The 71,916-nt window shown below is 40.7% G+C and overlaps 5 protein-coding genes across 6 annotated transcripts in view; 4 read left to right on the top strand and 1 right to left on the bottom strand.

Annotated features, from left to right (window-relative positions):
- ppp1r1b (protein phosphatase 1, regulatory (inhibitor) subunit 1B) overlaps positions 1-16,768 on the top strand; it is a 19,000-nt gene extending 2,232 nt beyond the window's left edge. The window contains exons 2-5 of one of the 2 annotated variants that reach the window (XM_044051471.1): positions 10,952-11,041; positions 12,212-12,287; positions 13,469-13,606; positions 16,106-16,768. In XM_044051471.1, the coding sequence (XP_043907406.1) occupies positions 10,952-11,041; positions 12,212-12,287; positions 13,469-13,606; positions 16,106-16,287 (486 nt within the window). In that variant the 3' untranslated portion in view covers positions 16,288-16,768. The remainder of the gene's footprint in view (positions 1-10,951; positions 11,042-12,211; positions 12,288-13,468; positions 13,607-16,105) is intronic. The other variant, XM_044051472.1, reaches the window with a different exon arrangement.
- Positions 16,769-20,546: 3,778 nt separating this feature from the next.
- On the top strand, positions 20,547-31,686 carry stard3 (StAR-related lipid transfer (START) domain containing 3). Its single transcript, XM_044051499.1, has 15 exons — positions 20,547-20,628; positions 23,405-23,643; positions 23,726-23,806; positions 25,781-25,858; positions 25,984-26,037; positions 26,272-26,389; positions 26,474-26,575; positions 26,692-26,747; positions 26,864-26,956; positions 28,141-28,203; positions 30,213-30,308; positions 30,389-30,468; positions 30,545-30,649; positions 30,747-30,840; positions 31,498-31,686. The coding sequence occupies exons 2-15, from the start codon at positions 23,431-23,433 to the stop codon at positions 31,630-31,632; spliced, it is 1,368 nt and encodes a 455-aa protein (XP_043907434.1). The 5' UTR covers positions 20,547-20,628; positions 23,405-23,430; the 3' UTR covers positions 31,633-31,686.
- A 1,935-nt stretch (positions 31,687-33,621) lies between these two features.
- On the top strand, positions 33,622-37,908 carry mreg (melanoregulin). Its single transcript, XM_044050073.1, has 6 exons — positions 33,622-34,919; positions 35,069-35,364; positions 35,559-35,721; positions 35,894-35,984; positions 36,080-36,243; positions 37,112-37,908. The coding sequence occupies exons 2-6, from the start codon at positions 35,270-35,272 to the stop codon at positions 37,310-37,312; spliced, it is 714 nt and encodes a 237-aa protein (XP_043906008.1). The 5' UTR covers positions 33,622-34,919; positions 35,069-35,269; the 3' UTR covers positions 37,313-37,908.
- A 3,599-nt stretch (positions 37,909-41,507) lies between these two features.
- Positions 41,508-43,196, top strand: LOC122784842 (titin-cap (telethonin)). The gene is made up of 2 exons (XM_044050215.1): positions 41,508-41,790; positions 41,928-43,196. Exons 1-2 carry the CDS (start codon positions 41,642-41,644, stop codon positions 42,316-42,318), a joined length of 540 nt encoding a protein of 179 aa, XP_043906150.1. The 5' UTR covers positions 41,508-41,641; the 3' UTR covers positions 42,319-43,196.
- Positions 43,197-66,755: 23,559 nt separating this feature from the next.
- rprml (reprimo-like) lies at positions 66,756-68,255 on the bottom strand. Its single transcript, XM_044051229.1, has one exon. It carries the CDS (start codon positions 67,825-67,827, stop codon positions 67,489-67,491), a length of 339 nt encoding a protein of 112 aa, XP_043907164.1. The 5' UTR covers positions 67,828-68,255; the 3' UTR covers positions 66,756-67,488.
- Positions 68,256-71,916: the final 3,661 nt, after the last annotated feature.

The following is a 71,916-nucleotide window of genomic DNA, read 5'->3' as shown; positions in this document are numbered from 1 at the left end:
TGCTGCTGGCGTGTTTGTACGCATATTATGTGTGTAGACACTCTGCGGTGTTAATGTGAGAGACACTCCAATACAACCACCCACTCGGTGAAATATTGCACACTGTGGGGGAGCACAGCAAACATTTATGCGTCCCTCACAGGTATTAGACGGTCACTCTCGACAAATTGCATAAATATAAACCTTTCTTTTAAGATATTCAGACTGTCTTGGTGTCATCGGGCCTCCTACTCTAAAACATGTTATTGCCTCTCATGCACGGAATATGAATGTGACAAAATAACATTTTACACAGAATCAATGCTGATATAAAGCCCCATTTTTTTCAGATTAGAGGCATTCCCCAGGGGATTTCTTTTGGATTTCAAAAACTAATTTCTCCTTTCTCCCCACAGTGCCACACTGCCAACCTTGGCATCTTTGGCTCAGTTCATCTTATTGAAATCCTGCTGGGATAAAATGACGTTTTAAGATTATCACTCTTCTATAATCTTCACAAGGACAGATCAGGAGCGGTGTGCAGCATCACGGAGAAGCATGTGGTTTTGTTTACCGTCACTACTCCCCCAACCCCATCCCACACATCACCCTGCGTCCTGTGCAAGTGACGTAGAGTGATGCGTATAATAGACTGAGATTAGGGTCACGGTACAGACGCTATATCCCTGATTCCGTGTGGATTCAACCCGCAGACATCTTCTCTTCTTTAAACTCAACGTGAACTTTGAAGTGACAGGAAACTCCAAAACCCAAAGTGAATAGCAAAGAATAGTAGAAGGCATTGGTGCTTTTCACTTTACACGTAAACCTGACATGGTTATAGTGAACGTGATTAAGATGCTGCCCAATCCGCCCCGCCCCCCACTCCCCAAATGCTCCCACTCTCCTCCAACCCTCCTGTCCAGTCTAATCTCTGTGTTAAACGTCAAACAGCGACCTTTGATGCAGCGTGTGTTGGTGGGTAAACACTAGCAGGCTGGGGGACTGTCAACATGCACGGGCCAGAAAGAACAGCACAAAGCATGCTGGGACTGGGCAAGAGGGTGCAGTGATCTTTCCCTGCCCGTGGACGGCCCGGAAATGTCACCATTAGTGGTCTGACTCAGTTTACTCGCTGACGCGATCTGTCAGGTTGATGACATTTTATTTATTTATTTATTTTTGCATGTTGATGTTTGTAGTGGCAAAAAACTGATGACTTTTCACGAAGACAAATTGCCTCACTGAAAAACCACAGATTGCAAATGCACTTTGGCCACAATCAATGGGTCTCTGTCTTCTGTCGGTTGCGCACAAGTTTGTTCCACCCTGTTTTTGACAGTCTTGCCGGTTTGATTTGTGTCGTGACTCACAAGCAACATGTTCATGTTTTGTATCTGTAAACAAAGGTTTCCTGTTATGTGCCCCCTTTTCCACTTTATTCAGCGGTACAGAGCTTTTTATTCATTACAATCATGTGCATTTTACATTCGTCCTCATAGTTCTCTTGGTTCATGTGTGCATGGATGTGTGTAATGTATAAACAGTTGGAAAACATAAATATTGAGCACGGGTAGAGCTATTTGTCGCATGATTACACTGTACACAGTGAGTTGAAATTGCACCGTAATGCCCCCTGCACCTTGGGTATGCCCAAGCACACTACAGAACCTAATGGAGGCCTGCAATATGGCTCTATAAACAAATCCTCTTTGTTGGTGTCCACATACCACTCAGCCACACACCTTTTGATTCAGGGATTTTCATTAATCAAACCAATTCAGGCTTAATCAGCAATTCATCACCCCTAATGTACTTTCCTTCATCTCTGTGTGCACATATCTGTCAGTAGGCGTGCAGAGAAATCATCGTGGCTCTCAACCCCACGGTCGCGACAACAACAGCAGCAGGGACCATAATATCTGTGATGAGAGGAGATGCAGGGGATTAGGAGGGCAGCAGAGGCAGAGCGGGGAGAGAAATGGTGGTGGGGGGTGGTGGTAAGAGCTGGACCTCATCTGGGGCCGATTTTCTTTCGACGTCACTGAAACGGTGACAGGATCTGGACACTGAGCTGTCCTACATCCTCCCTCACAATTTCATGTTCAGGGTCAGAAGATGGTCTGGGGTCTGCCGCTGTTGTTGAAGAGCCACAGGGTGGACACGCTGATGTCAGCATAATAAGAGGAGCACTGAGGTGTGACTCAAAACAAATGGGATTGGTCTCTATCCCTGTTTCATCAACACAGAACAGACACTGCATTATGTTATTGCCGCTGCGCATGTTGTAATCACTGATTTTCTTAACAATGGCTGAGACTTTTATTTTAATGGTTATGTGCTTGCAACTTAATGAGCTTGTCCGAGGGCAAACCATGTCATCTGCAGTATGTTGAGGAGGGAAATACAGGGATTTGTAGGTATACCAAAGGAGCTTAGCAAATGGTTTGTCTGACTGAGACACAATAGCACACAATTAGATGACAAACATTTCCAAGTATTGAACTATTCTTATGAATCTGTGCTTAATTTTTCAAGTGTGAAAAATGATGGTAAAAATATTTTCAGTTACCAGAAACTGAAGTTTCTTGAATGAGCCTTTTATATTTATATCAGCTCAGCTGTACTGAGGTCACCATTTTGGACCAACATGTTTTTACTGCCCACAATGGACAAACTAAACATCTTTTGCTAACTGAAGGTTACATAGTTTCCACAACACACTTGGAAAGGAAGAGTGAGGTATATCCAGCTGCAACCTAAACGTTACACACTGTACCTGTAAATCTTGTGATATTGCGTGAGTGTGTTCCTCGTTAAATTTGTTTACGCATTTGCATCCAAGCAATGAGCTGTACTGTATTTCTGCACAGCAACTACCAGCCGCTACCTTTTCTTTTGCATTTATAAACTCTTGTTAGACACAACACTATAAATGAGTAGCTACGGCTACTCCGCACTCTGCCGGTTCACCTGTGGAACGGCTCCTTGACAGCTTTCACAATCTGATGCCTCTGACTTCAAATGCACATGTAAGAGAAACAGAACAAGCTGAGTGTTTGCGGACTGTTAGCTGTGCCGTCGTTTCCGTAGAAGCTTTGATTGGCAGCCTCCCCTGTTGCTGCTGCTCCCTGTGTGATGCTCCAGTGTGTGCAATGGCATGGCAGGTGGCTGCTTGTCAGTCATCATCACACTGACACACTATCTCCGTTGTGTGGTGATGTTTAAACCGCTACAGTCTCTGGAATAACAGGCCATAAAACAGCTAATTACATCAATGCTGGGGGGCACAGGGAGACAATGGAGCAGGAGAAAAGGAGAGTGAGGGGAAGGAGAAGGGGGTGGGGGGTCTGAGTGTGATATCATTTTGCCAGCGGGTGAAGCATAATTACATTTTCTATTTGGGGGTCATTGGAGAGCCCCTCCAGATGCTATCCCCAGCCATCTGTTTGTTCAGTTAACCAGTGGTACGGCCAAAGGTCAGCATAAAGTGTTAGGTGAATGCCAAGAAGCAACGTACATGCAGCAGCATGGACATTTAGCAATACCACCCATTTGAATAGGGATGAAGTGCTGCATATTAGACCTTGGACCTTAATAAGCTGCAGTTGTGGTTACTTGTTGTGGAGGCGCGACCTTGAACCTGCTATAAACTCAACAACCGAGTGTTACTCAGTGAATAGTAACACAGTAGTGGCTGCCTGGCAGCTCTGTCTGTGTGTGATGACTGAGCGGAGCCCAAATGTGCCTGACAGGGTGGGTTTGTCATAGTATAGGTCAGAACTAAGGCATTTTGTTTATTTTGCAATGCTTATGGAAACAATTTGTATGTCAGCTTTTGGTTGACGTTTGCTGTCAATCACAGTGGTGTCCACCAATATATAATGTGTGCATCTCATTCATTCATTCATCTTTGTACCCAAATGTTTAAATGCACTTTGGAGTTGCTTTGGATAAAAGCGTCTGCTAAATGACATGTAATATAATGTAATCTTCTACCACTTTATCCTCCACATGAGGGTCGCGGTGGGTGCCAATCCCAGCTGACATAGGGGGGTACATCCTGGACAGGTCGCCAGTCCATCACAGGGCCACATAGAGACAAACATCCATCTACTCTCACACCTACGGTCAATTTAGAGTGTCCAATTTGCCTAATCCCCAAATCTGCATGTTTTTGGACTATGGGAGGAAACCGGAGAACCCGGAGAAAACCCAAGCTCACACGAGGAGAACATGCAAACTTGCGGACCCCAGTCTTCTTGCAAAGGCAAGAGTGCTAACCACTACACCAACCATGTGGCCCTCCAAATAATTTACAAAATGTTTCATGATGCACTATTGAAGAGCACATAACTATCTGTACATGGCTAGAAACTAGCCATTAACTCTGTTTAGTACTGTTTAGTACTTCCTTTTGCAACTAGTGGAGTCACCTCCTCGTGGCTATGCAATATTGTCTTACCTGATCATTAATGAGCAAACTAGAGGATTACATCCACTTTCTATGTATTGTCTATTAGTATAATATCTTATAGCATCCAAGAACAAAACCTACACATACACATGCTATTCACCCTGACCACACTTTTGCTTAACCTATTTAAGTGACCTAAAATCACTTACACCTTATTGTATTATTGAACTCGTTGCACTTAGAGCACCATAAGGGGCTCTAACACACAATTTAAAAGGGAAGTAGGTGGTGGTGGGGTGGGGGTTTGGAGGAAAAAGATCAACTTCAGGACTTTTTTTTTGATCAACAGTGAATAAAACTGAGACAGGAAATAAAAGTGCAGACGAAATGGACAGAACTGAGATGAAAAGCCTCAGAGGACGTGCCTGAGGTTGTAAAGAGTAGGACAAAACACTTCTCAGAGTGTAATGAAACCATTCCTCTTCTGTGGAAAACTGCATTTCACAGAATCCCCGAACAAGACAAAGAAAAAAAATAAGGTACACGTATAATAAAGAGGCACGCTGTGTGCTCTTCTGCAGCTGTAGCTCATCTTCAGGCTCGACATATTTCGTGTTCAGAGATGGTTGTCTCTTACTGTGGTGGTGACAAGTGAAATATGTGAGTTACTACTCTCTCATTTCATACCAGTCTGGGAAATGTCCTTTGACCTCTGGCATTTTTTCCCCCAGAGAACTGCCCCTCAAAGCAATTTTTCACGCCAACAATTCTATGTTCAAAGTCTCTTAAATCATGTTTCTTCTGCATTCTTCGGTTTGAAGGTGGCAGGTCATCCTGACCATGTCTATAGGCTTAAATACAGTGAGTTACCACCATGTGATTGGCTGATTTGATTCTACTTTAAAAGCAGTTATTTCAGTGTTTTGCTCCAGCCAAAATTAGAAGTAAAAAGATGAGCAATGAATCCATTATATACAGAAATACAACTGAAAACGAATGTATACATATGTGCCCAGCCATGGAAAAACCAGGAACAAGTCTCCTGAAGGGCATTTTGAGTTATTACAGATTATGAAAGTGTGATATCCAACAATATCTAACACTTCAAATATTTGAAGAAGATGTGGTACATTTGAATGTAGGCACTCCTCAAACTGGTTTAGGGAGAATTTTAGCAAACATTTACATCTTCTGGGAGCCAAGTAACAGTATCATCACATTTAAATGGTTGTGCATTACATTTGCAATTTAAAGCAACAATACTGAGTTGGTTAATAACAATGCTGTGAAACACTCAATGGATTTTTAAAAGATAGTGTGGAAAAAAAAATGTTTTTCTTCGAATGAACACTAACGCAACGCAGGGTAACGACGTTAATGAAAACGCACGCCATAAAAATCGATAAGAAGCAGCTACTCTACGTCTGTTCGCCTCAGGGTGTCCAATTATTCTCCTGTCCTGCCACTCTCTTTTGGCCGCTAAATAATCCATCCGTTTGTTGTTCATAAGTTTGTACTTTCTCCACAGTCTCCACAGTCTCCAGGAGCGGCTGCATATTTAGTAGCTGTGTGTTTCCTCTGTGATGTGCAGCTGATTGGCCAAAAAAACAACAAAAGCACTCCGCACCCCAACTAGGAATCAGTTCATAGTGATCAAACAACCTTAATTCAAATACAGAGTTTATGTTTTTAAGACTTGTTGCTGGTTTCTCGTGGCTGGCTCACATATATTAACATATCATAAATCAAGTTCTAATATGCTGACAGGGTGAAAGAAATGTCTAACACTCTGGGTTAAGAATTGGAAATGATGATTTTTAGTTCATAATGTTCCTATTGGTTCACTATTATGTTATATAAGCGCTTACATGGAGTGATGCAGTGGTACATGCCGGTGGGTAGATCACACAACTGTACAAATCAATCTTGTAAATCCATATCTATCCATCCAGAGCTGGGTCATATTAAGAGACAACCAGCTTCATATGGTCAAGCTTCCACCTCTATCAGCGAGAGATGACACACAGATTAATAGGATATTAAGCTGTGTCAGCTGCAAGGGATGGTAACCGACAGGGAAGGGGATCTGTGGTGCGTTTTTCCTCAGCGTGGTCTTTTGCTTTCAGCCCAAATCTATTTAGCCGACTCCCCGAGAGATGCATTATTGTTAGCTCAGGGCAGGATGGAGTTTTTACTGTCTCGTTCGCTGGAGACAACTCTGATCTAGTTTATACTGTTCCACTCCTGCTGCTTTTTATAGGCCAGGTCATGATAGTACCCGTTAAAAGGAGAGCCTCCGGGGAGCAGACCCAGATCGGCTGATCTACTCCCAGGTTGCTACGCAAAACTGTGCTGTAGCTAACACACATACCTGCACATGCACATGTGCAGAGTCAACATTTGCCAATGACTCATGTACCCCACACAGCACAGAGTGAGGTCGTGGAGTCCCATATTGGAGTCATTTGTGGCTACTTAACCTCTTTGCCTTTAATTAGATTTCTTTTGCTCATACGTCAGACCTTAAACACCCAAGTAAAGAGTATAAAACTGTGTTTGTATCATATTAAATTGCTACAAACTTTGTGAGTTTGTAGTTTCCTGTTTTCTGTCACACAATATGGAGCAGCCAGCACATTTTTCAAATTCTCTCATAAGCTTCAGATGAAACGACGTGTCTCCTGTCTACAACATGATCCAAGAGCCGGTGTTTATATTGAGACTCCTGCGCACGCCTGCAGGTGTGCACCTGTGCTGCTGCTGAAAGGCCGCGTCAACAGTCCGTCCAAAGCCCCGTACAATAAGTCCACAGTAGCTCCACTGATCATAATGTGGGGGGAAAAAAACAATAGCTGCCAGCGGAGGCGAAGGATTGGGAGATTGGTGAGTTAGAGACGTAAAAGAGGGAGCCAGGGAGGGTAAAGGGATAAAGCAGAGCAATGGTAATCTCACATATTGTGCCCCGGTGGTGGCGTAAATGAGGAAGTGACACACACAGTATTATGTAACTCGGGCAGAGCGGGGTTGTTTTAAAGCTGGAAAATTACTAGAGTCACAATAAGTGTTTATGTCCTGTGGCTCTGCCAGTGTCATACAACAGTGACACGCGTCACTGCCCCCATCAACTTCTCTGTTTATGTGCATGCAACACATGCCTTTGTGATGACTTGTGTGATCATATCCTCATGTTGTTTCGAATCAAATCAAATCAAAATATGTTGTATGTCATATGAATACAACAATTTACTAACTAACTCGTGATCATGGGAACAGTTCCAAGACCAGGGTCTGCTATCTGAGGGTTCTAAACCCAGGTGTGGGGTTCTACAGGTGGTCCAGCAGGTGTCAAAGCGTCTGTCACTCAGAGCCTAACCACGCCCACTGCCCCCCCTTCTACATGGATGATAAAAATGATCAAGTCTTGTGATGATACGGTGGCACTAATGTGGCTCAACACTGTAAGTCCGATCCCCTGGAGCAGTGTATTCAAGTAGGTCAGATTCAACACAACAAACACATTGACTCCAGCCACCCCCTCCCTTTGAAACAGGTCTAGAACCACAACTGTCTGGAGGATTTGAGATGTAGTTTGAAGCAGACCCTGTGAGGTATTTTGTAAACAGCAAGTGTATTTTAAAATAAATTCTGTAGTTGATTAAAAGCCAGCGGATAGAATCTAAGTGACATTTACTGCGACTGCTGTCCTTTTAAAGCTCTAAGAGATCACGTCTTGGTATATCATGAGACCACCACGACGGTAACCCAGACGCCACCGGGATGACAGGCATCTGCTGTACTCTCACACACACACATGTATTCAGTTATCTCACCGTTCAATTAACCTTGTGTGTGTTTCACCATAGCTATTTATATCTGCAGCTCAGTAAATGGACTCTGACTCTGAACTGTCAAAATCTTTCTCCGCTTCCATCGTGCAACAGTCTTCTTTTTTCGATGACACCTCATTAGAGGTGGTAGGAAAATGCTCTGACCACTCTGGTGGTCATGAGGTAGATGCCAGGCCATAAAATAATTGCTTTTGTTTCATGATTTTCCATCACAAAGAAAGGTAAATTGATCGATACATTACACATTGACTTTTGAAATTGAATGTATTATTAAAAAAAATATTCAAATGACCCAAAACCTGTCACAAGTTCAACCACAATGACAAAATATAACTAAGAAATAATAAAAAGAGAAGGTGTGAAGGCTGTTTTGAAGAAAAATGTAAAATGGAGAAGTGACACTGTTTTTTATTGAATACATATAAGTGTCACAGTTAAAAGTACACTGTGCAACAGTTTGCAACATTTACTGGTGAAGTTGAACGCTGCAGCTGAATATCACTCAACTCACCCTGCGCTTCCAAGTGTGTTGGAGAATGTAGCCTTAAAAGATATTTAGTTCATCTACAGCATGTTGACCCCGGCCCCTGACCCAGAACTGACATTGCTCCTGTCTTAAACGTCATACAGTCAATCTCAAAAACACTGGACCTTTCAATTGTTTATCATTAGATCTGCAAAATGAAATTTTGCCTTTCACTGTTTTCTAGAGTGCACTGTTACACCCGAAACTGGAATGTAACAAAACAATGCACTAATTTCCCGGGTTTAATTGCTGAAATGCCACAGGACACAGTCATGGCAACATCTGGTGTCTGCTTACTCTTCTGGGTCTCTGTGGGAGCCACTCCATGCTGTCGTGTGAGGATGGCCGTAGGTTTTTGGGTTCAGCAGGGTTCACAGCAGCACAGAGCCCCAAGCCTGCACACGTGTCAGGGGGAAGGAGATGGAGGAAGCACACGGAGGCCCCCGTGAATCGTCACTGCCAACGTCAACGAACGATACAGATCAATCAAGGTGGGGGAAGGACAGACCGCAAAGGATTATGATGATGATTTCATTTATGAAGCATTCAACTGATGGAGAAGACGGGGGAAGAGACGGGCATGAGGTAACGTCACTGTCAAAGAATGAGGAATGGACATGGACGTAAACGGGATCAAGTGATATGGAAATGAGAGTTGAAAGCGAGGGAGACTCGTGTCGGCAGGAAAGCTGAAGGTTGCGTGACAAGATTAACATGTGTCCAGTGTCGAACATAAGGGTCATATCTATGCTTGATTACATTATGTTGTTGAGGTTGACAGTGGCAGCTTTCCACCAGTGCCGAGGTCCACCTGGCCTTTGCTTTGGCAACATGCGCCTCACTCGGATGACGCACACCTCCCCTCGAAGGACAAGAAGGATGTAAACCGAACACAAACACAACTCTTCAAATGGAGCAGTTTTACACAAAATAGAGCCAAGCTACTTAACTTGCCTCCTGTGCTGCCTTGTGGTGCTGTAAACAACGGCACCAAGGTTCATGTCAAGGTTGGGTCGCTTCAGAAAGGACATTTTCAATACCGCGGTTCTCTGACCTGCCAGGTCGATGCAGCTATAAGCACTCGGGGCCTTCATGGTAGTTCAAATGATACCCCACCTGAAAGAAACCATATTAAAACCTCAGTTACTGTTTGTTTCAAAGGTAAAATGCCATTTGTTGCAGTGGACTAAGACTGTTCCCTTTAAACTACTTTTGCACCTCAATCAGATTGCATACTAATAAACTTAATTAAGCTGACAAATGATTCATCACTTAATCTTTAGACATTATGTGTCCCCAAAGCCGCTTCCAAAGGTCCAAAACCAAGAGATATGTCGAGTTACAATGATACTGAGCAGAATTTTTGTCATTGTCAAACTGTTTATCGGTTATCAAAATACTGCCTGGATCCCGAGAATGTTCCAAACACTTCCACTTGCAGCCTTAACAAATTCTGTTGCAGACGTCATGCAAAACCCTGCCTGCTCATGGTGTAACGGGTTATGTTTTACAGTCTCCATTCAAGTCTAGTGTGAGTGCTGAGTGTTTTAAAAAAAGACCCAGACTGCAGGGCCAATGCTAGGCACAATAGCGGTAGTTGGATGTATTGGGTTCAGCTGGGTATTTGATACCATTAATACAGAGGGTTCACTGTGTACTATGACTTATTTCCGAGATAAAGTGCAGACTTGCAGTCTGCCTGGCCTTGTTTTTCTCAGACCATTAGCCTCCAGGGAACAGAGTGAGGGGCAGATAGGGAGACCAGTCAGTGGTGGGGAGTGTCTGGACTTAATGCTGTGGCACATTTAGTCCAAAAAGACCTATTTCCTTTTACCATGGTGCCTCTGTTTGTGAGGGCGTGCATGACCGTACGTGACACACTCAGGTAATCAAACACACTTGCGGCATTATGTGTCATGTGAGGATAGCAAATCAATCCAGTATTTTTGTTATGAATGTCACTTTATTCTAGACCTGACCAGCATCAAGTGCCGAAACTTGCTTTTGGCACTTGACCCATCAGCAAACTGGGCAGCAGCACTAATGACGTCAGTGGGTGACCATTGCCCAGCATGACCCCGTCTGTCAACATTTTCCATTTTATCGATACAGTGTTGTGTAGAGCGTTGTCAATAATTCATTGTATTGTTTGTTTAATGGCTCATGTGTTTGTGTTTCTAGATCCGGCGCAGAAGGCCCACACCTGCCACGCTGTTCAGAGTAGCTGACCAAACGTCTCCCGAGGACGATCAGTCCACTCATCAGGTAAAGGTGAAGTGAAAACACTTTTTATACAAGTGTCAGCGCATCGTCATCCGCCATCCTCCACCACTGGCTCATCAAATACCCTATTGACTCCTGTGTGAAACTCCCATGGTTGTGTAAAGATCAGCATATACTGTTTATATATATATATATATATATATATAGCGAGAGAGATCGCTTTCGTGCACTGTGCAAACACATTTGAAATACAACTGCTTATGCCTGCTTATCATTTTACTCCTGGTAATTTAACTTTCACTCAGGATTGAAAATCACTTAAATTATCTGATACATATCCATAATTATCCATGATTCTTCCTGTTCAGTATTAGTCTATTTTGACCAATTGTATGCACAACTATCTATTTTCTTTATCGTATTGCCTCGAGACCTCATGATATTCTGAACATGGATGATCACCACTTTCATTAATTGACTGCCGTAGAGATTTAATGGGTAAGACTGTACTTCCAACAGTAACAGTAAGTATTTATATAGCACTTTTCTGGTCTTGATGACCACTCAAAGCTGCTTTACACTACGCTACCCATTCACTCACATTTTCATACAGTGTATTTTGTATCACGCATACCCATTCGTACCCACACAGGTGCAACGTGGGGTTACACTACTGTAGTTACAAATACACTAGTGGAGCTGGGAATCAAACCACCATCCTTCAAGTTGAAAGACAACTCGCTCTACCACTGAGCTATTGTCACCTACAGTGATACGACAAATCATTCCCATACTCACATTCACTCACCTGCAAATCCACACAAAGCTTTACCGTCATTTCACTCAGCCCCGCTGTCATCATCACTAACTAATGTTGTGTCACCCATTGTTCACGCTCACTCACTTTTAACGTAAACATTTGAATATTTATAAATTGTATTCTTTTTTCCTTGAGGCAAAATGAGCAGATAAAATGTTAACTTAACTATACTTTACTTTCATTTCAACCATGAAGTTTCTTTGTGATGTTGTTATTGGCTAGCTTTTGGTTAATGACGTGCCACTCTCTTTTTCTGATGAACACTTCAGATCACTGATAGCTGTTGGAATATAGAGCTATTTAACACATATTTTAAGAAAAAGTATTTTACTGAAACCAGAGTATTTTATGTTGAGGAGAATTAAAAGTCATTTCCACCTGTCCCTCTCTGTCTGCAGTGGGTTGTAGGAGAGAACGGCGTGCTTAAACCAAAACGTGTCAATCCAAACGTGTATCAGCCTCCGTCACTCAAAGGTTAGTACAAGCACCACCGGCGCCACAGTAGATAGTTGTGTTTGTATTGTAATTTATCCTTGTGTCCACATCCTTTTTTTTTTTGTTTTACCTTGCTTCGCTGCAGTTATTAAACTCCTCTTTGCTTCTCATGCTTCCAAACAACAACAATGCATGTGACAGATGGCTAGATATGTACGGAGACACTCCCCAAAAGGTGATTTATCTTTTTTTGTGTGCACAAGACAACAACTTGTGAACAGAGTCATTATCTTGCACACACAAGATAAAGACTTTACATGCAGGAGAAAATAACACCCTCAAGACATGAGAGACATTAGGAGCTCTAAAAGCATTTGCTAGCGTCTCTGCATGCGTGTGTGTCATGCAAAGATGTGTCCCTCTCATGTCGTATTGTGCACTCGACAGCAGGTGGTGTGTATTTGTTTGTAACTGAAAGAGAAAAGGGAGAAAGAGGAGAGAGCGAGAGAGAGAGGGAGATTATCGTGTGACAGCTGTGAGACGCTGAGTGTGAGTCGAGGAAAGTCTGGATCATCCAGGATTACAGTCAGTTGTGTATACAGCTGTGGCACACACATGTGCGCACATACACACATGGACAGAGAGAGCGAGAAACACATACATGATGTTCATGTACATTATTGCATAATCCTAATTAAAAAAAGCAGCAATATACATTTTCTGTTGCATGTCTTGTTGTCATGCTGCAAGGCTTTGCACACACACACACACACAGATAGAGAGCTAATAACCTCTAACCCTCAAGATAAAAACTGACCTGCCTCTGTGTTGCTCTGCATATCTGAGAGGTGACAGGGTGAAAGCAGAGAAGGGGCCAAGGTGACCCAGAGGAAGCAAGGGGGCTGCGGGTGGTTGTGTTGAGGTAATACCACAAAAGATAGGAGAGCACAGTGTGAGTCAGCAGGGGAAGACACGGGTACTAATAAACAGATGAAAGAACACGGTGACAGTGTCTGTCTGTCTGTCTGTCAGTGCGTGGGTCTAATTGGCGTCCTGCCTGCACTCAAACCAAATCCTGTAAGGCTTGATAAAAAACAAAAACTGGCAGTGTTGAAGCGTGGTAAAACCAAAAACAACATGTCCCTCTATCCTTGTATCTGTGTCCATGTGCTTGTGTGGTCGTCTCCCTGTGTGTGTGTGTGTGTGTGTGTGTGTGTGTGCTGTACAGAAGATGGCTGAAGCACATATGCAGAAACTAGGGGTCTACCCTCCTTTGGAAGACCCTTGTGAAGGGGAGGAGGATGAGGACCTGTTGGAGAGAGAGGAGAGAGAAGACACATCTCCCGCCAAAGCTGCTGGTGAGAGGGAGGGCTCTGTGTTGACACTGCACGTGGTGGCAGACGGGACAACACTGATGTGTTTACTCTTTAAAGGGAAAAAAAAAAAATACACAACCCTGGAACACTTTCATACTGATGTCAACAGAAACATGGGGCTGGGGCTGGGTTTTCTAGGGTTTAGAATTTCTGTGTAGGAATAGATAAATGTGTGACATTATGTACTCATTTATTTTTTATTTAACCTTTATTTAATCAGGTAAAAAAAAACACATTGAGATTGAATGAGTGTGTCCTGGACAAGACAGGCGGCAGCACAGTTACAAACAAAGTAGAACAAGGGTTACAGACAACCAGTCAGCAGCCGTTACATACTATACAAAGACATAAAATAATCATATAAGCAAGATTCAGTCATAATCATAAAACCTAGAGCATCTACAGACAGATGTGTCTGCCTATAAAAGTCACATATACATCTAACCCAGTCCAATCCAACTTTATTTGTAAAGCACAACCAAAGTGCTGTACAGAAGAATAAATAAAACACACAATAAATAAAAGGCAGTGGTAGCTGTATTAGCTACCACTTTAATTCTAAAGGTTCAGTGTGTAGGAATAAGCCCTGACATCTTATGGCGAGACTGCAGGTTGTAACAAAAGGACGACTCGTCCGCTCAGTTCTTCTTTCCAAGTGCATTAGTGATCTACGGTGGCCTTTCTACACCAGAAAGGATGTCATTCTTCTTTATTTCTATAGTTACTTTCTGTTTCATAGTGCGATATATCTGAAAACTTGATTTGACATACGCATATGTGAAAGTGTTTCGCAGCAGTTGTGGCAAAGAAGAAAAATCCCTTACCTTAACCTGTACACTAACCTGAATGTGTATTTGTTTTGTATGAATAATTTGGTTGTTTTTGATAGAAAGTGGCCTATTTTAAATAGGTAGTTTATGGATCAAGTTGCCAAAGTACATATAAAATTACATTTAAAAAAATCAAGATACACTTTTATATACAAACTGGATCTTTAAAAATTGGACAAACAAATTGTCCTGTAAAATATGTATTTTTTAAAAAACAAGCATAATTAAAATGCCTTAACAACTATCATTAATCAGCGATTACCTGTGGACATCACTTCATGTATGTAAATATTCTAAAGGTGCATTTTCAGTTTCAGACTAGATTTCTTCCCTTCAAAAGAAGCCATTGTTGTCTTTCAGCCTTGTACAAAGTCAAAAATACATGAACTCATAGTTGATATTTTGCTGAGCTCCCAAGTCAGTGCTTTTAAACACATTATATTATCAAATGACTGCTGAAATGTCACTGTGGGACATGTTAAAGTTTTACAAAGTGTTCTACTTGGGCAGCAGCCACATTTAAAGAATGACAGCATCTGTTTGTATTTCAAAAATGATGGAAAAACAACTTGAATAACACTTAACAGAGCACATGCAGAGTGAGAACACTGTTTATTGCCTGTGAAGTCGAGCTGTTATTCTTGGAGGAAGAGTCTTGAGCAGTTTTCGGGGTAATGTCAGCTCCTGTGAGACCTGCAGCAGCAGCAGCAGCAGTATGACAGGTGAAGCTCTGTGCATTATAAGACAGCCGGCCATGGCGTCACGTTAGTTTTTGACCCAAATCTGTCAGTGGAGGGTGCTGCAGCTGACTCGGGGCCTGGCACTAACACCTATGCCAGTCAGAAAAGCCAGACAGGATTAATAAGCAGCAGCACACACAGAGCTTTCTTTCTGTGTGTGTTTGTGTGTGCGTGTGCGTGTGCGTGTGCGTGCCTGTGTAGAAAGACATGAGTTTGAATTCTTCAGTTATTTCATGATCGAGTGCAGAAAATAAAGACTTTTCAGATGAATATTTGTGCAAACTTGATTCCCAACAAAACCAAAATTAGAATGTAGCGCAAAACAAATTCCTCCTTTATTAGGTTTTATGCTCTAAAATAAATAAATCACAATGTCACAGAAACAAATTAAAAATATTGAACCAAGTCACTTCCATAAAATCTATAAAAGAGTATGAATCAGTATATAAATACTTCTCAATAACACTAAATAAAACATAGCAAGAAACAAGTATTGATAGTAATATACAGTAATACTATTCTGACAAATAGGATTGAGAACAATTATTAATTTCAATATCTAACAATCAAATTTGTCTATAGATTAATGCATTGATTTGTCTGGTAATTATTAAAAATACAAATACACAATAGAAAACTATTTCTGCATGAAAAAAGTTCAGAAAAGTTATAAAAAACACATTAGACAGGTTTGAGGCAAATATGTCTTTAATATTTCCCTTTAAAATGATTTAAAACAATGAAACTATTACTATTCTATTGACCAACTGTATCCAGATGGGTTGTATCCCACTTGAAACAACCATATTCCCTCCCATCAGGCTCTTTCACTAATTTACTGAAGGTTATGGCATCAATAATAAGAGAAAAAACAAAAGTGTTGGTCAATTTACCGCCTCTTTTCTCCTCAGATCAAAAAGAGACTGTGACCACTGATCGGGCAGTCAAGTTTGCTGCTGTGACAGAGATGGTCACGCAGATCCAAGCAGCACAAGAGGAGGAAGAGGAGGAGGAGGATGAAGAAGAGGAGGAGGAGGAGGAAGACATGGAGGGGGGTAAAACAAGAGAGGAGAACAGTCGAAGGTGTAACTGAGAGAGAGTGGGGGGGCAAACATTTATGAGAAAAGAATTGTGGGGGAGTGGAGGTGCTGTTGTTGTTGTTGTTGTTGAGATTTGGTTAAAATCTGCAGAAAAAATGAAAAATATTAGTGAAAACGAGGATGTGAGCGAGGAAAAAGATTTGTGTGTTACTTCACCTGTAAAGTAAAAGGTCAGGCGGGCGAAGGAGAGCACAGAGGGGGAACTTGTGTGTTAGCACTCGGCCAATATGAGCAGGTGAGGAATGATCGACTGAAAGAGCAAAGTGCAGATGCTACTTTGGCCCAATGTCCCTTTGTGTTTGTGATGAGAGTGGACGGGGGCCGAGGTGGTCAACGTGACCAACGATCCCCCTGAGACCGTACCTCTCTGTCTCCCTCACTGCTCCTGCACAGAGCTCAGTGTTCTTCTGTGGTAATAATTGCCACATACAGATATACTGTTTATACATATATATATATACATACATATATACACATATATATGTGTATATATGTATGTATATATATACATATACATATAGATATATCAGAATCAGAATCAGAATCAGAAGAGCTTTATTGCCAAGTACGATTTGCACATACAAGGAATTTGTTCTGGTGTCATTGGCGCATAACAAGCATACAAAATTTTCTAAATATATACACATATATAAATAAATATAAGGGAAACTTTAACAAAGACTGTCTCTTATTTTACCCTTTTGTTAAAAAAAAAAAGTAGTTGAAGGTTCTTAAACGTCCATTGTATAAGAGTTAGTGGCATCGGATGGTGAGACTGCAGACTGTAATAAACGAGGACTCGTCTCCATTGTCGTACTAGAAATGATGTCATTCTTCTCCATTTGGTGAAAAGGTTTGTGGTGGTTGTTATGTTCAGACTGCTTTCGAAAACATGGTGGTGCAAGATGGCAGCCTGTGAAAAAGCAAGGCCTCTGTCTAAACTACAAAAACCAAACCATTGTTTTAAATTTGACTAAATTTTAAATCTTTTTTAGTCTGATTACCCCTGCATGTAGACGCTTAGTCGGACTGGAGTCGGACTTGGCGTCCTTTGTGACGTACAGGTCACAAAGGCGTACAGGTGATTCAATACACACTAGCTTGTAGAGAGATACAGCGCCTCTTACGGAGGCGGAGTCAGACATACACAGCCAATAAATTGATTTTCTCCTCTCGGACTCGGCCTGTCTTAGGTGGACTAAGGCCTTAGCTTGATTAAACTGTGCATGTAAATGGGAATTGACTGCATATTGTTTTGGTGATTACTCAGAAATCCACAGGGGGCAGTAGAGGATAAAATGACTTATATAAACATACTTATGTGTAGTTTATTAAATTTTGGACAATCAATCCTCCTACATTTTACACACTGGACATACCATCAAATCATTTTCAATCCACTTCCAACATCATCATTTTTCAGGCCTTTCTTTATGTCTGCTCATGCTGCCATCTTGTGGTGAACAGTAGGAAAAGCAGGTTTAAAGTGACAGCCAAAAACTACGATTTTCACTGAAGTAATGATGACTTAAAGTACTCAGTTAAATAACAGTCAACAAGGGGCGGTTCAAGAGACTCTGGGGTCCAAAGGTGGGTTGATATTTTTGTCCATGTTCTTTCCAGCCTTACCTTTAATTTGTTTTTTGCATAATTAATGAATTACAATGAAATTCTTCTGTTTAATTTAATTTAAAAATGAATAAATAAAAATGAATGGGCCATTTAAATGGCAGAGCTACCTCTGAATTGTTTAAGCGACGTTCCATTTCCTACATTTGAATTGGACTGGAAGAAATAATAATAATAATAATAAAAATAATTATTATAAGAAGAAGAGGAAGAAACGAGTAAGTAATTTGATTTCCTGTGGGGTTTGTTGACTCATTTTCAACGGTTCACGTGTGACTTGATTGTCATGGGTCTGTTATAAGAGCTATTTTTCTAATCTAATGTTCAGTGTACGCATGCTGTTGCTCGCCGCTGTCCTGTTTTTTTCTGTCTCATATAAAAACACTCACAGGCCTGAAGCACAGAGAGCAGTTACTGCACTGCCTGACTGACACTTGGACAAAATGGTTGCTGCACAGTCATTCTGTGCTATTTTTTCTTTTCTTTTTCTTTTTTTTACCACAGATATTCACTTGGTCTCTTTCTCTGTGTCTTGCTCTTTGTTTTTGGATTTAAGGATTTAGTTTCTCTGTAAATTAATTTGCATTGTAACTAAAAAAGAAACCGTTCTGGCCTGTTGTGAGTAAATCTTGCTGTTTATGTCATTTGGGTGGCTGTTTGTACATAAAAACTGTGTGAACATCTTTCTTTTTTTTATGTAAAAAACCTCTGACCTGCTCTAATAGTTGGACGAGCAGCTTGTGTGTACTCGCACTCTGCTGCGCTCGTCTTTCCCCTGTCCTCTGTCCACCTCCACGTCCTCCCTCCCCCTGGTTCAGAAGAAAAACAACAATGAAAAAAAACATGTATGAACTCCTGATGCTTATTCTGTTGTGTTTATTTTTCTTCTCTGTTTATTTTTTTTCCATTCCCTTGTTTCTTAATGTAATGTGGTTATTTTAAAGTAAGCAGCAATATGATATCTAAATAAACCATTTTCCTTTTCTCCTTTAACCGGCTCTGAACTTATTGTGTGTATACACTTGTTTTGGTAACCTCTTTAGTACCTTTATGGAGACCAAAGCCTGGTCCTAATGAGGCAGAATCTCATTTCTGAGGCTCTGGCTAAAATTAGAGGTCAGATGTCAACTGCAGTTTGGTTAAGGTTAGTGTTACGCACCAACCTGGTTAACCTGGTTAGGCTGTCCTAATAATGAAAAACGATGTAAATAAAAACGATGGTCTACCCTATGAATGAAGCACAAACTTGTGTGTGTACTTTTTATTTATATCTCTGTGAGGTCCAAAAAAAGAGGACATTTTGACATTGTGGGGACATTCTATCTAGGGCCACTACATTAAAGGGGTTTTTCAGGGTTAAGACCTGGTTGTAGGGTTATGGCTATAAATTGGCTTAGGTTAAGGTCAGGGTTAGGCACTTATTAGCTGTCATGGGGTAAGGTGTTAATTATTATGTCGATGATGTGTCCTCACTAGGGGATTACAACAAGTTTGTGTGTGTGTCAATCTGTATTCCTACATGTAAGACTTCGTTTCAGTGCTATTTCTTTTATATTGATGATGTAAACAAATCATTTTCAAGTATAAACTTCAGGTGACATCATATATATGTATAATGCATTATAAGTTTGTTATATTGAGCTAAAAAAAAAAAGTTTAAACCCCTTTAAAAGTCCTCTCCTGGGCTTGCAACGAAACAGGAAGTAGTCTGAGTAACAATCTTGCATTGTTTGACAGAGCGGTGGTCCTATGATCTTTGGCGTGTATGGCGTGAGATCATTTGTTGAAAAACTGCGGCTTTGAAAAAACGACTTGTCTCGATTTGTTTGTTCGTGATTTGGTAAGTTTTAATCGAGAACATTTGCTCTTCAACTCTTCAATTTTGTCTACTTTGAAAACTTTGAGTGTCCTCACCGGGTGTTTTAGGTTTGAGGTTGTCGTACCTGTACCTATGATCGTGAGGTCACTGCCCTCAAGTGGTCATAGTGTGTAACTACACCTCTGTCAACCGTTCGTTGAAGGTTTCTGACACATGATGTTACAGTAATAAAGTCATTATTTTTGTTTTGTAATAAAAACTCACATTTGATTTAGTTGTACAGTATGGCCAGCAGAGGGCAGCATGTATCTGTGTTTAATTTTGCAAAAAATACTCGATTAATCGATCATAAATCGTTTTTTCATTATTAAAACAAGTTTTCATATTTTTCAGCTTCTTAAATGTAAATATTTTCTGGTTCATTTGCTCCGTATAACAAAGAAATCAAATTAAAACTGAGTCATTTGTGTTTGTGGACAAAACGAGACATTTGAGAACATCATCATTTCCAAGTTTGAGAAATATTTTTCAAAATGTTCCATTTCTTGGATGAAACCATTATTCATTACTAAGCATGACTCCTAAAGGAAACACAATCACAATTTAAACTTGAGACATTATTACATTCAATGATTAATTTTATTAAATTAAAAGGACTCTGAAATTTGGAAAGTTTTACTTGATATTTAATCTTTTATTTTGTCTTTCTTCCCAAACGGACAGAGGTGTAGTTACAAACTGTGGCCACTGGAGGGCATGACGACCATCTTGATGACGAGGGACAGGGACTTATCTTGCTACAATTGTTCCTCTTTGTTGTAAGGTTAGATCCGGAAGACTCGCTCAGCGATGACATGAATGTGTTGATGATGATTCCGTGAATCAAGTGAGTTCAATAATCTCTGGAATTTGGTTATTTTTTTAATGACGTACATTTAATATTATAGTACGTGTGCTAACTCTAACATCTTGTTTCTTGGCGATGTGACTTCACAGCTCACGTTAAATATGATGTCTTTGTGTGGTGTTTTCACAGTGTAACGTAGCACTTAGCAAAGTGAAACTTGCTCACAGCCGGTGAAAAGCTAACTTGAGGTAGCCAACAACTCCTGCTTTTTACTCTTAAGTCTCCTCTGCGGTTGTTTTCGTGTTTAGCAGCGACTATTGTGATTGTTTATTGTCCGTTGTGTGTGTGTATTTGTGAATTTTGGTAAATTAGCCTGCTAGCCGCAGCACGAGCACCGAGTCACATAGTTGTTTTTGTTCACAAGTGAGAGTGAGAGGGTTATTAGGGTCAGAAACCTTTGAATTAACGGAGATTTTATTAATTTGAAAGATCCGCCCAGGAAAATTGCGACACATTTATCATAGACATGACTCATGAAACCGTATGACATTTATAAACACATAAGCGGGAAACAAATTAAATATACAACAGAAATACAGTTCTCCTGTATATAAATACTGTATATTGTAGAGATAAATATAAATCTGGTGCAATCCAAAAATCCTATATGTCGCGTGCTTCACTATGCACAGACTACAACAAATCTAAATAAATGTACATTTTTGGGAGAACAATATTTGTTACACAGTTGGAGAATTATGTCTTTAAAACGAGTTTAAAAGTGGTATCATCAATAACAAAAATGCATAATAACTCTTTCACTTCCTTATCTCTCACTCAATCTTGGTCTAATCTCACTATACCAGTGTGTGTGAAGTATATGTGAAGAAGAGGATGATGATGACAGAGCAAATGATCTTATCAGGAATAAATCTGCATCCTGGGAAAAGTCCGTAGCTGACTTTGCTTGGCCTATTTGCACCACTGTGTTTTAAACGATGCTGATAATGGTGTTAACATCAAGAGACAAAACTGCATGATGATGAATTTTTGCATTGCTGCGGGAATTCTTTGGGCTCCAAAAAATACCAGGTTGTACCATTTGTTAATCATTATCATAATCGGTGAGAGAGACAGACAGACATTGACTTTTAGTACTGAGAGATTACACTATCACGTCACTTGATTGATTACACTTGGTCAAAAACACAGGAACAATTAAACCCAAACACATGCACATGAATGAGAGATGTCAAATACTATCACACAATAAAAAAAGCATATTGGCTGCATTTGCACAGAAAACAAATAAAATACAGAACAATAAAAAAAGTAAAATAAACTAAAACTGTTTGTCAGGATTGAGCCTCATCTAATATAACATTAAATTTTTTACAACAAAAAGAAAGACAGCTTGTGGTTCTGTGTGCAGAAATGATCTCCTTTTATTAGATGAGTATCTTATAACCACAGCTGTCTCGGTAATGAAGCAGCAAAAACAGAACACACATTTTTGCTTATGAAACGGATCATGTGCAGTTTTGGATTAAACTTAAACTTAGTGAAGTGGCCTGTGGTGAGGTGTGGAAGTCATGAGACTGTAAACAGAGCAACCCTTAAGAAAATGTTTTATTTTCTGTATTTAGTCACCTGCTCTTATCTGTGTCTAACTTTGGAAACTCTCACTCACAGCATTGACCCTGACCAGGTGTGAGCAGTGCAAGTTCATCAAAATAGCCAAACACTTGTGTAGTGCAGAGCAGTTGTGTTGATGACTGAAAACGGAATATTCAGTGGTATTTTTCGTTGAACATTCTCAACTTCATCATATGAGAGCTGGTGGAAGTAATGCAGGGTTTACTGCGTGTTGAGCTATAAGAAGAGCAGCTAACGAGACACATTCAAACACCCTGGTAAATTTCATCACTCCTGTGGGATCCTATGATGCATTCAAGACTCCCCAAAAATGTCATCATGTCTGTAAACAGAGATGAAATCCACTAACGACTGTAAGTTAGGGCTCGGTCAAAATATCGATTTGCTGATGTATAGTCATCCTTCCTCATGCAATGCGATAATCAATACGCCAGGGCATATATCGATATTTTAATAATTAACAAATTAAGGCGCTCTAAAGTGAACGGTCCCTGCCAGTTTCACTCGCCGGGTGTCACTACCTAATGTCACCTTTTGGCGGTGCTGCTCAAATGAATGAGGTTGGAAATTACCTGGCTGAAGAAGAAGGAGTTGACAGCAGGATAATGGTGCACTTTGTTCTCTATGTTGTGAATAAATGGGGAAATCCTGCGCTTCTTCAACTTTGTACAGAAGTTTTGTTTTCTTCTATATGATTGTCAATATATTTATCATCAAAGGATCGTGGTATCGTGATATTATTGGTATCATGGACAATGTATCGTATCGTGAGGTACTTGCTGCTGCTGCTACCTTGTGATAATAGATTACAAAATAGGAAGACATTGGAGTAGAAAGATTTGTTCATATAAATGCAATCGTAGGAAAAAAAAGTATATTTTATTATATTATTAATATAGTATGAGTAGTTGGAGTAACTGATCGTCATTGTGATTGTTTTTACAACTTTTTTTGTGTTGATGCATTTACTCTTAGTCATTTTAAAAGCACATGTCAAATATTCTGTTCCCATTAGCAAGAAAATAGCCCAGACATTTATTCAGATACTTGACTTTTTACTTTATTGAAAAGTAACAGTACTAACAGGCATTATTTTAGGTTAACTCTGTAAATGTAAACAACATAAACCCACAAGCTTTATTTACCTCCTTTGTTGCAGGAGGTGTTTCCTGTCTCACCGCAGGAATGCATGTTGGAGACTATGGGGAGCTTGGGGGCAGCCTCCCCGCCATCGCCTCCCTGAACGCTTCCTACTCTACATCAATGTCCCTCCCTTCCCCGTACCTGTTTGTACCACCTGCAGAGCGCAAGGTCATCTCCGACGTCCGGCGCACCTTCTGTCTCTTTGTGACGTTTGACCTGCTCTTCATTTCCCTTCTTTGGATTATTGAGCTGAACGTAAGTGATGATTAGTTCTTACATTTGGTCAGACGCACAATGGCAAAGACTCGGTTTGACCCTGTTTCCTTTTGTTCTCCAGCAAATCTCCAGCAACATCTGGGTCAATTTAGAAAATGAAGTTGTGAACTATGACTTCAGATCTTCCTTTTTCGACATCTTTGTAAGTCTGTGTACATTTAATTTCCTTAGTTAGAATGTATTTGTTTCACCCTTCAGTGGCTGACAGTATCCCAGTATATACCAGATTCATTTTTCATCGCTATCTCCTCCTACAGTTTTCAGCTGGTTTCAATAAGTTGTACATCAAAACATTTGGCTCATTCTGTAGAATTTAAATGTTGTTTGTTTATTTATTTATTTATTTATTTATTTATTTGACCTTCATTTAACCAGGTAAGTCAGTTGGGAACCAATTCTCATTTACAGTGATGACCTGGCCAAAGAGGCAGCATAGAAACGAGGCAGACAGACAATAACAAGGAATACATAAACAACAAAACAATATTAAACCATTCCAACAATTACATGTATGAAGTGAAAAAGGATAAATGTTAAATGCAGGTTCAACAGTTGCTCACCGTTGCCCTCCCTAAATTCTAAATTATTTTCCTTTTCTGTAACTTTTATTAAATTTGAGAGGATGATCCTTACGTAGAGCACAAAGTGGTAGAAGAATTAGTGAATGATGCGCTCACATCAAAGGCATCAGAACAATTGTATATATGTTGTATACAGAGTATACTAAAGTGAAGAAATACACAGACGCGTAATGCCGCCCTCCACAGTTCAAAGTTCTTTGTCACTCTTATCTTAAACCTGCCTGGATGTGAGGTTTCCTTTGATCCTTCATCTTGTGTTTGAGTCAAAAGCACTATATTAAGTGGCCCCCCACATGTACGATAACAAATCATACTTGTATGATAATTTCACCAACTACGCGATGAACCATCAATCATTTCACAATAGGCCAAATGTGCGATAATTTGGTGCCTCACAGACCTTGTTTGTGATCTGAGAGCAACTAAACAATCGCACCAGCAATCGATCACCGCATCACCACTTTGGAGCAACAGTTGCCGGTTAGTTTTACTTCAGCTAACAGTTAGCATTTTGAGTTTGAGTTATGCAGTTAGTTATGCACTGAAATTATTCTGCAGTATGGTTAGCATTATTTTCTTTGTGCTCTTCTTTATGTTTGCAGTAGGTGTTAATCGCCTTAATGTATATGCTTTGGGAGTTGAATACTGATTTTGTAGATCGTTTGGCTTTTATTTTGAAGGGTAAGTTCGGAGGTGGTTGCTGTGTGAAGCAATGAAGCGTTGCCTTTGATTTAAGTGATGAAAGCTCTTTGTTAATAGTTTTTGCAATCAAATCTAGTATTCTGGCACTTTTGAAAGTTGCTTTTGGGTGTGTACGAAAATATTTGTCAAAATACGATAAATTTAAATTTGCAGTATGATAATTCTCTATTTACCCCCTGGCAACACTCTAACAAATCTCATTATCACATCAGCTAGACATCATATGGATGAAATCTTTTCACTGTGAGTGCCAGGAAGCTTTGCTGAATGTCCATATTTCAATTTTCTGAAAACTTTAGAACTGTCTTGAGCCTGGCAGTCAATGGGCAGTTTGGTCAATAGTCTCACAGGCCATTTACCAGAGTTTATGAAATGTGACAAAATCTGTCTTTTGAACTATTCTATTTACTCATGTTGTAAAGTATTTTCCCGTAGACGTCCATTCAAATTGACTTCCTTTGGCAACCAGTGGAGTCGCTTTTTGTTATATTTTCATTTCCTGGTTGGCTTCAGAAGGGACCTGGTTTTCTGTTTACAGGTTATGATCATAACTGTTTTCACAGCACTGGGCTTCATATCGTAATCATAATCACACTATGCTCTGTAACATGTAAATAGAAATATGAAAAGAAGGTTCTGTTATGAAAAATCCAAATTGAAATGTCTTGTTCAGAACAAGGTCAATAGTGTGATTATTGGTGTCCATATGAACGTTAGAATCAGCTGAATGAGCTGTTTGGTCACATGACGCCTGCCTTTTGACACCAGAGGGGAAAATCCTTCATAAATCAACATGTCTGCAAAGTCAACATCTTCCCTCTTCTGCTTCTTAGCTCCTTGCCGTGTTTCGTTTCCTGTGTCTGCAAGTGGGTTATGCAGCTTTTCGTTTGAAGCACTGGTGGGTCATTGCAGTAAGTGAACTTATTCTCACACTTGAGACGCACACATCCTCACCCACATTGAAGAAGTGTCAAATCTCACCGTGTCACTGCTGAGCGTGCATGAAAGCGTGTTTCGTTGCTTCCTTCCTCCACAGATTACCACTTTAGTGACGAGTGTCTTCCTCGTCGTAAAAGTCATCAGATCAAATGTGAGTGTAAATCTTTAACTTTTGTGTGTGTTTGTGTATGTGTGTATAGACGGCTCATTGTAACCACTTCGACTTTCTCACTTCTCCTTAATGTCAGTAATGATTTACTTTAACTGACATTGAAACATTTTTATGGCTCAGAGAACTATTTCACATTCAATAAAAAATGAAGAAGTGTGAGATGAAGCTGCCACTCCTGTGTACTGAAGTGTTTTACTTTCTGTCTCCTCACAGCTTCTATCCCAGAATGCCTTTGGTTATGTTATACCCATAACCTCTTTTGTGGTGGCCTGGCTGGAGACCTGGTTTCTTGACTTTAAGGTGCTCACGCAGGAGGCAGATGATGAAAGAGGTGGGGGGAAAAAAATGCTGCAGGTGTTTGAACACAACAAGAAAAATGAGTTTTTAACTCAAACTTTTGTTTGTTAAACTCCAGCCTACCTAGCAGCAGTGAACGCAGCCTGTGAACGTGCCCCCATGATATATCCCCGAGCTGTTTCTGATGGACAGTTCTACTCTCCGCCTGAATCTGTAGCAGGTGATGTGCGCTTATAGATGAGTAATTGTCACTTTCACCTCGATTCACGATTCCTACGATTTTTTTCCCCCATTGGAGCTGATAAATTAGTGTTTACTCTGGACTTGTGTCCTCAGACTCAGAAGAGGATCTGGATGAGGAGGGTCTCGGCCGTAGAGCAGTCACTGCTCAGGTACCTGCATCCCTTTGACAAATCTTTACACCTTGCTCAGTCTTACTTGTTTTTTTTATCCACCTAACGATGACTGTTTGTTTGATTCTGTGTTTTTTCCATCCGTCTCCTCTCAGGAGAAGGAATATGTCAGACAAGGTCATGAGGCCATGTCTGTGCTAGAACAGATCCTAACCCAAGAGGACACCTGGAAATTTGAAAAAAACAATGTGAGTGTTTTAGGGCTGCCGCAATTAATTGACATTCAAATTTCATTAGTTGGTGTTTTTCTTAGTAAGTAAAACAAGCTCTCTGGTTTTTCAGAATCTTACATGTGAAGATTTTCTATTTTCTTTTCTCTATATAACAAATTAGCCGTTTTCTGACATTGTATGGACCATGCAACTGATAGATAAATTGAGAAAGTAATGGACAGGTTGGATTGATTATGAAAATAATTGTTAGTTTCCTCCCTAGTGTATATGACTTTTTTTTGCTCCATTATATTTATTGTCTTTCGAATTTGAGCACAATTTATAACTAGGAGAACAAAGTAAGGCTATCATGCATAATTATGTACTTGGACCATGTGCAAAGGCATCTGTAAAGAAGATTCTACAAGTCTTTAGAGCCGTGCGATTTCCAGAGCCAGGACTCCTCCTCACTGTATTAACATGTGATCTGTTGATGGATGTCAGTGTTTGTGTTTTTTGTTTTTTTTAAACGCTCTCAGGTTGGTAAAGATTGTAGCACTCGCTCTCCTGCGGGTATCAGTCGGACTAGTTCTCCTGCTCTGGTGTCCAAATAATTGTTCAGTTGTTTTATTGACTGACTGTGGTCATTAAAAGTATCACACAAACACCACAAATTCCTTTTAAGGGGAAACACTGAGATTCAAACATAAATTAAGACTCACCCTCTCCAACTGTTTTTGCTCATAGGTTTTAGTGTCAGTGGTAAGTAAGTAAATAAGTAAATATCTTTACACGTAAACCAAAGTCTCTCTTATCCTGAACCCACATTTGGGCTCCAGTTTGATCATCAGGGATCGTATGAACCAAGAATCTGCCCAAATTAAAATTTGATTCTTCCAGGCTGGATCAAACATCTTGTTGCATGAAAGGAACAGCGGTTCAAAGACAAAATGTACAAGTATTTAGTTATAGAATACTTTGTTCACTGTGTTGGGATTCATTAAGTTACTTGAACAACACTGAACTCAAAAGTCAAACCTGAAGTGGCTGCAACTTTGAAAAACATTTCTAGCCACACCACATGGTTACAGTACACTATAATGATGGAAGTTCCTCTGAATGTGGAATTTCAAGAAAAGCAAAAATATGGTCCAAAAAGTAAAGGCTCTGCTGAAATGAAAACAAAAGAATATTACTAACACTTCCTCGTTTCATGCTAGGACATGGGAGACTCTGTGTACACCCTGGAGATTCCCTTCCATGGAAAGACTTTCATTCTTAAGGTATGTCGCAGCACTTTCTGTGTTCACTGTGAATGCGTCTTATAAAAGTGTCAAAACGACCGTGTGGGATGTGGAGCTCCAAAATGTTTGTCTCTTTTTTCCAGTTTCTTTAGTCTTTTTTTGTGTCAGCGATTGTTTTGAAGTGGAGCTGTATGAAAATGTGTGTTTTTAAGTTCTTAATATTTAGTCAAGTCAACTTTCTATTAAATTTCTAGAGCACATTTAAAAACAACCAGGGTTTACCAAAGTGCTAAAAGCCATAACAACAATAGACATAAAACATAAAAACAATAGAAAAAAAACAAAAAAGTGAGAGTAGAATTGTAAAATAATAAAATAGTCAAAATCTAGGTCGAAGTGTGTGTCAAAAGTGATTTAAAATGTTCACTGATGGGGCAGATTTAATTTTTGCATGGGTAAAATCTTTCCATGTTTTTGGGGCAGCTACAGAAAAGGCTCAATCCCCCTGGGGCTTTTAGTCAGGTTTTAGGCACATCTAAAAGCAACCTGTTATTTGACCTGAGAGCTCCGGGTGAAGTCAGTGAAGGGAGCACAACACAGGTCTGATGTGGCCTCTCTTGTTTATTTAAGTTATTGAATATACTGAACCACACTGATACTTAGTCTAGTCGAGTAGATCAGTACAGTGCTTTCACATTTTCTTCCCACACCACACCATAACTGAATTGAGCATGTGATGGACATGGTCAGTATGTAATGACTGCATATATTGACCACCAGAGGGCATAGTGGTAAGATAATTGTGACTAAGTGGTTTTAAATTACAGTTACAAAGAAGCTAAATTGTACGTCTGAATGAACAAAGCCATAAACCTGTCTGACACATTACTGCTATTTGGCCTGTGTGTGTGCGTGTGTGTGTGTGTTTTGCATTTCAATGATGCACCAGTTTGACCTAACGACCTACGTCAACAAGCCTCAACAATGAAATTTTTATTTAATTGTAAGTTTATTTTCACTTGTGAAAATATAGAAACATTTACTGCCGCAGATGCTACCGCAGCAGTGTGTAGTTACTCACTGATTATTAAAGTTTCCCTGCAGAATGTATTTGAAGTATATGAATCGTCTTTTTTTCTTTTTTTTTTACTCAAATGCACCCTGTGTGTCCTTGAAGGCAAATCAACACATTAAGTGCACTTCTCTGCTCAGCAAACATTTGCACAGCCCATTTTTGACAGTTTCACAGTTAGAAAAACAGGAACCCACATATTAAATCAGTTCCTCACCACGAGTGGAGATGAAAATCTCCCCAGGGGTTCGTTTATTTTCATAATTGGAGTGTACTTTTTTATGACTTTTTTTGGTGGATTTGATCGAACGAAATGTGACTTGTGTTGTTTATGCATTCATTTGGAGCAGCAGTTGTTGCAAGACGTGGCTTGCGCAAATAAGAAAATTGTCTAAGAATCACTTAGCCAGTGATTTCTGGGCTTTTTTAAATAATTGGAAAGAAAGGAAAACATTCTGGTTTTCAGTTTTTTGATTCATTCAATTTCAGAAAATTGAAAAAAAATTCTCTGTGTTTCCTGAACCTCAGTGACGACTTACTCAAATGTCTTGATTAGTGTAGAAATCAAAGATGCTCCGCCCTCTGTCAAAGGACAGCAAATATACCTGAATATAATCATATTTTTGTAACAAGCTGTGATCAGATAACTTGTCTCTACTTAAGGAAAAAATGTTGTAGCCCTAAGTTGTTTTCTTTTTGCCAGTACATTAATTGTAAACACACATGAGAAGTGAATTGGCCGTGACCGACTAAACCCTCCTGCTGACCTTCTCCTTCTCCTTCTTGGGAGGTAAACAAAGAAAAGACTGTGTCAGAAAAGCAGAAGTAGCTGTTTTGTCTCTGGACACGGACATGCCACAGATTGATCGCGCACATACTGTACATTTTTCGGCGTGTATCCTGTGATTTCTCACACTACTCTGACCACATTTTCTGAAATGACACTGACTGCCGTGTATGCATTGGTTTCGTTCAGGCTTTTATGCAGTGTCCCGCTGAGCTTGTGTATCAGGAGGTGATTCTGCAGCCAGAGAAGATGGTCCAGTGGAACAAAACAGTCTCTGCCTGCCAGGTGATAACATCTACCTGTTTCTTTTTTTGTGTGTGTTTTAGTTTTATCTTTTTCTCACTGAGCTTTTTCCTTCTCATCAGATCCTTCAAAGGGTCGACGACAACACTCAAGTGTCATATGACGTCTCTGCCGGAGCAGCAGGAGGAGTTGTGTCTGCGAGGTACGTCAGCACAGCACGCAGCATAAGTGGCTCTCTCTGTTTGTTGTATTTTTTATTTTTTTTATCTTTCTTGTAGGGACTTTGTTAATGTTCGACGGGTGGAGCGCAAGCGAGACTGCTACCTGTCTGCCGGCATGGCGACCGAACATGACGCCAAACCTCCGACCGGTCGCTTCGTCAGGTCGGAACACGATGTTGCAGTAAAAAAGAAAAAAGAATAAATAAGAACATTGTACAGTTTCAGTTTATTTAACATGTACTTCTGTCGTCGGCCTCAGGGGAGAGAATGGTCCAGGAGGATTTGTGGTCCTCAAGTCCAGCAGTAACCCGTCAGTCTGCACCTTCATCTGGGTCCTCAACACAGACTTGAAGGTGAAAACATGCACACCGAAATTACTGAAGCATTTTTTTTTATGTTTAGGACAAGAGGGGCTAGTTTTTCAGTTTTGGAATGGATACAATTTAAATTTTCTGTTTTAAACTCTGGATATACTGAAGCAGAAAAAACGGACCATTAAAACTGTAGTGCCTAAAGTTGCAATATAAACAAGTAATGTAAAGAACCATTGTCAAATGAGTTCACACATAGCTGATTAAAACGATCAGGTCCACATGACGTGTCATTCCCACACTGCACACAGGAAGTGATTCATTTTGTCCAGACAGATGGAGGCAACAACACTCTTCACTGAAAACTAGGTTTGCCAAGTGGCTAAAAATTCCTGATCAATGTCCAGAAACTTCACATGAGATTTCAAACTTTATTTTGGGAATTTAACAGAATAAATGCTTCTAGCTCTCGAATGCTGCTTCACTGATGGTGTATGCACACAAATGTACCCTCAGTAAGTGAGTGAGGACACAACATTCACATGATGGTGCATTGTTTCTCTTCACAGAGATTTAACTGGGGCGGAAAACGGAATCAACAGAGTCACCAAAACCTAAGCACTGTAGCTTTAAATGTGTCCGTACTAGGATCTATTAAATACAATGAAGAGTTAAGACCATCTTTTCTTGTCTCATCAGGGTCGTCTGCCTCGCTACCTCATCCACCAGAGTTTGGCTGCCACCATGTTTGAATTCATGTCCCATTTACGCCAACGTATTGCCGACCTGCGGCCTTCTCTCCGCTCCCACCACCATCACCACCACCACCCTTAAAGCCGGAGAGACATCTAAGCTGGTTGGGAAGTATCACTGCTGTTTTTTTTTTATAAAGATGGAGAATGGGCGTGGCAGCGGAGCTGAAAGGATGTGCCATAAAAAGTGGAAAGACTGTAGTGCAAAGCGTAGGAGACATGTGAGACGGGTGACCACACTTTCACCACATTTCAGTCACACGAGGAGTAGTTTGGTCTTCAAAGACTTTTTTCTCTTTTCTTTTTTTTAAAGAGTGATCAAATAATTTTTCATGGAACTGTTTATTATTTCACCGTGTGAGCCACTGTATGTTGAGGTCAGTTTTCTGAAGGCGTCTCGTAGCAGGGGAGGACTGTCCTCCCAACGAGGAGACGTGGATGAGGACAGAAGTGATTCAGTATGGCCATCCGTCCAAAAGAAGCGACCTAATGGCAACAGTGTGACCGAGCCTTATCTTACGTCACACGTCGTAGACCATTTGATTTCATTTGATTTGCTGCTTTAGTGTAATTTTGTCCTTTGACTTTTTACCGCAATGGTTTATATATGTGCATTTTTGTGTTGTAAAACTTAACCTACTCTTCACACGTCAAATCTGCAAGAGACAGGTCATTGGAATAGTATTTTCTTTAGCTATACTGTGATATATGTCTAAGAAGAAGCACCACTAGAGAAAGACATCACTTATCCATCCAGTGACAACCTCTTTTTTTTATATCTATCTTTCTCAGGGTGCAAAAAAATGTCTCGGCTCATCAGCTAAACATTTACTCAGTCACTTTTAAAATACTGCTTTTCTTTTGCACTTTGAGATCAGGCTAGAGGTCAAATCAGGAAAATGTGAGTACCATGTGTTGCCAATGCATCATCAAACTAAGAAATTAAAGCTAAATCAAAATCCTGTACTTATACTAAAGATACCTTTTGCGCCAGTAACCTCAAGTGGCCTTGTTGCAAAAATGTGGAGCTCATTATTTGGCTTCGTCTTCCCTCATATGGGACACTGATCAAGGATTCTTTGTAATTTTCTTTAAAAACATGCACCTCAGTGGTCTGATGCACTTGTAGTCTGAAAGCCTGGTCGTCGTTGTTGATAGATGAGAGACAAAACTCTCTGGAGGAGCAGATTTCTTTGTGATGTGGTAACCTGCTCACGTTTTAACTCCAGATAATTAGGATTAAGCAGTTTTAACTATCACAGTATCACAGTACAGGAATTGACAGTTTGGTGCCTTTATCACAGCTGCATTACATGCAAGCCTTCTCACATACGCTGTTCTCTGAAGTCAGTGCTTATACTACGTTCAACCAAACTTTATATGCATATGAACCATGCCTAGTTCACTTAACTCTGTGCTCTCCTCGTTAGTATTTCCTCTGAATGTATTTGTCTATGGATTAATTCATCATATTAATTTAAAGTCGTCATAACTGACCAACCGTTTTTACCGAGTCTTAACTAGTGTCTTATGTTTAATAAAAATATATATGAACTCGTACTTAAGTGTGTCACACCTCCTTTTACATGTTAATGGTTAGAAAACACTCCAGTCAACATCGGCTCAGTAAATTACAGATAATAATGCATTTTTCTGTCACAGTAGGAAGTAAAATAGTAATTGGGTCATATAGGGGATGAATTGTGATCAGTCACATCAAGCACTTTAATATGAATTCATTACCTCGATATAACATATTATTGTAATATTACCTCAGTTCTCTTACACTTTTACATTGTTTACAATATTTTATTAGAAGCCATTTATGTTGATTGTTTGCATGATGCATTCTTTACAAATTCAGCAAATTAACTAAATATTACAAATATATATATATCGATATCTATATAGATATCGATATATATATATATATACATATAGATATATGTATACACACACAATGCTTAACAAATGTATTAGACTACATTTCATAGAAACGAGAAAACAAATTAGAAAACAAATTTTAGAAATCTTTCAAGAGCATGTTATTGTTATTTATTTGGCAAATAACAAACTGAATTCACCTTTTTATATCCAAATATGGGCCTTTTCTCTCTCTGAGAAGTCACTAATTAATCCAGCATAACATTAAACCACTAAAACTAACTTTTCTGTTCAGGAATGCAAGTAAATAGCTATAATTTGTTTTTGGTTTTTTAAAATGCATAATAATTCTATTTTAGCATTAAAAATATCAGAGGTTCTACATATTAACTATAACAGATACATAAAAAGTTGATTTTGATTATTACCAATGCTGTTAATTTTAGGCCACCTGTGTCGTGTCGAGAGAGAGGATACACACGTCACCAGACCCCTTACTAGAGCTGATACATCAACACATAATAAATAACCACAAATTAAACATTTACATCTGGATAAAATCATCATTCTTGCCTGTGTGCTGGTGGCAAACAAAACTAAACCGGTTTTTAAACATTAACTTTCCTCTAAAACAAAGTATTTCTGTACTTTTTTTTAATCATGTTGTTTCTTTACTGTAATATAATTCTCAATGGTTTTCTATCACTAAAACAGTCAATGATCTCAGTCACTCTGACATCACAATGTTTCCCTGTGACATGAAGCAGCAGAATTAAATTCACGAGAATTGACGGCAAATTACTCGTCTTTAACAAGTTAAAAGTAGCGTGAACGTTTCTACCCACGCATTTTCCACCATCAGATGTTTACGCTACACACAATCGCACCTTGGGACTGGAGCTCATGTGACATGCTTTGGCTTTTCAAAGCAGCCACAACTACAGCCTCACATCATCATCCTCACTGTGTTCATTCACTCTCCTTTTTACGAATTCTCTTTTTTTCTCTCTTATCACACTTGACATGAAGTCATTGTGACGGTTCAGAAATTCAAAGAACTCCGTTACGAGACTTCTTAAATCACAGTGACCACACGGAGTGGAAGTAAACAACCTGAACAATCGATGCAGCCACGGCGGATTGGAAACGGTGTATGCAGTTAGACCAACTGAGGAGACGATGTGTTGTCCTCGGGCTAAGCACGATGCCTCGTACAAGAGATGGAGCTGCTCACATGATAGTGCTGTGACTGTCTTCTGAGGCTATGGGGTGTGTGTGAGTGTGTTTTTGAATTCGATGACAGAGTGAATGTCTCACTGCTCTCATTGTCCTTCCATGAAGCACCAGAGCTCGGGCTGCTCTCTCCTCCTGAGCTTCTTAGCACCGGGACAGACTGTGGCCAGTGATCGAGAGGTTTAAACTCAACCTCAACTGGACGTGGAGCCGCTGCGGTTTGGTACTGGAAAATGGGAAGCTAAGAATTAGGTAGTGTCATTTGGGATTAGTGACTTTTTTTTTATTCACCAGGAGTTCCTTTTCTGAGTTGATTAATTATAGTGGACGATGTAAAAATTTTATTAAAGCTGCTTTTTCTTACTGTGCCACAACTTTTTTTTCTTGAAATGTTATTTTAGGAGGTGAATAAGCTCCCACTTCTTTAAGGAATCTCCTCAGACTCAGCATCAGGAACTCTGTGGATCTAAAGCAAAAACATATCAAGCCAGAGTGACTCAGCACTGGAGTCTCCTTCACTGCTGCTGTGCCCTTCGACGTCCCTCTGGATTTATCTGACACACTGAATACCTGCTTTTACTCGGTGACCCTACGCTTCATAGATGGGCGCAGCCTTCAACAAGTTCTGCATGCAGTTCTGCTGCTGCTGCTGCACTGACGACGAAGACGACGATGACGAGAAGCAGCCTTTACTACCGTGAGTTCCTAAATGTTTATACATATTGTTTTAAAGCTGGCAGCAGCATATCTGTCCTGTTTCTGAAAATCAATTCTGGAAAAAAATCAATGCTCATGTGTGTCATTGGGTTGATTCTGTAAGAGTAAACCAAAGTATGTGTGTGTTTCTGAATCCTTGTGTGTTTGTCCATGTGTGTGTGTGTGAACACACAGTCCGGATCCACTGGAGTATCTGAACCGTGAGGTCCAGAAGCGGCGTGACGAGGAAGCCAACCTGTGGAGTGAACCGGGAGACAGCAGCCACACAGAGAGACAAGACGACCTGGTCCTCCACACCCTGCTGCAGGCCAGGACCAAGACCCGCATGGGATCCACGGTACATTTTGGAAGCTTTTTATTAACACAAAGTGTGTATCTTGGTGAGAGAAGCATCTTAAAAGTAATTTGGCAACAAAGCTCTTGATGATAAAGAACAACAGGTGATTCGATCAGGAGCAGGACAATTCACAGTTCATCCGGTAACAAGGACACCATTCTCTTATTTTTAGGGCTATCGTCGCCTGAGTGTCGACATCGAGGCCATGAGAGACACTCGCCGAGAAGTCCGAGAAAAGTGGAAGACAATTCTGGAGAACTTGGGTAAGGCCGGACAGCTGGTGAAGCTCACATACGCGGGTCGTGTGCATTCATGGTTCCCACGATCAGTGAAATGGTTTCCTCCTCGTGCTCTATAGGTTTCATGGCGGAGGCGGACTCTCTGCTGACTTTGTCCGCCGGTGCCTCACATGATCGCATGCGCAATGCGGCAGAGTCACGTGCCCTTCTTCATACGCTCCACTCAGAGACGTCCATCTTCAACAGTGGAGAACCACCACCGGAGAGATATCTGTTCATCCTGGTGAGAGCTGGGACACATCAGCGTTACAAAATTTGATGTCATTTCATAACTCTACTTAAAGCAGCTCTATGTTGAGCAACCGCAGCCTCTGCAGCCACAAAGTGGTGATTCATTCTGAGCCCTTGACCTTTGAGCTCTGACCTCATCAGATTCAGTTCCAGTCACCAACAAACCTAAATATTTTCCGTATGATTCCCAGCTTCCCAATCCAGGAACTTTGTTTTGAATTCTTCTTGTTTCAGTTAAATTCTTTTTAAATAAACCTCTGTAACTGTAATCCTACAATTCAGAAACACTGAGTCCTGCAGCTTTAATCGGCTGACTATCATGCAGTTATGCAGGAGATGGAATGATAAAGGAGCCATTCTCCTCGCCAGGGGAGTTTTTAATAGTTTTAGAACTTGAAGGCAAAGTTGTTGTACTACTCTACATTCACTCTAAACTCTACAGTCACAATTCCTACAGTTAGAATCATACAAAAGTATTACTAGTCATTACTAAGTACTGCTTCTACAGTGCTACACATTATACATACTTTTTGTACTTCAGTCCAAAGTGGAAGTCAGGCTCCTGCCACAGTCCATGGAGTAAATCTGAAGAGATTTGACAACAAGCTGTAACAAACTAATTACAAACTAATTTTATGATTGGATATGGTGTAACTTAATCCATTATATTCAGGGTAGATATGAAGGTTTAGTAGCACGAGAGCCATTCTTTCTGCAAAGCTTCAACTAAAGCAAAAGTCTAAAAAAAGGAAATGGTTTCACACCTTCAGTCCCAGTCGTGTGGACGCAAACACATGCCAATTTCTGACATGTTTCCTTGCTCTAACTCGTTTCCCTCTCCCTCTTTATCTCTCCCCCAGGATCGTCTCCTGTATCTAGACATAGCTGATGATTTCGTAGCAAAGGCAAAGCGCTTCTTCCCGCCCAGGGAGGATTCTGACGACGATACGCCGAGCCTCGGCATAAACCTGCCGCTGCTGCTGGCAAAGGTAGAGGCCCTGAACGGAGCGGGCGAGGAAGAGAGCGACGGAGAAGCTGGAAACTTGAGTGACAGATCCTGAGCTGCAATAATAACGGACACAAGGCAGGGGGCAGTAGTCATCAACCCTTGAGACCTGCATGAATTTTATAGCTCCCATCTTCCAAGTGTCATTTGCCTCATACCTTGTTGCTGTTGTTGCTTCTAGGATGTTTTAAGCTGAAGATTTTCCTCCTCTCTCACCCAGCTGCACAACATGAGTGTCGTTCTCTGGTCACAATCTAAAAGGGTTCAGTCATTTACAGGTGAATGTTCTTCACCGCATGCGTGTGTGTGTGTGTTTGTTTCTGTCCACGAGAGTTTATCAACCTTTTTTTTTTTGCCTGTTTACTGTTCAGCTGTTGTTAACCTTCAGGGTAGCGATGTTCCTTTAGGCAGAAACTCTTTATTTTTTGTCCTATGATTATCAGCACCCATTTCATCCAAACACATGAATGCAGCCGAGAAAATAGGCCTGGATCAGTAATACTTAGCAATGTTGACAGTAGGTTGAACTTTTAAGACGATGATGCTGTGTGTGTGTGTGTGTGTGTGTGTGTGTGTGTGGCCCTGCAGCAGTTTGCTGAACATGGGAATAGTGTATGTGAAGTTTACGATGGAATAAAGTTGCAGCCTAAAGCCTGTTGTGTGTACAATGTTGCATGCTGGAATGACGTCTTCCCTGCCACTTCCTCACGGATCATAATCTCTCCATCTTTTTTCTACCACTTTATCCTCCACATGAGGGTCACTGTGTCAATCTCAGCTGACATAGGGCGACAGGTGGGGTGCACCCTGGACTGTTCGCCAGTCCATCACAGGGCCACTCTCACACTTTAGTGAGTCCAATTTGCCTAATCCCCATATTGCATGTATTTGGACTGTGGGAGGACACCGGAGAACCCGGAGCCACGCGCACGCACGGGGAGAACATGCATGCTTTGGTCAACTGGGGCATGAACCCGGGTCTTCTTCCTGCAAAGGCAAGAGTGCTAACCACCACACCAACCGCGTGGCCCCTCATGGAAGATCATTTTTACAATTCCATAGAAAAAACATAAGAATTCGGTTGGCTTTCAAAAATGTAACCAACAACAGATTTCTTTGCTTTTCTCTCCCGTTCCCAAGTGGGTCAGCAAACTACTGTGGCCTTATCATACGAGCAAGGCTATCATTTTTCTTCGCTTGCGTCATAAGTTTCCGCCTCAGAGCGCAACATGTGAGTTTGTCCCTTTGTGGGGCTGTGAAAACGTGGTGCCTGTAAAGAAAGTACATGCTTAAAGTTCATGTAGAAGTTTATTCTAACGCTAAAGCCTCCTAAATGTTGGACCTTCAAAACTGGTACTTAAACAGTCGTTTGACACAAACTGTGGCAAACATTCCCTGAAAGTGGGATAACAAGGATCCTCTTCAGCGTGTCCTGCAGCCTGTGCACCCATGACTGGCTTACACACTAATCCACAGATATGGCACAAATCCTGCCTGTCCGGCATCTGACCATCCCGCCGGGACCAGAATGGGTTGCAAGTTGGATGATGGTGGCGGTGTTTGGTGGTCAGCCGTGTCGTTAATGTTGTTTTGTAAGAGAGACACTCTCTGCTGAGGAACCTATTCTAACGTGGCACCAGCCCACTGGCACTGGTGCTGTAGAGCGAAAACACTTGACTGTGTAAGAATCAATGGAAAGTTAACTTTGCCTCAGATTCTTCTGCTGCTTAGCAAGCACTTTGTGTCAGGTCGACCTGTGTAGGAGGCGCCGCTCTCTGTCCTGCCAAATTCACCCACATGTCACGAAAACAACAACTGACTAACTCAAACTTGCACCCTCACATTATATATATATATATATATATATTTTTTTTATATGCCATTTCCTGACAGGGCCCTGGGTTTATTCTGCAACTGCCCTTCTCCTCCCTCTCTCCCTCCCTGCCTCTTACTTTTCTGGTGACAGCTCATTTTAATGTCACATCCCAGCAGCTGCGGCAGTGTTGTTACGCAACACTGAAAGTTCTCCCTGGCCTGGGCCCTGTGGCTTTGCGCGGGTGGAGGGGTGATTATTGTGACAAGGCTCACCTCATCACTGCTCACCTTTACATATACTTTCTACATTCCCGGATTCATTAGCTTAGCATGACTCACCTAAAAACAGCTTCAGGGTAAAAGCCACCTTGTAGCTGGAGCAGGTGCTTCCCTTCCTATTACAAAATAAAAGTCTGTGTACCACTTTTAAAGACTGATTGCTTCGTGCCAAGTCCAAGACATGATGTCAACGGTGAAGGGCCTCGCACAGTGACTTACTAGGTGTCTGAAATGGCATCCAGGATTGCCATGGGTGTCATAACAGGGCTGAACACATGAACCCGGAGCTGCCTGCCTGCCATTCTCTCTATCTCTCTCTGACAGTGAGTGATATTTTACATATGGTACATCACTCTGCTGCAAGGTAGAATGAAATGTAGTCACATTTGACAAGCACAATGAAAATAGCACCGAAACTGTGACATGTCATATACAGGTGAGTCAAAAAACAGTGGAAGAGGACACTTTATTTTCCCCCAATTTACCCCATTGTATGCAATTTAACATTTGATAAATTGGTAACACTTTACATTACAGTACAGTAATAACATGGTCTGAGGGCTAATGTAATAATTTAGATGTAACCAAAATCCCGACTAAAAACTTGGGCCGGATTGGGCCTTTTCTGTAGCTGCACAAACATAGTCAACCCTGATACTTCTATCTAGATTTTATCATTTTACTATTATATTATGTCACTATTTTACTGCTTTTATTGATTTTATGTTTTATACCTCCTATGTTGCTGTGCCTTTAACTCTGTAAAGCACTTGGGTCAACCTTGTTTGTTTTTAAATGTGCTCTAGAAATAAAGGTGACTTAATTAGGAGTATTACAGTAATAACATGTCATTTCCAAAGTAATATCCATAGCTTGTTAATGAAAACTTACAATCTACTGTTTGTGACTCAGAATGACTAAATACCATGTTGTAATATTGACACACAGGTTCTATTTTTATTACTGGGCTATTCAATTCCAATAGAAGTAAGATGGTATTGCTATAATTTGAATTCCCTATTACACAATTATTACCACACTATTACTATAGTGTTACTGTACTGTAATGCAAAGTTGTATGCTGATTTATTTCTTTACAGACTGTAACTCATGTGGGCCCCCAGTGAAGGAGGCTGGTGTATAAAAACCTGTTTTTATTCACTCCTAATTTAGTGAAGTGTCCCTTATTTGGCACAGTATCAGCAGATTTTCTAATAGTATTCATGACCAACCGTGTCGCTAATGTAAAAACATATTTAAAAACAGCGTGATCGAGACGATTGATCTGATTCTGATACGCGATATCTGATGATATCAGCGCCTGACATGGATGAATGAGTCAGACACAGGAACAGGAAGTATCATCACTCATTGGTAGGCATGTGTGTGTGTGCGTGCTTGTGTGTGTGTGCTTGTGTGTGTGTGTGTTTCACAGTCTGTAACCTGAGCTGATGATGGCTTGCGTGGCGCCCTGTCACCGAGGTAATGAGTCACCAGGGACAGCGGGCGCTCTAACTGCCACTGTGAGGCAGCTCACTGTAATGGCATCTAATGAGGAGGGGTTGATGTTGTCACAGAGCACAGCTGTTGTATAAAAACCCCCCTCTGAACTGGAATATGTATTAAGAAAAAGGTCCGCGTCCGTGATGTGATGAAGCCACGGCATCAGGTTCTTCGGCTTTGCACGTTTTATCGGCGAGTGACAGATGCATTATTCCTGATCCACAGCTTTTCTTAACCCCCACGATATCCTGGGATGTCTTCTCCTAATGAACAGCTGCATCGCTCTTAGCTTTCCACATTAGCGAGGTGTTACTTGCTTTTCTTGTACATCAAGTCCAGAACCTTATTAGAATTCCTGTCCTAAGACCAGACCTGTTGTCTGAGTCTGTCCACATACTTATATAATCCCCACACAGAGTGACTCCATGATGCTCTCCCGTCTCCAAAGACACTCACAGCTGATGGAAAATGTTGTGCTGAGAAGTGACTGGGCATACAATTTGAGAATCAAGGGATTGTCAGTCCAATTACCTTTAACCCCTCCTCACTCCCCGGGGAGCGGGACATGGGGAGCTTGGTGTCGGATGTCGGTGCACACTGATTGTAGAGTGACAACATGGATCAGAAATAGCAACAGAACATTTATAAAAGACGACCGACCAGCCCAAGCCCAGACACGGGCAACACAAAGAGGAGAGGAGACGCCGCCAGCTGAAGCATCACTGCTCACCCCCCTGGAACAGTTCAGACACAAGACCAGACCTAGAGACATACAGTAGCAGCAAAGATGCCGATCTGCACCATCCTGGAGAAGTGTAACGGTGTGGTGGTGGGAGCTGAGCTGGCCTGCAGTGTACGGGAGGAGAACAAGGCTCAGAGGGAGAGCTACAGTGCTGATTGGAACAGTGTTAGTCTCAAAACTCAGCCTCAGGAAAGGTGAGTGTTCACCAAAATAACAACCATCATCCCACACAGATGCTCGCTGATTTGACTTCTCAAACTGGAGGGTATTATCTTCATGAAGCAGGTGATCCTCAGTGAGTCTCACATCATCTGTTCTCTGGTTCCTACAGGCAGACGATGAACATGAATGACAGCTCTCGCAGGGAGACTCTGTCCCGGCAGTGGCAGGCACGCTCCCTGAAGCAGATCTGCCCCTCTGGTGTCTTCAGAGTGGGCACCATGGAGTCAGGAGTGAGGGAGCACCAGCTGCTGCCAAAGAGAAACACTCTCCCCTTGCCCATTTTCACCCCCGCAGAGCTGGGCGCCAGGCTGGGACGCGGAGCCCCACACACCGAGGAGGACCTGCAGCCCTTCCCCACGTCAGACGGAGCCTGTCCCAGCAAGAGGACGGTGGACGAGATCACACGAGATCTTCCCCCGGTCAAGCCAACCCTCATGGAGTTTTCCAAAGAGCCCAAAGCCCTGGGTCGCTCCATGTCTCTGGAGGCACAGCGAGGGTGAAAAAACACAACAAACAGGAGGACAAAAAAAGAGAAAGAGGGGATGATAGGGAGAGACGAGAAGGATGACAGGTGGAGAAGGATAGTCAAGGACGGGATGTGTATAGATTTATCTCTAGTGACATTCATCTTAAACTCATCATACTCTAGAGTTCTAGCTCTGTCTGTGTTTGTTGGCGAGCACAGCACCAGGCAAATGTCACGCTGTGTCACTGTCGGCATTTCATGGTCAGTGGTATTTTAGAAATGCTCATGCGAAGGCATTTGCTGTGGAATGGAGTGAGTGTGTGTGTGTGTGTGTGCTTAGCTGTGCCGTGGACTTTCGTCTGCCTCTGGGATCACTGTCAACCAGCTGTTGCACACTGTTGCACCTTAGCCACGCTGCACACACGTACGTCCTCTTGACTTCTGTTTATATCGATACGCTGACAAGATAAACGAAAGTGGCCACTTGACCTGTAACAGGTGGTGAAGGCATTTAACGAAGTGAAAAGTGGCAGATGCAAATAAAAGAGGCAGGAGGGCAGGTGGTAAACTGTAACAAGGGACAGAAGACGGAGAGGGGGGGAGTCAGAGGGGAGAGGGCTTGGTAGAAGCCCTTGACAGTCTCTGATCTCTGTGAAGTGTTGAGAATGTTCTGGTGTGATCACACACTATGGCTGTACATATAATTGTGTGTGTGTGTGTGTGTGTGTAAGAGACGGCTCTAATCAAGAGGACATAGAAAAAAAACCCACTGTGTATCAACTGATCTGGTTCGTTAGTTGAGAGAAATCAGACTCTATAGTGGATGGATTTGCAAATGTGTGCTAATGATGTTGATGTAGATTATGACTATTAATGATATTTTTACAAATAAAAGCTATGGCACTCATCCAATTTGCTGCTTGTCATGTTTTCGTTCAAAGAGGCGACATGAACATAACTCAATGATGACGATATTATAGGGTGAAGCTTAGTGTTAAGATAAGGGTTTGGATTAACCTTTACTTTGTGACTCAATAACATTTAAAGACAAGACAAGTGTTAGTGATCAATAAGATTGTGTGATGTGAGCAAAGGAAAACTGGGATGTTAACAAAGAAAAGTGAGAAACATCAATACAGAAAAGTCTTTATGGTGTACGGCACGATGCGTAAATGTACGATACGATATGCAGTGCAATATTCGGTACGGTACAATATGATATGATACTATACGGTACGATACAGTACAATATAATACGATACAATATACAATACGATGTGATACGTTACGATACAACACGATACAATGGTACAATACGATGGTACGGGACACCATACGGTACGGTACGATATACGATGTGGTATACAATACGATGTGATACGATACGATACGATACGATACGATACGATACGATAAGATGCAATACGATGGTACGATACAATGGTACGGGACACCATATGGTACGGTGCGATCGTATCTCGTATCCAATATGAGATACCATACCATACTATACGATGTGATATGGTATGAAGACTGGTGAAGCTACCTAAATAAATAGAAATAAATGTTGGCTTTATACCCAGCCTTTCATGTTTGATACAATATTGACATCATACAGTCTTTTAATCCTGTTATTCACACAATTGTTGCTGATGCATTAACTACTTAACCATTACCAGCTATTTGTAACAAATATTCTCCTTCCATTAAGGAAGAAAACAGTGGCTTTGTAATCAACTAATTTATACTATAATATTAAGCTTTTTCCCCCATTTTTTTTTTTACTTTAAAATACACGGCAGACATAATTACTGCAGCGTGGCAGACATGTGCAGCCGTCAATCACATCCTCATCACATGCAGAGGCTTGCGTCTCTCTTTTCAGCCTGCACTTAGTGAAGCATTCACACAGGTTTAAGGTCTGTATCAGATTTTTTCTCTTTCCGATATCCAGTGATTTCGATCAGTGTCTGATTGATATTGATACTGAGTGATACGCAGACTGGCTAATCCTTCGGTGAAATGAGTGCACTTAATGAGGGAACACAATAACAAGAGATGCCAGATGAGCTGATATAAATAGCCGGGTATCTGTCTCCCGTAATTTGGAAACGCAGTCACAGTGTCCTCCCTCCTCCAAAACAAACCCCACATCACCACTTTCCAACAACCCTCATTTAGCTTTCATGTTCCACCCCACGTGTTCTGTGCTCTCAGCACAGAACGCACTGTTCTCCTCTTACAGAGCAAAGCAGAACTGGATGCACTCTATCATTAAATATCTAAATCTCCAATTTTACTCAGTTCACTTTATCGCTGATAACTCTTTCTCTCCTCACTCACTGCAGAATGTTGGGTCTCTTACACCACTTTGACCTCCTGTGCCTCCTGTGTCTTGTCGCGCCCACTTGTCTCCCTGTGATAGGCAGCGTGTGTTGGTTTGATATTAATAGCTGGGTAAACACTGGCATTGCCCTGGAGACAATGGAGAGGCAGCTGTATCATCACATTCCTCTCATCTGAGCTCTTTAATCGTGGTGTTTTGATGTTTTTAGGCTTGGCTGCACTGACATCCGTCCCTATCTTTACATTTACCCTGTTGGAACCATGTGCCTGCCCTGCACGCTGCACTGTCACATGCATAATCCCGTTTCCAAACTCCAAAGAACCCCTTAAAAACACTGGGACTATTTTCAGTGGAGGGCCAAGGAATGTGGGGATTGAGCTAAATTGACAGCGGAATTCTTTCCGATGCCTCAGCTGCCTCAGCTGCAGCCTATTCTATTTGGAAAACTCCTGAACCTGATTTTGAGCTACAACACTCAAACGCCTCACCCCTTTTTTCTTACACAGAAATATCCAAGATATTCAATTAAATCCCAGAATTGCAACATTTTCATGTAACTTTTTGAGGATTTTCATGAGTTTGAAAGCTGCTGCTGCTGCTTCTCTGATCGTTCTATCACGGTGTATTTAAAGACAAGGTCAAACAGTGTTGCACAGAAATAGATCTTGTGTCTTGTCACATGCTTGCTATGTTCCCTGCAGTGTTTTGTGATGGCCTACATCTGCACTTTTGCCTGTGGCATGCTGAGTCATTGTGCATGCCTGTCATTACGGTTGTGGTCCATTTGCCGCCCCAATTATCATCTGTTGCTGCTCCCTACTGGTTAATTTAGGTAATACACGATGAACAAAGTAAAGGTATCAAAATGCAATTAAATTGGTCCAATTATTCTCATATTTATTTGCAAGTGTTTTAAGTGTAATAACAATAGGACAATGACATGTGTGAAATTATGATCTTTAATTTCATTACAACCTCACAACCTCTTCTTTTTGGCGTCCGCCTCAGTGGTGCTGTTGTTCTTTATGTAAAGATAAAACAAAATAAAATAAATTAAAGCCCTCCATTTTCATCGAAATTGCTTTTGTGACAACACCACAGGGGCATTTCAAAATCCCAGAAGGGAAATACAACAATACAAGAAGACTGATAACAAAACAACATATAAATTAATAGGAACTAAAAAAAAACAGTCTCTTCAGCCATTTACAATTAGCAGCACTGTAATCTCTTGCAGCTTCCCCAAGTCAGAATGTTTTTCTTTAATCAGAGTTAATTAATTAATTCATGAATAATGTATTATTAAAATAAATAAAAGTAAGTAAAATAAAAATATGTACTATACTATGGAAGAGGATTGGGGCCACATATTTTTTGAAACAAAATTTAAATCTCAGAAGTCAGGCTGTTTTCTAAATGTACTCTACATTTGGCCCTAATCCTCTTCCATACTATACACATCGTAACAAGAAGAGGGAAAGAAAAAGGAAAATGGCCGAACTGCTCCTTTTTTTTACACCTGAGCAGGAAGTGGAGCAGGAAGTGAGCTGATAAATCAGTCAAAAAAAAGAGAGGGAAAACTAACAAAGAGGCATGAAGGACGCCTGAAATGCTGTGGGAAGTGGGGATGGAAAATTGAGGAAATACTCTTTAAGTTTCCTTAAACTGTTTTGGATTAACTACAAGGAAATCTAAGCTGACCAAGTTGTGGAAACCTGGAATATTTCACTGTGTGGAAAAAAACAAGACCCTGGAGAAATGAGCAGATCTCTGAAGCTGGTTCTACTTCTCATCTGTTTGGATTCAGTGACTGAACCCCAGAGTTGGATGACACACAAGTGACAGATAAGTTCAGCATTATTCTGAGACTCTTGGTTCACAAACACCCAAACATCCCTCAGAAGTGAACTGAATTGCATGTGTGTGTACATATTCCTTCCATCTGACCTTAATTAGTTCCTTCAAACACACACACTGACACAGCACAGCACAGCTGGATGCATTGACAAATTATGTTTTCTTTCATGAAAAAAGCCTTTGATCATTTTTGTGGTTTATCTCTGACAACTGATTTTGAGTTTGTTTGGTTAGTTTGAGTGATATTGCTGAGAGATGTTTTGAGTCATTGGTTGAGTAGCTGTAATTCAATTATCGTTTGTCTATAAGAAAAACATGACTGCATTAATTGCTCGTGTTTTCCTACTATGTTGTTGTTTTGTTCCCATAACAAAGAAGTAAGCAAACCAGGTTCCCTCTTAAATACTGCCAGGTTTTGTTCTCTGATTGTTCTCCTGCCTGGTGTCCAACATTTGGTGTTTGAGAGGCTTCTATGCTACAAAATGAAGGACAAAAAAAGAAACAAAGAAACTACATTACTTAAAAGACCATTATCACTATATAAAATAAACATGAACTAAACCAATTCTTTATATAGTTATTTCATATCTTCTTTTTTTGGTGCATGTTTTTAAACTGATTTATATTTGTGCTCTGTTGTTCCACACTGTACTTCCTATGATGTTATAGCTGTTGTCACCTGGTCAGGTCTTGGGGAGCAGAGCTTGTCAGTGGACAGTCAGCTGGGTGGTGTTGTGTTGTTGCTGCTACTGAGGTGATTCCCTCAGTATCACTGTGGCCGGGCTGGAGAGGAGGAGGTGGATGATGGACAGCAGGCCTGATTACACAACATTTAAAAATATTTATTATTGTGTCAGGTCTCCGTGATGCCTTTCTGCATGGAGTTTGCATGTTCTCCTCATGTGTGCATGGGTTTTCTCCAGGTTACACTGTAATTGTAAATGTGTCCCTCTGATGGACTGGTCACCTGTCCAGGGTGTAGTCTGCCTTTCACCCTATGTCAGCTAGGGTTGGCACCGGCGTCCTCCTGTCACCCTCATGTGGAGGATAAAGCAGTAGATAATGAGTGAGTGAGATGATGATGGATAGAATATGTCTTATAATGTCGCCACGGTGCTTTTCATGTATTAAAACAGACAGAGTGGACATTATTCCAGACCTGCAGTATCCTGACATCTTCAACTTTCTGATAATATTTCCCTCATCTTGCCAAAGAAAACACTTATATATCACAATAAAAGTGTGTTAATTAGTTACTGTATTTAGCGTTGGATATCCTACATGAGTGGAATCTGTTTCCTGTTGCTTTCCATTCCTCCGACTTTAATGCTTGATTTGAGCATGTTTGTTTTTTTTCCTCTCTCGGGATCTTTGGTGATCCAGGAAATTTGTTTTCCCACCATTTACTTGTCCCTGAATGTGTTGTCATCCCAGGGTACAACAGTCAGCTATGCTCCATCTTCACTTTTTATGAATACAGTGGGCGAAGAGATGAGTTGCCTGGTATTATGTGTCTATTTGCTAAAATGGTGTTGTGTTGCACGATGGGATGGCGTGACTTCCGCTGCAGAAGCTCTATTGACTCTTTCCAGCTACTTTTTCTTCATTCCCAGGAGTGTTGACAGTCACCAAAAGGGTAAAAACAGTTCCTTAAAAAAACAGAGTAGCATTCCTTCCCTTACTCATGTGACTTATTCTTGAAACCCATCCATGCATCCAATATCTATACGTCTCATCCTCCGAGGGTTGCACCCGGGGGAGCTGGACCCAGTCCCAGCTGACACAGGGTCAACCCAAGACAGGTCAGTAGCCTAACACGGGGTCAACATGCAGGGACAACCATTTGTCATAGTCACAATCATGTGTTCAAATTAACCCCACCACAATCTGTGAGCGGGGGTTTGTAGATGTCTCATCAAATCAGCTTGAGCTGAGCTGAAGTGGCACGTATAACACTTCAGTTCTAATCTCAGGTTTCATGGCAGCAAACGCACTTTCCATCAAACTTTCTGATCAAACCTCTACTTTTTAAATGACTATGAAAACAGTGGATGATCGCAGTCAAAATATACTTTCATTTGGATGATAAATTTAAGTACAACGTCAGTCATTAAGCTTCAAAGCCGGTCTTTTAATAAATAAATATTGAAGGATAACTATTCTTACAATAGAGTTCAAATTAGTTCTAATTAGGGCTGTAATGATTAATTGATTACTAAATGAATCGATTAATCAGTTTTATAGATTTTTCAGCTTCTTAAAAGTGAATGTTTTCTAGTTTCTTTGCTCCATATAACAAATAACTAACATAATCGTTAGTTGCAGCCCAAGTTTTAATCTAATCTTTGTTTTCTCTTACAATGATTAAAATTAAATACACCAAACCACAAGCACACGTACAGTATGTACTTAAAAATGATCACCACCTTCAGTAATGTACACTTTTCACTCATTAACACCCAAACCGTGGACAAACCTGAGCTATTTTAAGGGCAGGAGAATAAAATGATTGGCTCTGCTTCACACTACACTAGGTACACAAAATGTCTCTTCCCCTTAAATTAAAAATCTCATATTTGCGCTGCCAGTCCAAAAATAATCCTGGTGCCTGCTATAAAAACGTCTCAGCCACCAGGTGGAGGTTTAATACAAACAGCCTCCTTAATAAGTTTAATAAGTTTGCAAGAGTTAGTCATTCTGTTTCAGCGTTATGAGTGTGCCTTTGACTCTTTATTTAACTTGACAGGTAATTCTCTGCACCAGCAGCAGTGATGAGTGGCTGTGTGTAAAAATGTTGAGCATGTGTGGGGTTTTTTATGATCACCTGTCTCTGTGCGGCCAAGAAGAAGAAGTGGGATTGCTGGTGTCCTCTTGGTGGACGAAGGTGGCCTGAGGCGGGAGCCATGGAGGGAGGGACAGGTGAGGGGGGGACGGGTAATAGTGGTGGTATATCTTTGGATCGGCCTCATCCTCCTCAATTAAAGCCAGTTCTCTGGGAGGCTGATGCAGCAAAACGGGAAAAACAGTTCACATAATCGGTGCAAAGTTTAACATCAAGTCTCAGTTGGAGTCTCAGGTGGATTCCTAAAGCTGCAGTGTGTGACTTTTGGTGATTTTTGTTGACATTTTTGATCTCAGTTTGCTCTTTGTTAACAGAATAATGTAACGTTGTTCATTATTTGCTTTTTTTATCTTTTCAGTCATACTCCATGTCAATTTACTTGCATAATGTTGGGAATAGGGGTGGGAATCACAGGATGCCTCACGATACATACAATACGCGATGCATGGTCCCCGATACCAATAATATTGTGATACAAAAGTTCTGTGATTATCAACATATTGCATTTAGCGATACATAACAATATCTGTCTGATTGAAGAAAACAAAATGTCCATGAAAATTGAAAAGTGCAGGATTTCTCTATTTATTCACAACATGGAGAACAAAATGCGTAAAGTCTATGTATCGAACGTGGATGGAGCATCTTTTAACATAATGTAAACTCCCTCTTCTTCAGCTCAGAACCTCCTCACTGCGCTGCTGTGAGGAGACATGAAGTTGCAGGGACTGCTTACTTTAAAGCATCTTAATTTGTTAATTAAAATGTTGATATTTGCCCTGGTGTATCGATTATCGTCATAATGCACATCACCAAATTGATATTTTAACCCACCTCAACATCTAGAGTTGTATAGACTTTTGTTTATATTTAAAATTTTAAGTCAGGAAATTCCTCATAAAGGCTCCAAAACAAAAATTAACTTGTTTATCTGACAGTTTGTAATTTTCCCCATTGTGGGACTCTACTAAAGGATTATCTTGTCTTAAGTTATCTTATGTTACTTTATGGAAGTCACAATCTCCGATCTATGAATGTTTTGCTATTTGTTTTGCTGTACGAACTGGAGCAAGACATGGAACAAATGACAGTCTGAAGTTTTAACTTGAGTTCAAAGCTCTGGTGAAATCATTTTGTCCGTGTGCACGTGTTTCATGTAATATATTATATTGTATCCGTTTATTGTTTTTTTATGTAATTATGCTGCTGCCCTCTTGGCCAGGTCTCCCTTGCAGGTGGAAACCTTGATTTGAATCTCAATAAAAAAAATCGTATAATACATCAAATTAGCTTCATTATATCAAAAAAAGGTGATGGACTTGACCCACCTCGGGAGCCAGCAGGGGGTCGGCGTCTCCAAACGACCCGAGAGCCGCCATGGTCATGTTGCTCATGATGACCTGGTTCTGAATCATCATCAGCTCCACGAGGTCTGTGTGTTAAGAATATCAAGCGCGCACACACACACACACACACACCTCTGTCTCATCCATTTGTTAAATAATTTATTTTGTTTTGTTTTTTTATTTGGTAGTGACTCATCTGTCCTTTTTCAGTCCTTCCCAGCAACATCCTATAAATATGTTTCCTGACAGGGACTCGAGAAAGTCTCAGTGACGCCGCCAACTTTATTTCATACTTGTGGCTGACGATAGTTTTAAGAAATAATTGTCATCCTAATAAACTATTAATTCCTGTCGTCGATTATCTCTGTGGCATGGACCTGTTTTATTAGTGGAGTGATGCAAAATTCACAAAGCTTGTGACATTCCAGTAAGATTCATAGATAATGATGTCAGTGTAAGTCCATGCAAAGAACACGTGACGCACTGAAACGCTACAATTGTGCTTCTCGGTGTTATTCTTTCTGGTGAGGCTCATTGCAAGGTGTCGTCATTCCTCGTGTAAAGTGGTCGTGCCGATTGCTGTTCGGCGCACGATCAAAGCCAAACCGTGTTTAACTCGACAAATGAAGGCAAATGAGACGAACAAATTCACACACACTCCGGCGCCGCAGCCAATTTGTTTTAAATGTTGGCAGTCAATTAATGTTAAAGTTAGAAAACCCGTCAAGGCATTGTTGTAACAATAAGTCCCCATCTCCTCTTACCAAGACTGTACATATCTGCACATCTTAATTGGATAAGGCTTTTTCTTTCTTTTTTTTTATTATGTCCACACAAATTAAAAATAACAACTTAAAAAAAAAAAAAGCTATATGGCAACCGGACAGTGAATTGTCAGGAAATAAAAAAAAACACCAGGAGGAAACTGAAGGCTGTTTTTAACCATTAAAATCACCAAAATGTCACGTTTTTAAATGAATTCAATGTTAACTTGTGACCCCCCTTATAAATGAGATAAACAATAACTCTAAGTTCAGGGCAGTCATGATACCTGTTTCCTGAAATCCACAGACTTCCACAGACGTACTTTATTTTTTGACATTTTGGGAACATGCTGTACATGTAGCTGAAGTAAATCACAACTGGAGGCTGTTGAGAGATATTTTTAAAATTCTGAGACTCTGAACTGGGCACCACAAACTTAAATTATTACAGGGATAAATAAATAAAACCTATTGTTATTTACAAACCTAGTGTTGTAGTACTCCAGATCGGTCTTGGTCTTGAGACCACTTTTTGAAGGTCTTGTCTCAGAATCGACTGTATTTTTTCTTGGTCTTGTCTCGGTCTCAGACGAAGCGGACTTGGGATTTTATTTCAAGACCACAACTGTGGGGATATCAATAAATTGCCTGTGCATTTTTGGATGAACTTGTTAATATCATTACTGTGATTTTGCGTAAATCGTATTGCTTCGGGCACAACCAATAACTTGACTCATTTATCATTTGAAATTTTAGTCACCGTTAACGGCCGTCACCCCTCCCGCCCCCTTTCACACGCACAAAAGTGCATGTGAGTGACAGGAGAAGAGGCCGTGAGAAGATGTCAGCCAACTCATCTATAATAAAATTTGGTTACCTGAACCACAAAGACTTTTTGTGAATAAATACCTCCAAAAGAAAACACAGCGCAACGTGTACATTCTGCAAAGCGATGCGTTGCAGAATTTCGGTCTTGGTCTTGTCTTGTCTCAAAGTCTTGGTCTTGTCTCGGTCTCGGCCTCGGCCCTCAAAGTCTTGGTCTTGACTTGGTCTCGGTTTAGGTGGTCTTGACTACAACACTACTGTCAGGGGATGAAGACACTGGGATCAGATGTATTTGGTGTCAATATCCCATTTAAATTGGAAGCTACTGTATGTATTAGGGCAACATACAGTTTGAAACCTGGAATATTAAAGACAAAAAAACTACTGTTGTTATAAAATCCATCACAAGACAACCGTCCACAATCAACAAATGGCATAATTTGGCATAATATGAGATTTACATTATGGATTATTATTATTAAGATATAGTTGTGCTTTGTGTAAATCTACTCTCTTTTCCAGGTGATGTTAGAAGGTCTGTTCTTTTCTGGAAATGGTTATGTATATACATAAATGGTTATATAAATAAAGATATAAGTAAAAATCCTGGAAGGGCAATATGGACAAAATCCTTACAGCCTTCTTCATTCACCATTCGCTTTTTCAAGAATGGTAGAATAAACTTATTAGATCTGTTCCCATTCAGTGGAGCATCAGAGGTAGAAAAAATGTCTTTTCTCCCTTTAATTAAAAGAAAACAACTTATATTTGCACTATTGATGGGAAAATACAGGATATTAAAAAGGCACTTACAGTAAGTTAACTGTGGTGAATTTCTACTATCGTGACAATCGTGAACGGAGATGAACATAAACATTTCACGAGTGACTTGAAAATCCCTTTCTAACTCACTCACTCTCTAACATACAGTCCTTGTGATTTTTTTTTTGGTTATGTGCCACAATAGGAGCTGCATCTTTTCCTTGTGACTTATTAAATGAAGTGTATTTCACACGAGAAAAAAAGAAGGTATGCCATCCACAATGTTTTTGACCGGCAGAAGTGTAGACAGTGACTCTGTTTCAGAGTGGTGAGTGTGACTTTTTATTTACTCTGACATTTATTTCTTAAAACAACTCTTCTTAGAAGTAATAAACATCCTGCTGTGACTCACTCGCATACATAAACTCCTTTGCTGCAATTGTCCAAGCTCAAGGACAGACCATAAATAATGTATCCGGCTGCTTCCAAAGCAAGGCAGTGATGTGACAGGCAGGCCCGGACAGCTGTGAGTGTGGAATCTTGAGATTTTAGTTTTGTGTGCGGTGACAGTCTGCCGTACCTTCCTTGACGTGACCGCCAGGCCTAATGGAAGGAGCCAAGCCGGGAGGCGTTATGGTCACTGGAAGTTGCTGCTGTTGCAGGATAGTGGTGGGCTGCTGAGGAGAGGAGGGACTGTAATGAGGGCTCGGTGCAGCCTGAGAATAAGACACTGTATCCACCTGTACATGAGGTGAAACTACTCCACAGGAAGGAGAAAACTAATCAATTAATCATTTTTTCCTCACATGCAAACAAATAAAAAAAACAAACAAACACAATTTTGTGTTTGGGCTCCACACAGAGCAGATTTAATTGTTAAACCGTGAGCTTCAGCTGACAGTCAAAGCACCAGCTATGGGCGGATGATAATTAACAATGTATTGCACACTTACAGCAAATGTCTGGAAAGAGCTTGGATCGCACGGCTCCAAGTGTGGGTAAATATCTTCTGTCCACGCCATGCGTGAGAGCTTCAGCTGATACTTGGCGAGTAATTATATCCTGATTGCTGAAGTGCAGAGGCACACAATAGCAGGTTGCCACGGTGCCAAAACACACGCAACATACACACACACACTCACCCACACAACACTGCATGTGTGATCACTACATCGACCCAAAGTATGCAGAGTGGATTATTTGTGTTGTTCTTCTGACTTAAAAAGCAGAGCAGCTGGTGACTATGATACTAAACATATGCCTCCACATTTGCTGCTTTTTTCCTCTCCCCTCTGTTTCTACAGAAGTGAATCACTAAAGTGTAATTTAGTTTTTCGTGCCACTGATCGATCGAGAAAAACACACAGTCTTAAATGTCAAGGTAAAATAAAAATAGCTACAGATTCATTTGAATTAAGAACCTAAGTAGGTGTCAGTGCGGGACCGAGGTGAGACTTTATTTATCCAAATGTGTGACTCAACAACTGATGTTGATCAGCCTCAACACTGAATATCACTTTGATTTCACAAGGACAAAGTACAAAGGGTTTAGGCCTAATTCTACTATTCATTTTACTATTTCTACAGTATATTATGAAAGGTTTACATGTGTTTTGATGCACAAACATAAACGTTTTCCTTATCATAAAACATTTTTTAGGGCAGGAACAATACAGTGTGTGCAACACTTTCTCCAGTGTCATCCAATAATAATAATTTTTTTAGAGAATTTAGAGATTGGGTTCCAGAATGAACATGCACACACCTTTAGTGTCCAAATGAGATGATAAAATAATTGCATGTGACCGCTGACAAGAGAAGGTGCTGCTCAAATTATGCTTGTGGTTCAGTTGCATATTGGTTGGATTATTACATAAGTTGATAACATACACAACACAAATTAGAGTGTTTTATCATGTGCATCATAACAACTATGAACTATGAATCCAGTAACCAGAGCATCAACTCAACTGTTACACAAAGATAAATAGTCAAAGTTAATCCAAAAAAGCACATTTCAAAAGGACTCCCGTTGCCAAAAGTGCTGCACATGCTTAAAATAGAGAATAATAAAATCCAGTAAAAGTAAAAATGGCATGACACGGGCGTGTTAAGTGGGTTTTAAGCAGATAAAACACTTGTGAGTGTGCTGTGAAATGTCTGTGGGATGCTTAGAAATACACTTCAATAACTTTAATAAGCTTTAATGTGAAATTAGTATATTCTTATCATAATAAACCATTTAAATTTCACCTGCTTAAATGAACAATTCAAATTCTGTGGAGTGTTTCACCTTTTAAAGTGTAAAACCTTTTATTAACTGCTCATACTATGTTTGCGTTTTCCTCTCTGTGTTTCATTCTTTTAAATGTTTTATTATTTTAAAGTTTTAACGACTTGATGCTAAAATAGTGTTAATGGTTATAAGAAGTTGTGTTTGACTGGCATCCTCCTTGTTCCACGTTTTAATTGCTTGTTTTGAGTTTATGCAAAATGTGCTGTTGCTCTTATCTTATGATATTTCCTGGATAAATAGAGGTTCAATGAAACAAAATAAAAAAAAATAAGCTAAAAAAGATTATCTTTCTCTAGAACTTTCATCACAATCCACATTTGTCCCTGATTTGAATTCCCCCCGGTGTCCCCACAGGTGATTTCTACGAGCATTAATATTTAAAGTGTGCTGTGGCCACAGGTGTGCGCATTGAAGGCGACGCCACCAACAAAGCTCGTATAATAGATGGTTCCAGCGTGAGCGCTTCACTATGGCAGACGACACTAATTAGCACACAGTTTACATTCACTGTAACCACTTTGCCTTCCAACTCCCTCCACCCGCCCTGGCTGTCAGTGGAAGGGGCCTCTACACCCCCATCGCATCTCTAGCTCTGTAATTAAAACACTGTAATCTGGGTAGACCGTCTCTATTTTTAAAAAACCCCCCTGTCATCGAGTGGGCAACGTGACACAAAGGGAGGCATCAAACGGCAAGAGACGAGGAGGAGGAGGAGGAGGGAGGGGAGGGAGGACAACCGCAGCAGGTGATGACCAGTTCTGTGTGAGGGATGAGGAAACTAATAAACTATGTTTAATTGGCAATGTGGCTGAAAGATAATTCTCATCCTGTTGTCCAATGCGGCCCACGCGCCTCACATCAGCCCCTTTGGAAAAACACATTTATTTTTTCATGAGAAGAAAGAACAGTACGGCGCAAACGCACATTCCAATTTAGTTTTAATGAAACCATCAAAGTCAAAAACATCCTAAATGGCAATAGTTTTTAATATGGTTGGTGTCGGTGCAGCTGCACTGGTGTCGCACACAGAGAAGGTTGCGTGTATACGTCTCCTTGTGTGTCTGTCTCTGCTTCCTCCCACAGACTGGGGGTTCATTGATCATAATAGTGTCACATCAAATTAGTTACCCTTGGCCGGTGTGGCACGTGGTGGTCTAGTGGTTAGCACTGTTGCCTCACAGCACGAAGGTGGTGGGTTTGATTCCCAGTCTGTCCCAGTCTGATTCCCCCCGTGCTTGGATGGGTTTCCTTCCACTGTCAAAACACGTACAAATACATATATGAACATTCAGTGAGGTTGATCAACCTGGTTATTACGGTAACTTACTTACTACGGTGATTTCACTCGTGTCGTTGCAGGAAGCCCATAAATGAGCGTATTTGTCACCAGAGAACAAAAAAACACCTGAACATAGTTTCCATTTTTTGGCCTGTTTTTGCACATTGAGACAAAGACTCAAACATGCGCTAAATTTGCACAACTACAGTGTTTTTCTAAATAAAACTTAAAGTTAATTGTAAATTACTGCCAGATATTGAAAGTTATTCTGGAAAAAACGTGCAAAAGCTCTTACTCACAGGACATTTTCTGGCCCAGAAATGGTGACAGATGAGGAATTCTTCCTCCAGGACAGACGGTATGTACAGAGCAGATTTATGTTCGTTACAAACATTCATGGTCTACTGCCAGAAGATGAGTTTGTGTCCTAGCATTGCAGCAAAAAATGATGCAGGATTTTGAAATGCTGGGTCTTGAAGTTTGAGGTGAATGTTGGTTCAAAATATTCCCACTGGTCAAAAACCGGTTATTTGACCAGTGGGAATGGAGTATAAGTACTACTACAGACCATGTGGTTCCCCTTTTCATCCACAGTTCACCACGCTCTCTCTCTGGCTCCATCTAGCTTAATAATACGCCATGTCACAGAGCAAAAGTGCTCTTACTTACTTCCACTGGTTTCATGAACGTGACAATGAGTTCGGCGTGGAGCCGTATCCAATAAAACACCTTTGGGATGTGGCAGAACATTTGATTCACAGCATGGCGCGAGCGAATCCGCAGCAAGGATGTGAAAGAGAGTCACGTTGTGGGAAAAACCTGAGAGAGAAAAAGTTTTTCCTGACATCATGTGATCCCGCTGAAGAACTGTGGCTGCTGTGAGAGCACGGGGAGGCCCTGACTGTTCTTATCATGTTTATCAGCACAGGGAAAGCGCAGATTTAGTCTTATCATGATGTTGATTACAACATGAGGTCACACACAGTCAAACACACAAACTCTACATGATATTATCGGAATATTTCAGGAATCTCATATACATAGGCGATATATGTTGAAATTGAATGTGACCCTAGAGCTTCCAGACACTGAAATAGCTCTATATAGGGACTGACTGCTGAGGTATGATTAAATTATTTGCTCTTCTCAGTAATATTTAATCACACTCATACACACACACACACTCACACAGAGGTGGGCATCACTGTTGGCTTAGCTCATTGCATTAGGGATCATTTATTTATACCCCACGGGTGGTGAGGGAAGGCTGCGCATCAAGACTTCTCGCTGTTTTCTCTCTCCGCGTCAAAGCTAAAAGCATTAACCGCATTAGCCGAGTGCATTAAAAGCAAATGGCGTGGCATCAGCTTTGTGTGGAACTTATTGCGTCCAAAAAGATGGAAAAATGTGAACTTTTAAGATCTTATCATTATAGTTCATAAGTGTGTCTCACTATATATAGGCACACACACATGCACCACTTTTGCCCCTCACCCCCTGCGGCATCAGCTTGAGAACATGGCCATTACCTTCCCCGGTTCCTATGGCAACACCACCCTGCAGCCCTCATGTGGCGGTAGCAGGGTGTGTGTGTGTGTGTGTGTGTGTATGTGCACTCACTGTCACGTTTGTGAGCATTTGCTGAGGTTTGTTTAGTTAATATACATGAACATTTAGTGAATTATACAATTTTCATTATACAGCCGCGAAAGATATTTTTAAGTCACTGGAAATGAGAATTCACATGACGCAGTCCAGTCTCCATTTGTTTCTAAGAGTGTTGTTATTATTCTTTTCTGATTGAACCCCTGTGGCAGGTGATTAGAGCATCTCTGATTAGAACAACAGTCAGAAAGTCCCTGCACTTTCTCATTAGGAGCCGATGATCCGGTCTCAGAGCTTCCTCACCAACAATCTTCTGTGATTGTGAGTGAAAAAAATAACAAAGACGAGATGAAACGAGGCGATCCCTTTCGAACGTCATAGAACACAGCCGTTACATGACGGGGACAAAGACTTGAAATGCATGTAAAGTGAAGGACAGTGTGGAGAGGCTGAATGTCATTTCCTCTTCATCGGTCCACTCTCTGATGTGCTGGGACGAGGCAGCCAGAGAAGCAGTGTCAGATAAGGCTTTGAATATACAGTATCTCCTCTCTCTCTCTTCTTTTCCTCTTCTCCCTGAGGAGAAGTGCTGACTGACAGACACTCCCCACACCCTCCACCTCCACCTCCTCCTCCTCCTTCTGTGGGCAAGCTTTGTATAGAGCCCACCACCATCTCGAGCCAATTAACACATCTCTACGCACACTCTGAGTTTATCAATACATAACAAAGTAGTTAGCCACAGACACCCATTATCTTGCATTTGCCATTTAAATGTAAGTGGATGGGGAGGTGTGTTGTTGGCAGTGATGCTGCACCAGTCAATGGAAGTGATTTTCAGTGGAAATCAATGCATGGGACTCTTTCTGTCTCCTTAAGCGGGTGCAGCCCTGAGAGAAAACCATATTAATTGCCCTTTGCCTTCAACGGGGAAAAAAAGGCTCCCATTATGTTTTTCTTTTTTGTTTATAGGGGCCTTGATTAGTCCCATGGTGACCGTCTCCTTTTAAGGCAGCTGAGCTGGTGTCATTGTGCCTCAGCTCCTCTTCCTCAGTGCTTCTCTCTGAGCGCTGACTTAATCAGATGCAACCTGTGCTGAGCTTTGAGCTTCTGCTCCCTCGTGAAATCCCCAGCGCCAAACTGTCTCCTCGCTCTGACCGCGTCAGGCACATGTATCCAGATGCAGAGCCAGGTGTGATCCTCGGGTGCAGTAAAAACAGAAGCGGAGATGAAAGACTCGTCATCACTCAACAGAATTACATTTAACCTCGCTGCCGAAGGCCTTTTCTCGGACTATGAAGCGCACCGTGATTAGGCTCCGCCTGAAACTTTCCTCCAGGTTGCAGGTTCATTAGATAATTTAATTAAGAATAGTTTATTATTTCCTCAATGAGAGGCTGGGCACATGGGAAGGAGCGCGTCATTCTCAACAAGAGTGACTCACAGACTGATGCCAGTTCCGCTTCTGTTTCTCCAACTGCACAAACACTGCATGCACAATATTTTTATTTTCATTTTATTTTATTCATCCTTGATTTAGCCAGGAAGGTCCCACTGAAATAGACGATCTCTCTCCTGGTCACTACCACTGGCTTCATCTCTGTTTGCCTCGTTTTATTGCAAACACCTGTTACTTCTGAACGTGATTTAAACTATTAACACGTGAGACCTAAACCTGTGAATGCAAAGTGTTAAGTAAGTGATGACTCATACAACGTGAGCTGGGGTTTGGGTTGAAGAGACTGACCTTTTCAACAGGTGTCCACATTTATTAAGAAGAGCATACGAAGGATTCTGACAAGCCCCTGTGACGCCATATTTCGCTGCCAAAAGCTTCATATTTTCAGAATATCTTCAAAAAGATAGTGTTACACTGAATAAATGACTTGATTTCCGTGATTGAATTTGTAGCAGCAAACGGCAAAGAGTCGCTGATAGTTGTCTCGTGACTTACAATACATCACTATCCCCCAAACCACAAGGTGACGTACTGAGAAGAGAGGTTTTTCTGATGCTGCACCGTGAATTTGGAACAATCTTCCACAGCATGTTAGACACGCCACCTCACTGTCCACTTTTAAAACGCATCTTAAAACCAATTTTTTCTATTTGGCTTTTGACCCAGTATGAGACGTTGTTTTTTTTAATCTTCTTTATAACTTTTATTGTATGAGTTTTTTATTTGTGTTGTTTTATTGTATGTTCTTAGGTCTATTAAGTCATACGCTTTTGTATTTTATTTGTTTTATTTATCTCTGATGTATAGCACTTTGTTGTGTGTGATGTTGTTTTTAAAGTTTTTTATAAATGAAGTTGGGTTGGATTGGATAGGAAAGTAGACTGGATAAAGAGGAAGTCAATAAAATGACATCTGTCAGTGCATTTAGTGTTTACTTATCAGCAGTTTTCACAATCCAATCCCAGCGTGCTGTACAGTAGGATTACAACAACGTAACACACAAGTAAAGAAGTAAAATACTGTAATGAATTACATTAAAAGTAACATTATTACTTACTTTTGCTCACACAAATGAACAAACACATACATTTTATTGTAACGTGCACGTTAATCCATGTCACCACTAAAATATATTTATTTTCCTGAAAAACTCTTTAAACTTTTATATGAAAAAAATAACCACAGCCAATCTCTCTCTCTCCATTTTAACCCTGTGAATTTTTCATGAGTGCTTGCTGCTTATTTCATCATATAAAATAAAATAAAGCCAGTCTCTCTCTGACCCTTAATTCTCTAACTTTCAAATATTTATTTAATTTTTTTTATTCATATTCCTCCAACATGTATAAATAAAATAAAGCCAGTCTTACTTGACCTTTTAACCCTGTAATATTTACATATGTTAGTATTTCTAAAAAGGCCATACTCCATCACGTGAAGAAAGTCTCTGCCTGTTTTTCTTTTACTCCAATACTTTACAAATCTTTTATTTATTATTTCTGCTTATTCCATCATCCTATAAAAAAAAGAAAGTAAGAAAGAAAAGCTGATGTTTGTCTCGTCTTTCGTCTCAAAATAATGATTCGAACTCTAACTTAGTAATAACTTAGTGCAAGAATCAGGTCAACCATGGTAGTAAATTACACATATTCTTCAATATTCTTTGTTACAAGAACACACAAGAAAGTGTCGACTTGGTTACCAGTGGTGTTTTACATGTTGGAATAGATGAAGTGAATCCCTTTTTTCTCCCAAAACTGTGAGGTTTCATTTTCATACCTTTCACACGTCCAATAAAGCGACAATAAAGCAGTAAAAGAGATTCTCTCCAAGAATCAGATGATTGTTTCTTTGGTCCATAAAAGTGCTTCTATAGAATCAAACACTTCCATGTTGCATGTACCTGCAATTTAAAAACAATGTGACATTATTTGTAATGTATCGCATTATCCAGCTATGTTAGTCCGACTAAGACTAGCTCTATTTTAGTCAGACTAACGTGTTTACGTGACATTAACAAAACCGGAATTATTGTCTTGGTCTGACTAACATTGGATTTTTAATATGCACTGGGTGCTTCTTTGTGTTTCCTGGTCATACTACACAGTCTTGCTGTGTTGCTGTTACCTCCAACTGTTTAGACTTAAAGCAAGTCACTTCCTGTGTGCAGTTTGGGAATATCAAGATCTTAATCTTGCTTTATTGAGAAGCAGAGAGAGAGTCGTGTGGAGCGTATAGTCTTAATCATGATTGTGTGATCTTATTGCACAATGGTTTGAATAAAACAAACATTTGTTTACGCCCTGGAGCTTTAGCTATAAACACAGGAAGTTCATCTGTAGCTTCACTGTAAATGGTTACATCAAAGGTCATCTAGGGAGGGTGGAGTGGTGGTCTTATTCAATGCCCTCCTTTTCACCAGTGGCCTCCAAAGGCACTGGAATATCCGCTGTTTAATTAACTATAGCTGTCGTTTCCTATCTTACGAGCCCTTTTTTCTTTGAAAACCCTTGACTTACACTTGAGTTAAGCCGCCCCACACTGGAGGGTAATTGGTCAGATTTCGGTCCTAATCTGGCCCTTCCGACAATCATTGGTGTCTTCCGGTTTTAGGTTGATTAGAACAGATTATCTGGCCAGTGTATCTTATAGTGTGATGGTTAATAGCCGCGATTTTAATGTCATCGGACACCAGCTTGCCGATTTCGAATCATAAATATTAAACACATTTTACGACTGAACCACAATTCAGAACCCCGCTATAACCAATGAGAGCGAGCTGACCTGGAAACGGATGTTGTATACTTTTGTTTGTACAAGTGGATTCCTTTGTCTCAGCCATGTTTGATCCCAAATCCCTGGAATCTCCTCCCTTCATGCGTCTTAACTGGATCGTCCAGTCCAGGGGTGTCAAACGTACGGCCCACGGGCCAGAACCAGCCTACCAGGGTGAATTTGTGAAAATTGAAATTAAAATATTATATTTTTCAGTTACAGATACCTGTAAATAGTAAATGTAGGCATCATTTTGTTGAAATTCCACTTATTTTTCTAAAGAAAATTCAGGTTGTAAAAGGATACTTTATTTAATGTAAAATAAAGGAAGACTGAGTGTTTGTTTTTAATAGGTTATTATACTATATTTGACTGGTACGGCCCTCTTGAGATCAAATTGTGCTATATGTGGCAGCTGAGTTTGACATCCCTGGTTTAGTGTGCGCTTTCTCAGGATTAAAACATTGAAAATCGGGTTAAAAAGTTTGTTGTTTGTCGTGTCTTCTCTAGTAGACTTTACGTGTTAAACCAGACTGGCTGTGGTGTTTCATTGCAGTCAGCGTCCTGTAGCTCCTCATTATCTCCCAATTTCATGCATTACATCCATTATTACTCGTGTTTATACGGATTCAGTGGTACTGTTGGTTCACAGCATCTGAGAAGGGAAGTTTTTTTTTTTCTTTCTTTTTTGACAGCACAGACGGGTAAAAAGCATCAGGAGAGAACGGGACAGAGCTGCTGGAGAGGGAACACACTGACACACTGACAGGTGAAGTTCAGGACAGGGCAGGTAAAGAAAAAAACAACGTGACACGTCACATCATCCCCAGCACACACACACACACCTGAAAGGAGCCCCGGGGTTACAGCTGACAGCACAGTATGATTATGAAATCAACAGTAGTGAGTTTGGCAAATGACGCTTTCATGCTGCGAATATGTGTGCACCATAGAAACACATTTGTGAATGTGAAATGATGTAGGTGTACGCTTCTGTAAATGCTTTAGTTGAGTAAAGTGTGTGTGTGTGTTTGTATGTATGTAAGCTTTTTAACTTCATGGTGTTGTGGGTAATGGAAAGAATGAGGCAATTTTGCTGTTTGTTTGCCTGCGTATAATAGATTAATTTAAAATTTCTATCAGCTCCCCACTGAATTAGAAGTGGCATAGTTTGCCCGAGGTGTTATGGAAAATAAAGGTGTGTGTGTGTGTGTGTGTCAGGTGTGTACATGTGCACAGTTGAGCATTTGATACCTGTGTGTTAACAGTGGTGGTTTTTAGTATAGTTTTCCCCCAAAATTACACCTAGTTTTAATGTACTTAAAATACTAGAGTGGCACCACACTGATAGAATATGGAATTTATTTAAGAAAACAAATTGTGTGTGTGTCTGTGTGTAAAGAGAGTGTTTACATCCGTCCACTCCCCTGTGTGCGATACAGTTTCCATTCTACAACTTGATTGCATGTTGTTGTTACTGCCTCCTCGTTGCACATCCTCCCATTTGAAACAAACAGAGTGGGAATGCGAGAGGTCACTTCATCCACGTGGGGCCTGTGACGGCCCCTCCTCATCAAAATATGGAGAGAAATCCGGACCTTCACTGTGACATATGAGGCGTTTTAGATAAAGCCATGTGAGAGAGCTATCTTAGTCAAAGTTTTAAAGCGGAATGCCACTGCAAGTTTAATCACCATTATTTCTGTCATGATTTTACGGCTGCTGCACGGTTCATTATTTTCTGTGAGGCCTCTGTTGTAAAAGGTCACTGGTGACGCTTCCTGACAAGCAAATGTACAGCAGGTCTGTGGAGGGAGAGTGTGAAACACTCCAAACCTGCACAGCCGAATGCATGTTGATTGGGGTGAAGGGTTGCCGTGTTAATATGTTCCTTTCTGCACTGTCGCTGCAATATTGGCTTATTAATATTTTCTTCATGCACGTTATAATTAATTAAATACATTGCAACCATTGCCGCTACAGTCCCGTCTTGTCAAGCTCTCCAACTTCTAAGTGCATGGCAGTATCAGTGCACAGGCTCCTTATGCCTGTGCACTGAAAATGTGTCTCCAGCAGATTGTGGACAAACGGGTGATGCTCCATGCTAACTCTTTAGCATATGCTCAGTGGTAGTGGGCGACTTGTGGAGCCTCCAAAGTGAGAAGAACTGGAACTTTAAGTAGATCTTTGGCAAGATGGTGAGTCATTTAACTGAAATTTAGCCAAGTCAAGATAAGACCTAAAAAAAAGTGTCAAAACTTACATCATTGAGCAAGAACTGGTAAAGAGGCTGATTTTTTTCACCAACAGTAAACAGGGTTTGCAAGGTTCTGTGCAATTCTCATAATAATTATGTTGTGTTCATTAGAGCATTATAAAGTGAAGATGAAATGGTTGCATCCAGAGTTTCTGTCGCAAATGTTGTAAGTTATGCAACATCTGTAAGTTAATCGTTGCATTTTAGAACATGTAGTGATAATTTTGTATCACAACATCGCGTGACTGCATGTGTTGTATGTTAAATCTTGCACTATATCAAATGTATCAATGTAGCCTGATTTGTCTGCGTGAACAGATTATGCTGTGGAACACCAGCTTCATGTTTTGATGACTGTCATTTTCAGTTGAGACATATTCTGTTATAGCAGCTGTTGCCGGCACATGTTTGTTGACTATACCGTCTGTGCTCCGGCACAGTGAAGTAATATTTCTACACCCTTGTATTCTAAGAATCCCCCATGCCCTCGCTCTTATGTTCAAACCCTCTGTCATCCAGCACTTTTAGCTGCAGAGTTGCTCTCAGTATCTTAAGTCACTCTGAGTTTTATTACATCACAGTCACTTGCAACACCATGTTTTTTAAACTTAGTTTCACTGAAACAAGTTAAGAACCATTAACTATCCTCTCTCTAAAAATAGCATGCTTTTTGCTTCCAATAAGCATCACGGGTGCATGGTAACAATAGTGAGCAATTATTTTGTGTATTGTTTTTCCCGGAGGATTACATGACAGCCTGTGGAAGAATGGGTACGGTTCCCAGATTGCTGCAGCGAATCATTATGAAAGCTGTTTTCTCCATGTTTGCATTCACTGCAATAAACCCCAAGGCTTTGACATCCTCCTTCATCTCTGCTTCACTACAAATAACTTTAAAAATGAGGTGATTTACATGGTCTCACTCTGTTTTATATCGCACGTTTGTGTGTCATGTGACCACGGCGTTGCTGTCACGTTCCATATTTAATGACTTTTATTTATTGATGTTGTTTGTCTGAAATACTGACTGATTCCCTTGTCAGCCAGTCGTTGGTGTCCGATGTGTGCATCCTGAATGGCCACATGTGTGAATGCTTGGCTGTGTTTGTAAGGATTCATCTACCCCCATCTCTCCTAACAAGTACTGAAATAATAATGAGAACATTGGTAGCTTCTGAGTGGGGCATGTGAGAGAGCGAGACGGAGGAGGGCGTCCAAATAGAAATGGAGGAAAAAAAAAACTTGAAATGAGATTGACTCAAAATGCTGAACTGGAGAAGATCAAAACCAAATATCTGACGCATGTGATGAAACTTTCTTTGGTTTCTTTCTGTCTGTCCTCACAAAGGTTGATTTCTTTCTGTAAATGTGTGTTCAATGTAGACGGCAGAAAGTAATGATGTCATAAAGTAAAACCACAGTTCATTGTGACCCCGTATTGTCCTTTGTATGAAATCTGTACAAAGTCACAAACACAAACTTCTTTGTATTCCTATTCGGCTACAGTCAGTTAATTATCTAACCCTATCCCAGTTACAGCAGGGGCTTCTGGGAAGTGAAGCCATCAGGGTGAGCATGTATGTGTCTTGATCGCTGATGGTCACTCTCCAGAGCGATCAGATTAAATGCTGGGAAGTCAGTATGAGTTTGTCCTGTTGTCCTCGAGATGGACAACTCAGCTTAACCTCTCATCACTTGTGCAACACTCCCTTTACTGAGAATGTATTGAAGATTGTCCATGTGAATTGACTGCTTTGGATTTAAACTGTTTGAAAATATTGTTTAATATTATCACTTTCATGGAAGAAATATTAAATGATTAAAAGTGCGTTCATGGATTTGGAAATCACTTTTATCTTTTGGATAAATGATAATCAGATCTGAGTTGATGTGAAGAACTATTTACGCCTGTCTGGTTTGATTTGAGTTTATAATTAAAAAGTGAGGAAGATCGAGTTCTAAATTAAACGACCTCAAAGACATTTGAAGGAAAAACATCCTGACAAACAATTTTCTGCAAAACTGCTCAAAGCAAAGTAAAAACGACAGAGATGAGATTAAAGTAGTCATTTCAGTGTTTTTTTTAATTGCATGATGCAATTTTCAAGTTCAAAGCTATTTTTGGTACAAAATAATTCATGCAGCATCAGTGGTTTCAAAAGTGCAAAACAGGTCCAAAAATCACTTTACAGATCATTTAGCGAGCATGCCAAAAAGGAACCAGCAATTACTCCATAGTTGTGACGGAGTTCTTGAAAAACGTGCAAGTTTTTTTTTTTTAGTATTTATACTATATTTACCAAACGAGACCAAGAAAAATACTTCAAATATTACCCACATATTCATAAAGTCCACGTAGTACACCGTCTGACACGTGGAATTCACAATCATGCTTTTGACAACATTCATTAACACTCATTTCAAATGTACACACACACACACACACACACACACACAAATGAGGTAACATCTTGTAAACATTTCATCACTTTGTTCAAGTTGGCAATATTAAATTCACTCCAAAGATTCAACAGATCGGCCCACGTGTAAACAATTGCCCGGCTTTTACGCACAAACTTTACGCACAGACATTGGTCGCAGGACCGCTTTTCTGTGGTCACTTTCGGAAGCAAATGTGAAGTTTTTGCATATCTTTCCTCACGAGGGCACAGAGAGAACGTCTATGAAGTATACATGCAGATGCAGATCTTGACCTGCGGTTGGAAAATCGCTCCATGTCCTCGTACCGGATCCCCGCTCCAGCTGTCCACTTTTCCCGGTCCTCCTGTTCTAGCTGAGCCCGATCATGACCGTCTCCACGTCTTTGGAGGGTCTACGGTCCTTCACCAGGAAGTTAATCATGCTCTCCGACTTGATCATCAGGTTGCACCCGAGGAAAAATATCCCGAACATAACGGTGAGCGAGAGCACACACAGTACCGCGATTTGCACCACACGCATGACAAACAGTTTGCGCTCGTCTTGCAGCAGCACGAGGGAGCCTCCGCCGTCGCCGGTCACCACGTTGTCGGTGTCGTTGCCGGAGTATGTAGCCAGGGTTCCTGCGAGGAGGGTCTGACTCCCGTTAAACAGTGCACCCTGGGTCACGTCGAAGAAGGAGACGTTCATGTTTCCCGAGTTATCTGCAAATACGCACACGACCCCAGTTGGTAGGCGCACAGTCTCACCACGAAACCTGGAGTCCAAGTAAAACTTTGCGTCATGTGACTGCTCAAACCAAAAATAAGAGGAAAGGAATATACAAATAAAGATGTATATCTTTAAAGTTTAAAGTCAAGCATGGAAGTGTGCACCGTTCCAGTGCGTAATGGCTGCATCCACATCTCTGGACCACTTCCTGCAGAAGGCGCAACTGAGAGTTTTATTTTCTACAACTCGAATTCCATGTTTTTTTCCCCCCCGACTTTTTAAGTGCGTCTTCCGAGACGGAGCGCCAGGTACAAAGTGTGTTTACCCCCTGATGTAATAAGAGACAGTCCTCGTGCTCGCCTGCGAGCGGCTCCTTTTGTGCCAAGTCTCTGGTGCGTTTTAAAGTGATGATGAGATCCCCGCGGACCACACCACTGCTCACCAGGAGGAGGAGGTAGTTATGTGGCAGCACCTCAGATGTACAGTGCAATTGATTATTATTTTTGTTGTCTCCAGTAATCGAGTGTAGTTAATTATTCAAGGATTTTTTATTTATTTTTTTTTTTTTAAATCCCTTAATAAGTTTAGTGTACTCAGGGTGGAATTAGAACAAATGACTCATAAATATGGACATTTTGGCTTCTAAAACTCAATTTATGTACATCAATAATATCCTCGGCAGTATTGATTTTAAATTAAACCTAAAGTAGCTTCTTCTTAAAAGCTTCTCATGAAAACCATTTAACAGTTTATTCACAATCAATAAGAGAGGCAGATTATTGTCTTCACTGGAAAACAATTATAACGTTGACCGCTTTTTGCAGGTTGCTGGGGGAAACTGTCACAGTCATGACATAGATCAATATATAACTTTTAAATGGAGGTGTGAAATAATAAACTGGGACTACAGCCGTGGCGAATATTTATCAGAAATATTGGCTCCCTCTGTTTTCACTGCACCCACTAAAAATCAAACCCCCAGAACATGAGTGCTTTTGCTTTTATTAAACTGTTATTCAAATGATCATTTTGTCATTCTGGTGCTGTGTGAACTGAAACTGAGAGTTTAAAATCAACATTGATTCTTGGTAACAAAAACTGATTGCTGTTTTGCTGTATTTATTTTCCCTGCATGAAATATCTGTATGTTTAGAAACATTTGGTGAAATAAATGCTTTTCTCTCTCGAGGCCATGGCATCTAAGTAGTCAGGATTATATTTGTCATTTAAAAATAACTACACTGACGTCCTTACTGCATTATTTCAAAATAAAAGTGGATTACCAACAGAATACAACAGGTCTTTTTCACATTATACGTTCGGACAGTTGACGGAATGAAAACCTGCCCAAATAAAATACCAAAATAAATAAGTGCAAGTGGCTTTAAGAAAATTCAATATTTGCCATGTAACACCCACTGATTACATTTGTACTAAATCCTCCAAAACTGTTAATATGGTGTAATTAAATGTAAACACACTAACAGGTGTCTCTTTTCTATTTAATCCTAATGTGTATGTGTGTATTCCCCAGGCCTCGTCAGACTGATCTGCTGTTTGTCCAAAAACAAAGGCCATGAAATTCAATATGGGGATGTTCCATATGTCTGGGTAAGCAGCTTTCAGCCACCAAGTGACAAGAATGTGCACAAACAATAATTAGCTCCATCCACAAACACGTACCATAAGACTGGAGGTAGTTCACTTTGGGAAATGGGTGGATAACAGAAAAACAAGGAGTGTTTGTGTGCATGTGAGTGTGTGTTTGTGTGTTTGTGTGTGTGTGTGTTTGTGTGCAATTAGATCAAACAATCTCATTAGACTTTGGATTTAGTTAATTGGCAGTCAACACTGTTGTGTGTGCTGCTGTGTGATTATGGCAAAGTGCTTACACTTCATCTTTCTGTCAATATGTAAATCCCCCACTACAGTTAAAACCTGATGATGCGGGTGAGCCTTTAGAAGAAAAAAAACACAAACTAGAAAACGTCAGAGAACATGTTAGTTTTAAAGTGTCACGTCGCTGTTAAATGTCCCCGCAGAAGTTTTCGCCGTCTGAAAGCTCCATGAACCTGTTGTCACACTCTCCAGTTTTGCGAATGCCACACATTTCATTGATGCAACCCGGTCACCGGCAGAGACTTCTCCCTAACGAGCAGCTTATTGTCACTGTTGCCGAATACAGTATGCAGATATATTCATGTGAGGATGCATATGGACATGCATGTGCGTGTCGGACTTGTTCCTAAGCAACAGTAGACCTGTGAGCCCAGTGACAGATGGTTGGTGAAGTTATTTTGGTTTAGAGGAGAAGTAGAGGGAGGGAGGGAAGCGGGGAGGGAGGGGTGAGGTGCCTGGATGGAGGAGAGGAGGGGAAACGTTTCCACTTAACATTAGGGAATTGGCAGCCTAGCAACACAAACTAAGTGAAGACATCCCTAGCAACTGAGAGGTGGTGTTTGACCCCACCCATCTCCCCTTGTCTCCTTACCTCTACATCAGCGTCACCTTCATCCTTTTAAGCCTGCAGAGTGATCACACTTCCCTCATAACTTCCCCGTTATCAATTAATAGTTTCTTTTAGAGACGCCCCGTTAACAACTGATCAAAGCACAGACAAATGATGCAGAGAAGTCACCTCCATGTCTGTGTCTGGGTGTGTTTGTGTGTGCACACCAGGAGTGTGCGATGAAGAAGTGCCATTTGACGATTAAAACGTCTGTTACTTTCAAACGTCTGTCAATGAGTTCACCCAATGCTGATTAAGTCTATCAGCTCCGCACGGTTTCTCAGTGTGGCGGTGTTTTAGATCTATAGTGTCAACCAGCAACATTCCCGAGCTGCACACTGGAAATGATTCATTCTTTGACAAGACAGACGGAGGCGTTTCATAGCCAGGTGTGTGGCCTGTTACCTCACTGCGGTTCCCTGTCAGACCGAGCAGATAAAGGTCTGCAGCTGTTGAATTTGTGTTTGGTGGCTTCCAGACTTCATTGACAGCAAAGGATCTTCAACCAAGTACAAGCCTTTTGTTTATCATGGTTTGGGTTTGTCCTATTATTTTTGAGTCCCTGAATATGGACAATAATGTATACAAATGCTTATAATTTCTTTGGTCAATCCAAAGAAATTCACACTTCCTTCTGGTGGTGTAGTGTACAGAGGCAAAATCTGTGTGTGTTAGTCCAAGCATATATAGCCGTAACTCTATAAAAAGATTCAGTATCAATGCAAACACACTTTGAGAAAAAAATAACTTCATACAAGAGCAAAACAACATCGCCAAATATCATGACAACGACCACAAAAAGCTTCACAAGTGAATTCTACTGCTCAAAAAACCTGTTCATTCAGCAAATTTGGAGGAATAAAAAGCAGCTCTGCTGCTGTACACACATAAACGCTCCCTCAGTCAGGTCTGATAGTATTGCCTGACCAAGCATACTTTCAGGTGAATGACTCAGCCTATAAACAGTATTACATGGTTCGTTTTAATGAAGCCCAAACGGAGGTAGAGAAATAACAACAAAAATATGAATAAATCCAGCATCACAGAGAAGGTGTTACTTAATTGAGGCCGTGTTATGATCTTTGTCACGCAAATGGAAACACAGTCATTACCTCCATCAAACGAACATAGATTTCAGAGACGCAGTTCCACATCAAACCCACACTAAACAGTCGTCAGTCATTAAAGATATTTTAAAGAGTTAATAGCCTCCCCGATTTCGATGTGTACGGTATATTAGAAATGTCTGTGTGCTGCACCTCCTGCAGCCTGAATGTCTGCTGAAAATCTGTTTGTTTGAGACACAGATTACAAAATGAAGAAAACCTTGCTCCGTCTCTGCAGTGCAGACGTTTAAATGCACTCAGCTTCTACCCAGTAACCTTATTTACATAAAGAAACGTCTCCTCTTCCCGGTCTATCGCAGGCTACCATGATTTGCACCATTTCGGCTGTGTTGTTTCTTTGTTCTTGCAACTTTTTACCCTCCTAACCCATTGCCACTACTTCAGACTTGTGCGGGTGAACACAAAAGCATGTGCCCTCATACACTCTCTCCA

The sequence above is a fragment of the Solea senegalensis genome, linkage group LG19 (assembly GCF_019176455.1).
Source record: "Solea senegalensis isolate Sse05_10M linkage group LG19, IFAPA_SoseM_1, whole genome shotgun sequence".
Lineage (NCBI taxonomy): Eukaryota > Metazoa > Chordata > Actinopteri > Pleuronectiformes > Soleidae > Solea > Solea senegalensis.
Note: the sequence above shows the minus strand (reverse complement) of the source record. Positions and strands in the feature narration are given on the sequence as shown.

Excerpts from the sequence above, each read along its gene's own strand:
- stard3 (XM_044051499.1), top strand. The coding sequence starts at position 23,431 with ATGCATGTTGGAGACTATGGGGAGCTTGGGGGCAGCCTCCCCGCCATC. Across the intron at positions 28,204-30,212 it reads GAAAGACTTTCATTCTTAAG|GCTTTTATGCAGTGTCCCGC; the intron begins GTATGTCGCAGC and ends GGTTTCGTTCAG. Across the intron at positions 30,469-30,544 it reads GGAGGAGTTGTGTCTGCGAG|GGACTTTGTTAATGTTCGAC; the intron begins GTACGTCAGCAC and ends TCTTTCTTGTAG.
- mreg (XM_044050073.1), top strand. The coding sequence starts at position 35,270 with ATGGGCGCAGCCTTCAACAAGTTCTGCATGCAGTTCTGCTGCTGCTGC. Across the intron at positions 35,365-35,558 it reads GAGAAGCAGCCTTTACTACC|TCCGGATCCACTGGAGTATC; the intron begins GTGAGTTCCTAA and ends GTGAACACACAG. Across the intron at positions 36,244-37,111 it reads AGAGATATCTGTTCATCCTG|GATCGTCTCCTGTATCTAGA; the intron begins GTGAGAGCTGGG and ends TCTCTCCCCCAG.
- LOC122784842 (XM_044050215.1), top strand. The coding sequence starts at position 41,642 with ATGCCGATCTGCACCATCCTGGAGAAGTGTAACGGTGTGGTGGTGGGA. Across the intron at positions 41,791-41,927 it reads AAAACTCAGCCTCAGGAAAG|GCAGACGATGAACATGAATG; the intron begins GTGAGTGTTCAC and ends TGGTTCCTACAG.
- rprml (XM_044051229.1), bottom strand. The coding sequence starts at position 67,827 with ATGAACGTCTCCTTCTTCGACGTGACCCAGGGTGCACTGTTTAACGGG.